A 72,089-nucleotide genomic window follows, 5' to 3' on the forward strand; every position below is an offset into this window, starting at 1 on the left:
CTGGGAAGGTTGTAGCCCAGCAATTTCTTTAGTGTGTCCTGTAGCTGTGTACTGCTGTCGTGTGATAAAGTAGTTAAGTAGCTTTTCTAACCCCAGACTTGGCAACTGTTTGTGTGCATGTCTGACTGTATAGAGAACAATGCTTTTTAGGGTACTCATACTCCCTACAATTCATATGTATAACTTTAGCAAGACTGCTGATGTCGCCCACCTAGAAATACACCTCTGGGAAGGTTGTGGCCCAGTAATCTCTGTAGCATGTCCTGTAACTGCGTACTGCTGTAGTGTGATAAAACAGCTAGGTAGATGTTCTAATCCCAGACATGGCAAGCATGTGTGTCTGTCTCTGTCTGTGTAGAGAACAATGCTTTTTAGGGTACTCACACTACTTACATTTCATATACTCAACTTTGGCAAGGCTGCTGATGTCACCCACCTAGAAATATACTTCTGGGAAAGTTGTAATTGTAGCCCAGGAATTTCTGTAGAATGTCCTGTAACTTCATACTGATGTAGTGTAATAAAGCAGTTAGGTAGATGGTCTAATCCCAAGCATGGCAAGTGTGTGTGTGTGTGTGTGTGTGTGTGTGTGTGTGTGTGTGCCTGTCTGTGTAGAGAACAATGCTTTTTAGGGTACACACACTCCTTACAATTTATATGCTCAATTTTGGCAAGGCTGCTGATGTCACCCACTTATAAATACACCTCCGGGAAGATTGCATCCCAGTAATCTCTGTAGCATGTCCTGTAACTGTGTACTGCTGTAAAGTAGTTAGGTAGGTATTCTAATCTCAGACATGGCAAGTGTGTGTGTGTGTGTGTGTGTGTGTCTGTCTGTGTAGAGAGCAATGCTTTTTAGGGTACTCACACTCCTTACAATTCATATGCTCAACTTTGGCAAGGCTGTTGATGTGACCCACCTAGAAATACACCTCTGGGAAGGGTGCAGCCTAGTAATCTCTGTAGCACATGCCATAACTGTGTACTGCTGTACTGTGAGTTAAAACTGTGGTAAGGTTCCGTCTGCACCCATGGCAGTTCTGGATGTTTTGTGTGTGTTTCAATGTCTATACCCACACATATCGGTTGTGGATGTTTTATGTGTGTATCACTGTCTGTGTAGGGAGCAATGCATTTTAGGCTAGTCACACACAGTACATTTCAAATGGCCTACTTTGGCAATCCTGCTGATGTCATTCATTGTGAAATACGCCTTTGGGGAAGGAGTTCTCCAGTAATCCCTGTGGTGCTTCCTATAACAGCTCCATGCTGTAGTGTGATATAAACCTCTGTTAGGGGCTCTATACCCACACATGCCGGTTGTGGATGTTTTATGTGTGTGTCACTGTCTGTGTAGGGAGCAATGCATTTTAGGGTAGTCACATGCAGTACATTTCAAATGGCCTACTTTGGCAATCCTGCTGATGTCATTCATTGTGAAATACACCTTTGAGGAAGGCGCTCTCCCCTAAACCCTGTGGTGTGTCCTATAACAGCTCCATGCTGTAATGTGGTATAGACCTCTGTTAGGGGTTCAATACCCACCTATGTCAGTAGTGGATGTTTTGTGTGTGTGTCACTCTCTGTGTAGGGAGTAATGCATTTTAGGATATTCACACTCACTACAATTTGAATGTCCCACTTTGACAATCCTGCTGATGTCATCCAATGTGATATATACCATTGGGGAAGGAGTACTCCAGTAATGTCTGTGGTGTGTACTATAATTGCGTAGTGCTGTAGTATAATAAACTAGTTAGGTAGGGGTTCTACTCCCAGACATGACAGGTGTGTGTTTGTAACTCGTATCCTCTGTGGAGGTGGTTGTGAGTGTGTGGCCAGTGTGGAGTGGGTTTTGCATATTTCTTATATGGTGGGCCTACTATATATCACAATGTTTACCATACAGGGATAACAGATGTGAAATAGCTGAGAGGCTGGGGTGCAAAGCCCATACCCATACATGTGACATCAAGGCAAGGTAATCACAGTTAGCAACCCCAGTATTATCCAGAGCACACTCTCAACCCATACACACACACATGCCTAAGCAACAGCCAATATGTGGGTAGTACACTGCATATTGGCCACTGATAGTAACTATGGGGTGATAGCAGTGGGCTACAGAGGGCATAGCACCCTGTCCATTTGTCCAATATGCACGTACATGCAGACAGTGCACCTTCCCCATGTTCCCCAAAGGACACCTGCAACACCTGAGGTGCCATCACATATGAACCACAAGGGACATACCATGCCTGACAACATGCCATGTATTGACAGATGCCACTGACACCAGGGAATACCATTAGCAGGCTATCAATGTAGGTGCAGGGTAAACCTGCTGCCCATTTCCAGTTCCCACCACAGGTGGGCAAGACTGGCACATCTGATGATAATCTGTGTTCACAACATGGGCCAGACACCCCAGGTACAGTTCCACATGTCACTGTACATGCATGTGGAAGGTGTGCACATCCCAGACACCATCCAAGTCATGGACTAAGGAACACATACATAGCAAGCGATGCACAGCATTGGCCACACACAATAGTCACCCAGGTGACTGGATGGAGGATACAATACCCACCTGTGTGGGCAACCGCAGACACTACACCCATGAGCCCCAATGCAGACCATTGTCATTTGGCCTAATGCCAAGGTATACCCATCACCTAGCCTCGTACAGCCATCTGGCACAGTCGACCACCACACACCCGTGCATACATGCACACATGCATGTTAGTACTGGCACCCTGTGTTTTTGTGTGTGTGTTGTATGGTGCGCATGTTCACATTCACACTCCCTACAACCCCCATGGGCATAATGAAGCATGCTGTCTGATGTCAGACACTTCCCCATACCCTTTGCCCATACAACCCCTGTATGACCCGTGTGGTGCATGTGATACCTGCACAGTGATGTGTTGCGGCAATCCCACTACTGATGAGTTGTAATCCTGGCTCTGCCAAGTGTGTCAATGTGCGTGCATCCCTGTGAGAGTGTGGCTGTGTTGACGCTGGCACCTGTTCATGTGGACAAGCAAGTGTACGTCACCTACCATAAAGCTACCATATCCCTGTTGCAGATGTCACTCACCATCACATATATGTTCTGAGGGCTCCACACCAGGTAACCCCATGTGGTGCATCCAATAACTGAATAGAACTGTGATAGCACCACAAAGTTATCAGGGGTTTGATACCCTGTGCTGGTAGGTGTGTGACACAAACATGCTTATGATTTACTCTCCCACACCTCCCTGACTTTCCTTTGCCTCTGTCTGCCTCTCCCACTTCCTCTCTGGTGGATGTGGAGACCTACACCTGCTTTGCTTAGGCAGCAGCATGTGTATTTTAAGTGATGCTCATGATCACCTGATGGCCTCTGCATGTATTGCAGCCCTCCCCTAGCTGATTGCATGTGGAACAGCTGTGGTAACATTCCCATAGCCAATTGCATGGAAACACACTCCAATATCTAGGAACATCATGTTGGTGTTGACCCTTTTCATTCACTGTGAGCAGGAACTAGATCTGTTGTTTGGCAAACAGCATCTCAGATTGATTGGGGATTTACCTCTAACAACATACACTGTGGAAACAGGGCAACACACGGGAGGGGGATGTGCCTGACCTGACTACAGACTGTAAGTGCTGCTATACTGCATTTGGAGTAATGTTGGTTTAACAGTGTGTGGGGATATGGCTATACTACATGTCTCAATACCTGTCATGCCGGTGCCATTCATAGGTTCATAGGTTCATAGGTTGGTACTAGGCTATCAGCCCTAGGGCCTATACAAGCCTAGCCATAACAATTCCCTGGCTATTTCTTCCCACATTATTTACTTTCCTGGACCCCTGTCTAGCAGGGCAACTGACGTGATCCCTGGGGTGGATTTCCTTTCTCCCATCCAATCGTCAAGGTTCTTCTTGAAGAGGTCCAAAGAGGCACTCTGCTTGACATGTATGGGCAATCTATTCCAGAGTCTGGGGAGTCTCTGGGTCAGGAACCTATCCCTCCAGCATGTTTTGTTTATTGTGATGACAAGGTTTAGATCCCTGGAGCGTGTAGCTCTGAGGGATTGGGATTTCTTTAAGTGTAGCATGTCCAACAGCTCTGGGTTTGACATGGCCTTGTATATTAAGCAGAGATCGCCTCTAAGTAGACGATATGAGAAATCCCCATCTGCAGGATCATCTGCAGACTGGGCAGTGTATTGTGCCTTTGGTTTCATGTGTTACCCACACAGAATCTATCTGTGGACTGCAGAAGGTAGTGTGAGGATTGCAGTCTGTAGATGGTGAAAGCTGTGGCAGTTACTGACTTCATATCCCTCATAGGACATATGTTGAAACAAACCCTGTTACAACAGTAAATGTATGAGGTTATCACAGCAACATGTCAATATTGGCCCTGTGTATGTGCTTCCAGCCACAACTCTTTCAACCTTTATACATATGTCATGCATGCAGTGTTACATATGTGCTGTACACCATAATTAGTGTCATTATATCTGATAGCAAGCCAGTGAGATATCAGACTGCTACACATGTTATGTACAGTAGGGATTATATTTGTTGACATAACCTGGACATTTTGTGGATGTTTGTACAGTATTGAGGTCTATGTACTTATGGTGAATGTCGACAGTGTGTGTATTGTTAATATGTGCTTTAGCCTGTGTACAGACTGTGGTAGATGGCATTGTTCTAGGTCCCATCCTATCTGATGTTACATGCTGCTCCACTGTATGGTACCATATTGGCATACATGTTTGTAAGGCCATACACACACATGTCCCATACCACAGACAGCCATCAGGCCAAACTGTGTAGCAGCCCAATATATGTAGGGTCAGTCTGTGAGTGGCACAAATGAGGATGGTGTCGAACAGATAGTCCATATACAGTAATATTATGCTAGATTAACATATGTGGCTGTGGCTGTGTTCACATTGGTTGTGGTTATGCACTTTAACACAGGTGTATCTTATCCTGTGCTGTGATATGCCTGCAGAGCTTGCTATATATATGCAGGTACATGTGCATTCCCCCATAGGAGATGTAGGCCAGTTTTGAGCCAGTCTGCCTGTAGCCTGCACAGTGCATTGTTACATGCCTAGCAGCTTAGTGTACTTAGCCAGTGATATGTCATGTGCAGATACTTGCCAGATGTACTGCAGCCGGGCCTCCCTTAACAGTCATGTATGTCAGACAGAGCAGTGGGATGCTGTATAGATGTATGTCAATATCTAGTGGTAGTATGTGGCCATGGAACCCCTGTACCAGCGGTTAATATGTGTCAGGACAGACAGGGGTGTGTGAATGCATATCTTATGGTAGCAAATGTATACCAGTCATTATGTGTTATACCCATCTACATGGCTGTCTACATCCATATTGTCTGGCATGATAACACATGTTGTGCACTAAATGGTTATGTGTATACCTCTGGACTGTACAGAGTGTGTCAGAATGTCCACATATATTGGCCAATATCTCTGCTGCAGTCCACAGGGGCATTACATGCTAGCAGCGGTACTTTACTATGATGTCCTTAGGATGTCTTTCAGTAGCCAATGGCACACATGTTATAAGCAGATGTGACCTCCCACACACACCATGTCTGTGAAGATAATCCCAATGACAGTAGCAATAGTCTTTTAATATACCTGCTATGCATACCTGACATCCCCTTGCACTACGATGTTGGGACTATACAGGCTGGGGTAGGGCTACACTCCATGTACAGGACATATGATGGAAATATATGTACATATAATTATCCAGATAGCCATATATATATGATTATCCATGTGTAGTATTTCCAATTACCACTGTCATGGCAACCACCTACTAAAAATCCCTATATCATGTGGGCATGGTCCCTTTACATTTCATGTGTGATGGACATCCTTCCTGTGTGTGGGTGTTACAGACAGCAGGTAGCAATACCGTTTACAGGAGAACTGGCACACTCAGGGCAGCTACATATTTGTAGGAGGTTCAGGAACCACAGACAGAGTGCGAGTAGAGTTGTGTTATGCTTTGTATCGTACTGGTGCTACAGTGTGTGTGTGCATGTGTGTGCATGTGTGTGTGTGTGTGTGTGTGTGTGTGTGTGTGTGTGTGTGTGTGTGTGTGTGCATACTAGTTTACCTTGGAATGCTGTCTGTCTGCATAGCTCTGAACTGTGGGACTATCCTCTTGGTGGCCAGAGGTGTGCCTATCATGTTTTGTCTGTCCACCACACAGGTCCTGTGTCAGATATTTCACTGGCAATGTGTGTTGAGTGCTATCAGTACATGGCTACATCCGTTTCTGTTTCTAACCTCAATTCCTTGACTGAGGGTATGATGCAGACTATCCTGTAACACCAGCAACTTGCTTAATGTATGACAACAGTTTTTCACATATGTGCCTGTGTTCCAGCCTCTGTCCTCCACCTACATGCCAAGTTTTGCACATATGACATGTTGTTGAGAGTTGTTCTGTAGTGGGTTGTGAGTATATCACACTATCATTGCTGCCATCTGTCCACTGCTGTTGCATCCCCCACACATACAGTGGGGCTGGGACCATATATGTGTGGGCGTCCCCTACACAATACATGTCTGCCCTTATGCACTCCAGAGGTCAGTGTATGTAACAGTGGTATATGGCCCTGTATTATTGAGTCTATGGGGGGAGCACCATAAATGACCTAGGCTGTTACAAAATGTAAGGGTATCAGGGGTGAGCTGCCTTAAGGTATCTGGATGTACAGTACCGTATACTTCACCTATATTTACATTGCTTACATATATTGGGTTAATGCAAGCCTACTGCCTCCTGCCATACAGACTGTTCTGTTTGTCAGTGTGCTTGTGATGGTGTCAGTTATGCCTTATTATGTAACAGTTACAACCCATTTGTTGACATGACGTCTTTACCACCTAGTGATTTGTACAGAGTGTAGATAGAGGCTGTTGAACTATACAACTGCATTACATACTGTTGACTGTTTTGTATCCTGTGGCCCAGTCTGTCTTCACTATTGTACAATTTGAAGGGCTTGGCCTGGACAGCAACAGTTGTAAACGTTCCTAGACTATTGTATTAGTATAACAGTTTCACAGTTGCATTACTCTATTTATATGGATGTCAGTGTTTGAACAACTATATGACATGGCATATATAACTGTAATAGTACACAATTAAAGGTTTTCCATTTCTGCAAACCTGTGTGTGGTGGTTTTCCTATGACCCCTCTGTGGGTATATGTTGCAGGCAATGATTGTCATTTGTATGGGTGGCCCATACGGTGTCCAGTTGCTCAGGTGTTAACTGTAGGCATAGTGGCTGTTCCATATTGTGTGGACCTTCTTCATATGAAAAGAAAAAGGGGTTGATTGGAAAGTGGTGAAAATAATGGGCACAAAGAGGGAAAGACAGTAGGGAAATTAGCCAGGGATGTGCAGGAAGAGTGTAGGGAAGGTCCATATCTGCCTTTTCTTCTACAGCAACAGCTGTGCATATACACTGAATTTGGGTGTAGATTTGGGCACTCAAATCCCTGGGTGGGGGTGAGGACAACAGTAATGAGTTGTGATGCCAATTACATGTGTTCAGTGGACAAGTGTGCAAAATGTACAGCTATGTATGGGGTGAGATTTTTTTTTGTGGGAACAGATTGCCCTTTTTTTCTTTTTCAGGTGAGAGTGGGATGTTGAGGAGGGGTAGTAGGTATATTAGGGGAGGTAGGTTGGGTAGGTTAACAGACAAGACAAACAAGATATATACAGGGGCGATATATAACACATGTGTGGGGCAAATGCCTTAGATGGGGAGGGGTGTTTGGAAGTCGTAAGCCCATGAGTCCCCAAATGGAAATAGTGGGACTGAGGTCCCCACCGATGGGCAGTCACCACTGCACCTTCACGGCCCCAAAGGTGGCTGTACTAGGGGCTGGATAGGAGGGGCAGGCTAACCCTCTAATTGTGCCACACGGCCCTCAAGCTGGAGTAGCTGGTCTCAAAACACCCTGTCGAGCTCTCTACGAACCACGGCCTGAACCTGATGACGGGTGACAGGTACCGCTCCGCCCCCACACCTGGGGGGGTGCCGAGCCCCATCCCCTGCGGTGGTTCCACCTGAAGGTGGTGCAGGGCCAACGGAGGAGGAGGTCCTAGTCTAGGCCCCAAACATGCTGGTGCCCGGTGCCATGGCCAGCAGAGGTGGGACAGGTGGGTCCGCTGGGGCCGGCCTTCCCATACGAGCTATGGTATTGCAGTTTTAAGAAAGATATCATTCAGTCATAATCAACAGCATTCAGGATTAGTTATAACAGCATGCATAGGTATTCCCATTAACCCAAGACACCACTTTACAACAGTTGCATATCAAGCAGAACACATGCATATATGGCACAATAGTGGCCATTACAACAGCATGCAGGTTTCATTAATGGCAACAAGCCACAGATATGGGAACATTTTATCATGCAAATGCATAGAACCAGATGTGAATATTTATAAACCAATAGGACATATGTCCCAACAAATGTTTGGAGTGTACACGTACCCATTGAGGTGTGTAATAAGGTTATTGTTGCACATATGGAGGGGGTGAGAGGGACAGGTCAATTAACAACTAATATATCCCTGTAGTTTTCACAACTTTCTTAGTCACTGCAGTGATCTGTCCCTTACATGTATTATTACACTACCCAATGTCCTTACTTTGTACAATTGTTTGTAGATTAGTATATGTGTGGACTGTGTCTTATGTATAGTCTACACCTCTTATACCTGTTGAGAAAATCATTGTTAACACTACCTGACAATTTATACATATTGGCCAATTATAGGCCAATAGCTATACTCTCTCCACTTGCAAAGATTATGGAAAAATTTATTCATAGACAACTCATGCACCGCCTAATCCAAAATCGCCTTATGGCAGACACTCAGCATGGCTTCCGTCCTCATCACAGCACTACTTCAGCCCTCCTAGCCTTTACTAACACCATAAACCATAATCGCAACAATAATTATATATCCTCAGCCCTCTTTTTGGATCTTTCCAAGGCATTCGATATGGTTGATCGCCAACTTTTAATCCACACCCTGCAAACATTCTGTCTAGATACTGGAGCCCTCCAATGGTTTCAATCCTACCTGAATGGTCGACAGCAGGCTGTCCTCTGGCAGAACAAACTCTCTAACCTTCTACCTAACACCCTCGGAGTACCACAAGGCTCTATACTAGGGCCCTTGCTGTTCTCCATCTTCATTAACGGCCTTTATACTGTCATCCCAAAAGTCAGCTGTATCCAATATGCTGATGACTCTACTCTGATTTGCTCAGCCACATCTCCAGTAGAGTTATGGTCAGCTACCCAGACCACCTTTAATACAATAGAAAACTGGATTTCTGAACATCGTCTGATCCTAAATCGCAAAAAAACTAAAATGCTGTTATTTTCACCAACACGTAGGTCTACCGCTTTCACCTTTACCATAAAATCAAATGATGGCACAATAATCTCCCCTGACCCATCTACAAAACTATTAGGTGTCATCATAGACAATAATCTCAAATTAGACCTACATGTTAAACAAACTATCAAAACCATCAATAAAAAACTAGGGTCACTTTACAGAATAAAAGCCTTCCTAGCCCCTCCAGCTAAAATTGCCATAGCTCGCTCTCACCTTCTTTCAACCCTTCTGTATGCATCCCCTCTACTGTCGAATTTGAACAAGACTGTCCTTAACAAACTCTCAATTTGCTACAACCACATTGCCAGGTTTGCCACTGGGCTGCCTTTTAGGACACATCATTGCATCAATCTAAATCAGCTTGGTTGGCTTGAACTACCTAGCCTAATCCAGTATAACCAACTGGTTATGGCCTATAAAATCCTCTATAATCCGGACAATACTCCTGCACTTAAAAATATTATCACCCCCTATAACAATCCTAGACCGCTTCGATCCTCTAACAAACTACTAATTCAGACTAGCAAAATTAATAACACAGCCGGTGATTCTCTCTTTGCAAACTCTGTAAGTAGATCCTGGAACTCCCTTCCAGCTGATATTACCTTATTTTCCACCTTAGGTCAATTTAAAACTAGACTCAAACACCATTTGTCACTTAACTGGCTATGTCAATGTATCAAGCCTGGCTAACTCGAATGTGTAAAAATCTGTTAACCAGTTTACCGTGTAATTTAATTTAATCCTGACTTGTGCTCAGGACTTACTGTAACCTGTGGAACTTGTTTAACTAGCTTACTTATGTAATCTCTGTAAATAGTCTGTTTGTAATATGTAATGCTGGTATTATATAATGCTGTATCTGCTTACCCTTGGAGCTTTTCTCCCCGGGCCTCCGCTGAAAATGGACATGCATCCAGTCGGACTATCCCGGTCAACAAATGTAAAATAAAAATAAAATAAAAATAAACATATACATCCAGATTTCATGCTTGTAGACAAGTATATATGTGACCTGTGTTGTACCCACAGTCTACACCTCTTACCTGTTATAGCTGTGGAGAAAACCTTTGTTTACCTGACACATTCTACACATACTCCCAGATTCCATGTTGCTGTTATACACATACCTAGTAATCTGTTATTGCACATACTCTGGTCAAGGCGTGACAGGATGCAGGTGTTAATGTGACATATATTGAGAATTGCTGTCATACACTTTGGGTGAGATGCTACAATGACAGGTTTGTTTCCATATACATTCTCTTTTTATGTTCAGGTCTGACTATCCATTAAATGTCAGTATAAGCTGTCTACATTTCTTGGATCATCACACCGATATGTCAGGGGAACAGGTTACCGGGCAGCAGATCTGGGCCATTTGTCTGGACATGCTGGACACATCATAACAGTTGAGGGGTATAACTATGCATTACACTTACTACCTGAACATTCTGCCACAGTCTGTACAGTTGATGGCTATGATTATGCTTACAGCGTACTATCTGAACATTCTAGCAAAGTCTGTATAGTTGTTGGGTCTAATTATGTATACAGCTTTCTATCTGAACATTCTCGCAAACTCTGTACAGTTGTGGGGTATGATTATGCCTACAACTTGCTACCACTCCAGGGATTCAAACCCCTGCTGTATGTGGTAAAACGATTACAGTTGACATCACAGTACACTGTGCTATCAGGGAATTGGTGTGAAGCATTTCAATGGTTTCTGTCTAAGTCTCCCCCAGTTGTTCTATATGACTGACCTATTGGGACTTCCAACATTGTTATACTGACCTTCCTACACATTTTACCTGCATTCAACAGTGTGGGTAACACTACTTAATACAACAGTACTATTTATAGAATGCAACAGTACAACAACATATGTAAGCAGGATGTACACAAGCACTCCAGGGGTTATACTTCTCTTCACAAGATATTACACTTTTATTTCCACGCAACCTATATGACAGTCTTCCTGCCATATTGTCTGGTTTATTCAGTACATTCCACACACAATACATTTTTTATACTGGTACAACACTTTCCAGAACTGTTATATTTATTTGTTATGACAGTACATGCAGGAATATTACTAACCTGCCTCGCAACTCAGCCTTTGCAGCCTAGCAGCATGGACTTGATGGTTTGCAGCCCACTCTTCAGCAGCTGTCAGAGAAATACAGTGATATTTAGCTATTACCTATCCATAGTATACAAAAGCTAGGCAATCATTATCTATGTAGTAGACTGGGTACTTACTCAGTGCTGGGCCATCAGCCATCTGCCTTGCTTCTTGGAACCACTGGTCCAAGAGACCACCCCTCCACCACTTCAGGTCAGCATGGTGATGCCTGACCTGCTCACCAGTCTGGGGGATACCAGTGGCACTGGTGAAGTCACAGGCGGGACTGTCCCATGCCTCCACTTTATACTGAGAGCCCTGATACTGGCCCTGCAGTAGTCTCTCCTCATGGTGTTTTACCAGGAGCCATACCATGAATCTGGACTCCTGGGTGCCCCGGTGTTGTGCTCTAAATCGAGTGCCTTTCCCAACTCCAACCATTCTGCCTACAGTAGGGAGATTCAACCAGTTATGGGAATTATTGGTGCCTGTGGGGTTTAAATATGCTGGATTTCCTGCACTTTCCCATGATTGGATGGTATTGAAAAGGCTAAGCTATGGGCACACCTGCTTACCTAATGTTGGCATAACTTAAAGGGGCATATCACTGGGCAGATTCAGTTAGCCAGCCTACACATTGCTTACCCCAACTAAGCTGAGCTGTGCAATGCTTAGCTTTGCTTAATATTTAATTTGCATTATATTTTCCTTTTGGCATTGATTTATTATTTGTTACATGTTATATATGTGTTTGGTATCTGTGATTCATGTGTACATACACTGTATGGGGTCCTGGGGACTTCAACACTTTATTACAATAACACCTCACATCTGGCCTTACTGCAGTACTCCAATTCTCATATTTATGTTATGTAGCAGGTTATACAACATCACACTGTACATAGATTCCTTTCACATGTTCACTTTGATTTTCCTATGGTGAGGATTTGTTTGTTTTAACCTCAATCTTATGTACTGCTATGATGGTTTAGTGGTTAACTACTGTGTCTGTAGTGTATAGGGTCTTGGGTTCAAGACTTGCAGAGGCTGTTTATTTTGTTGCTGGGCAGAACACTGGCCGTTGGATACAGAGTGGTTAAGGCACTTTAAAGCAGTTGTAAGCGGGTTTGCTCGGGTTTGCATGGAGCTAAGCAGTACTTACTTCCGATTATATTTTCTTACACTCAGTTAGCTTCTACTTTGCTTGATCTGTGAAGGCAATGCTTACCCCCATGCAAATGCACTTAAACATGCTTATTAGTGCTTACATATGCTTACTACTGCTTATTTGTGCTTAAACCTGCTTATTAGTCCCTTATTCATTATGACACTGACACTTCACATGTGCATTTCCTGCAGTACTCCAGTTGATATAATATATATATATATATATATATATATATATATATATATATATATGTTTTTTAGTTGGTTTTGCAACAAAAATATTGGTTATAACATGCTTTGCCATTTAAAATAGACTGTGCTGCAGTGCGACTCGAAACAGGAATACCTGCTTGTTAGGCAAATGCTCTGCCCACTGCACTGTTACTGTGCTGCTTCATTTGCATATATCTTCCTTGTTAGCCTCTTTAGCCTTTTAAGCTGCTATAACTGTAGCTAAGCAATGGGCACACCTGCGCACCTACGGTTAGCTGTTCTCAGATTTAAAAAAATGAATAAAAGGGTTTCTTTTTTCATTTATATGTACTGTTGCTGTTGTACACATGGGGGACTGATGGTGGGGATATGAGGATACCTATGAGAAATCTCACTCATTTCTTAACACCTTCCGCTGTTCTACATTGCAGGGGCATGTGTATTCTGAGAGCTCTCCTCTCAGACACGCCCCCTGCACTTGTACATGCTCCGTGTAAGCCTAGGAACTCGGGCTGCACGGAAGATTAGTGAATCCGGATGATGATCTCAACCATATGAAGCTCGACTTTCTGTTGAGTTGATCTTTTGAATGGGATCCACATATATTTATATGTGTCGACTATACATGATCGAAATTTCAGAAAGCCAATTTCTATATGGCTGAGACCATATGATCGACTTTGGAAATTTCGAACATGTAAAAATAAAACAAAAAAAAACAAAAACTTACCTACATGTTGCTAGCAGGGGGCAAGCTCCCCGCAACTCCCATGGGGGGGGGCTGCCCCCCTACATCCCCTGCAACTTAAATATACCAACCCCGAGATCACACTACAGTGCAGAAGATGGGAATTTTCCCATTCTGCACTATATGGAGATGCCCATTCTGCATGATCAAAATTTCAAAAGTCGATCATATAGTCTCGGCCATATGGGAATCGGCTTTCTGAAATTTCAATCATGTGTAGGGGACCCATTTATTCATTTATTTTATTTATTTTATATTTGTTGACCGGGTTTATCCAACTGGGCTACAATTGCCCGTTTTCAACGGAGGCCCGAGGAGAAAAGCTCCAACAGAAAAATAGAAATTTTACATACTGAATACATATAGAATACATTCATCAGTACCAGACATTACTGTATTACACTGTCATACATTACACTGTGGCAAGTGAAATACATATAGAAATGCATTCGTGAGAGGGATACATTCATAATTACATATTATATACATAATAGTGCAATAGTTACAGAGCTAAAATATTTTACTAGTTATGTTTGTACAGTGATGTAGCAGGGGGAGACGATAAAGTAGTAAGTTTATTTATTGAAGGGAAGAAAGAGAGAAGGTTATAGGGGAGTGTTTATGGGGGGATAATTACATTGGCAGGTCCATTTTTTATGAAGGTATTTTTTGTAGCGGTTTTGAATTGATTGGGATTTGCAAGGGATCTTATATCTAATGGTAGGCTATTCCAGGCCTTGGAAGGGTTAAAGCTATAGACTAGGTGACCCATTTTGGCCCTTGGTTTGTAGATTTTTAGTAGGCCTTGTTCAGAACTGCAGAGTAATCTAGTGGGTAGGTAATAAGAGATTAGAGATGAGATAGATGGACAGAAACAGGGTCTGTAGAGAATGGTGAATAATCTGAAACTGATTATACTAAAGCAGGTTAGGTAATTCTAGCCAATATAGTTCTTTTAGTGAGAGACAGTGATGGGACTTGTAAGAATTTTGGACAGCAAATCTGTCAATCCTGTTATAAGTTGTTTCTAACTTGTTTAGTAGTCCAGTGTTGCGGCTGGAGATAATTTGGGAGCTATAGAGTAAAGTGGGTAAAAGGTAGGCATTTGAAAGGGCTAGTTTTGCTGTTTTGGTAAGATATTTTTTGTTTCTGTAGAGAAACAAAGAGATGTGTTTTTCAGATACAATTATTGACGTGTAAATCAAAGGTTAGTCTATCATCAATAGTAACACCTGAGAGTTTTGTATTGGTGTTCACCTGTATTTGAATATTATTTTGTGACAATATGGAGAAGGAAGACTTTATGTGGTTAAGGTTTTTAGGGAGAAAGAGTAGTAAACTGGTTTTCTTTGGATTAAGGATAAGTTGATTTTCAGATAGCCAGTTTTCTACAGAGCTAAAAGAGGACTGTGTGTGTGATTTTAGTTGAGTTGGTGATTCGGCAATAGTGATAAGTGTAGAATCATCTGCATACTGTATCAGTGAGGATCCAGGACAAGAAGAGTAGAGAAGGCTGGTAAAGATGGTAAAAAGAATGGAGCCTTGTGGAACACCCGTTTTAACAGGAAGAAGAGGGGAGAAAGCTGAGAGCCATTTGACTGAGTGGAGTCTATCAGAGAGATAGCTGTTAAACCAAGATATGGTGGATAGAGAGAAGTGTAAGTTTGCTAGTTTAAGGCAAAGGAGTTTATGAGAGACTGTATCAAAGGCTTTAGAGAGGTCAATTAAGAGACAGGAAATAAGTTTGTTACTGTCTCTAGCTAGTGATACAGAATTTAGGAAAGACAGCAGAGCTGTAGTAGTGCTGTACATGGGACGAAAGCCATGTTGAGTAGGAGTGAGTAGATTTTCTTGCAGTAGGTAGTGTAAGACTTGATTGTGCAAACATTTTTCCAGAATTTTGGAGAGTGGTGAGAGTATGACTATAGGTCCAAAATTAGTTATATCTGTGGAGTTTCCTCCTTTGTGTATTCCAGATGGAAGGGAATGTGGATTCCGTGATAGAGTGGTTTATTAGAATAGAAACTGGGAAAGCAAGAACATCAGCAGCAGCCTGAAGGAATGCAGAGGGAATGCAGTCTACAGATGTGGAGTTATTTATATATATATATATATATATATATATATATATATATATATATATATATGTATATATATATATATATATATGTGTGTGTGTGTGTGTGTGTGTGTGTGGGTCTATTTCTAAAGCACGACTCTCATATTACTGACTATCAAAGTCCTGAGCTGAAAATATTGAAAGCTCAGAAACAGGAACATCAATTTTTACTAGGGTAAGTAAATACTTGGCCAACTATAAATGAAACTCATGCCAAGGTAAGTAAAACCCACCTAGATGGGGGGGCTACACCCCCCACACCCCTTCTGTTTAAATATATCAACTCGGGGATTTAATTACAGTGGGGATCAGGGCATGTTGGCCAAATGTTTTCTTACCCTTGTAAACAGCTAACATTCAGGTTTCTGAACGTTTGTGATTTTCATCTTAGGATTTTGAAAATTGGCCATCTGAGAGAAAGGCTTTCGAAGTAGACCCATATATATATATATATATATATATATATATATATATATATATATATATGTGTGTGTGTGAGTGTGTGTGTGTGTGTGTATATATGAGCTTCTGTTTTTCATAGTATTTCTGCTCCCCAGTCCTCTGTCACTATCAGCCCTTGCATATAGTCTTTGTTTATTTTGTTTCTCTCCATTTCTTTTATTGCTTCATGCAGCAGCATAATAACCTGCACCCATCCCATTAGCAACATTTGTTAGCCCTCACAAGTGTTATCAGTAGCAGCACCAACATCATTATCAACACAGAAGCACCACACATACCTTGGTCACAGCCCCTGCCACATTTACTTCCACACCTCTTGCCTACCGGCACAACCCACTTTAGATAGTCCTGCACTAATGTTACTACAGCTGCACACATCCGTAGCAGTGTGAGTGGAGATGACGCCTCTGTCATCCATCAGCTTGTAGCAGAAATTGTGTAGGAGATAACAGACAGGAGGTCAGATACCTGAATCGTCTAACTAGATTACCTTTTCCAGCAACTAAGTTACATCCCTGGCCAGCACTGTCTTCACCATCAGAGACAATGTCTAGCACTGATGTTATCCAGTATGCCCACCTCTGCTCATTGAACAATCCTACCCACCAACCTAGTGTTCACTTACCTTTTATGGACATACCCATCTATGTTCATTGTACAATCCTACACGCCAACCTGGAACTCCCCTATCTTTTATGGCCATGCCTACCTCTGTTCATTGTTCAATCCTGCCCACAAACCTGTTCTTACCCTACCTTTATGGCCATATCCACATCTGTTCCTTGTATAATACTACCCACAAAACTGTGTTCCCCTACCTTTTATGGCCATGCCCACCTCTGTTCATTGTTCAATACTGCCTTCACCATTGTCTTTCCTCTGTTTGCTTGCTGTCTTCACCATAGTCTTGCCCCCATGGCATTACCTCCACATCCTGTCAGTCATTTCTGTCTTTACCTGATACCTAACCTAACTCTCTTACCTTACTCTTATTTCCCTTACTTCCCTCCCCAACTTTCTTTCTCTTTATGCGTGAAATATGGGTACCTGTCCCACAAAAAAAAAAAACAACTCCCTGCATCCATTCTATTTATTCCTTAGTTGGTCATGTTGTGTTCTACACTTACCTTGCTTCTGATTTTCATCTCTTTTCTATACTCTCATTTCCAACTTTTAATCTGGTCGAAAACTAGCTAAATGCACCTCAAATATACCCATGTGGGTCTTCCAATTCACTCTTGTAATTGTACAACATGAAATGGGTAATGAAGAGCTCCTTCAATGTCTACGTCAACCAGTGTGGAATAGCTTTGGTCATTATAGATCAACGATTACATAGAAACTCCTGCTATGTATATTGGTGTCACCTGCTATTGGTCACACAAATGTAATGACTACTATTGTGTGGCAATCTGCATATACAACATATGATAAAGCTGAATCTTGACTTTGACTTCTTCCATAGCTCACTTTGTAAACTAAGTGCTTAGTAGAGACTAAGTGAAATGGGTTGGAAATTTTTGTGTCTTTTATGATTTCGTTTTCGAAATTTTTAATAATGACCTATGTGCTTCACTGACAACTTCAGCATTGGTGTTTCCATGGCTCACTCTGTAAACAAACTGGTTGGTAGAGACTAAATCCACAGGCTAAGGGTTCTTATTCCCACAGGTTGAATTATTTTTATGTCTTTTATACTTCCATTCTGCAAATGTATACCAATCACCTGCTGTACGATTAACTGACACTCTCAATGTGACTGCTTCAATGGCTCACTTTATAAGTTAAGTGCACAGTAGAATCTAAGTATATAGGGTTGAGGGCTTATGTCCCCTCACAGCTGAATACTTTAATTTGTTCTTTGTGCTTCCCGTCAGCAAATGTATAATAACCTGCTATATATGCTTTACTGACACCTTCATTATGATTCCTTCCATGGCTCCTTTTATCAGTGAAGTGCCTCATAGACTCTAAAAGCAAAGGGATAAAGCTTCAAGTCCCTGTCTGGTTGAATGCCTTTTTCTCACGTCTTTCCCTTTTACAAATGTGTAACAATTACATGCTCTGTGCCTCACTGACACCTTCAATATAAATGCTTCCATGGCTCACATTATAAATTGTTTGGTAGAATCTCAGTAAACAGTGTCAAGGGTTCAAGCCTATTTAGGGTCATATGGGTGTCTTTTTTTTCATGACATTTGCATTATAGCACAAAGATAGTGCTAAGAATCTGCTGATGTCATCAAAGCTTTTGGCTAATATATGTTGTTACTTTTCTGTATTCCACCAATCATAATTTTTTTTCTACCATTATAAAGTTAAATTACTTGAGACTGATGTGAGGCAGAGCACCTCGCTGGCCTTGTTCAAGAGAAATCTTGACCAATGGATGGGAGATCGCAGATATACCCCAGGGATTACCTCAGTGTCACTGCTCGACAGAGGCACAGCAAAATAATGGGTATAGTTCCCCATACTAAAGGGTTGGCGTAAGCCACAAAACGATGGGCTAGGCTTGTAAATGCCCTCGGGCAGATAGCCTAGTATGAACCTATGAACCTATGAACCTATGATGTACGTGTGTGTGTCTTATGCTGCTTCTCCATTGTCATCAACATTGCTAATTGTGTCACCATCTCCTTTTGTAGTCTTGTCTATGGTATTTGTTTGTTTCTTTGTATCTGTAGCCCTACTACCTCCATTATCCTGCTACTTTAATCATACGTTTTGTACTTCCCACAAGTAACTTATCCACGTATATGCATTCTTAGCTTAAAAAATAGATCATTGCACAAGACTTATAACCAGCTGTTTAAGTGGGTTTGACCCAAGTACCCTCGTGACACATACTAGATGGATGAGTACTACTGCTGCCCGTACTTCACTGCCATGCAATTTGGTCCAAAGTGATCTATCTTCCCACAGGTCCCTGTTACAGCCATGACTAGGAGCAGTTTGTTGCACACACTTTCTTAGCTGTGCATATTCTTAATGAGAGTCTGGGCTCATTGAACACTCATTGTGGCTGTTATCATAGACATGATATTTCTCAGCCTTTTTGTGTATTGAACTCCTAAAATTTATGTAATATAACAAATCTGAATACTGACATTTCACAGTAATTTCTCCTATAGTAAGAATGCAAACGATTTGATAGCCAGCTTATTTTTATATCAAAGCTATTATATGGTGGCTTCATTCTGACTTTAAATATTCTTTTGGAATGAAATACTAATAATAGTTTTACATAAATCCTTCTTTAACAATATATAATCAACATAAAACACTACATCGAAAGATGCAATAATTGTCCATGTCTAGCATAAAAGCAAAGTTTTTGTTACTTTGGCATTGTGTTGTTTACCATAAAAAGCAAAGATCTCAATAGATTGGGAGTCTACAGGACTAGATGATTTCAGAAGAATATTTTATCCCAACTTTGCACTCCTGCTTCTTCTGTTCAGACAGGAGGAGCCCCATCCTGGAGTATCAGCATCCATTCCTGTATCACTTTGATTCACAAGCACATTTTGATTTTGCCTTGTGAAGACAACAGCATAGAGAAGCAAATACTGAAACACTGCTATACTTTTAACCCCGTCTGCATCTCCCACAATAACATCTGGTCTCTCGTCCATTTTAATGTCATATGTTAAGAAATGTAGTTGATTTCCCACATTGTAGCTAATATATCTCATGTTATATGTACTGTACAATTGACCATTTTTGTTATGTTGCTAACTTTTTAAAATTGTAAATTAATTGGAGATTTTCTCCTTGGGTCTCCACTGAAAATGGGCCTTTGGTTCAGTCGGACTAACCCGGTTAACAAACATGTCAAATAAATAAATAAATAAAAGTAAACACATTTCATCTGGGTTAATTAATGAATTTCCTTCCTACAGGGGACATGGAGAGCTAGGTTCCTAGATGACCTTTGCATGAAGTTAGTCTATGTGGAAGAACAAAAGATAAGGCTGCAACAATCTCAACTCAGTATGTGAAAATGCTGATGGCCAGAGCTCTACACCTGATTCATAAAGGAAAATACCTCATCTCGCTGAAATAGCTTTGCATTGTTCTTTGTTGAGGTTCACCAGTGGACAAACAGAATCATTAGCAATGGCTAATGAATGGAAATGACATTTTTGGCAAGGTGGAAACCCTACTTATATAGGGAGCTAGGAAAAACACAGAAAACAAAATATTCACAGCGGACCGCCATGGAACTAAAATCCTTTTAATAAAACAACTTGAGAACCATAAAAACAAAAGAAAAATAAGTTGCAGCTTCAGAAGTGAAAATGGATAAACGCTTTCAGCTTAATAGCCTTCTTCAGATCCTCAGTTTGTTCTGCTTCAGCAAATTGTTTAAGTATGACAATCAACCAGTCAGAAGGTTCAGAATGGGACAACTCCTTCTTTCTGACTATTCAGTACTTCTCAATAGGAGCATTGCCCCTTTAGCACAGGTTTTATCAGAAGTAATACATTAAAACCAGGCTATTGATCAACCCACAAATCCAGTATCCATTTAACTTCATTGATCTCTGTTTTATTGTGTATATTACCTTCCCTTATATTTTCTTGAAGAGTCTCAAGAACCATAAAGTTAAATGAATGGCCAACATGCTCCATAACATGATTTGCTAGAACACCGATTTTCACAAAGTTCTTTATATCACTCATGTGGTGTAAAATCCATTCTTTAAATTTTCTGTTGGTTTTATCTACATACAAAGCTGAACAGTTTTTGCAATCTGCTAAGTATATAAGATTCTTGGTATTGCAGTCAGCATAGCCCTTAAAACTATAAGATGTTCCAGTAACTGGGTAAAGAAAACAGTTTGTTGTGTCGATACATGCTTTACAACTCCAAAAAAGGTACTTATACATGTGGTCTTTGTGACGCATGTAGTTGTATCAACACAACAAGGTGTTATTCTAGAACCCCAACATTTATTCATAACTATAGAATTTTGAAGAGGAGATTTGACTTTAGACAGTCTACTGCTACAGGTCATGTTAAGAGAAATAAACTGTTAATGGCAGAGACATAAACTGTAATTGTCTAATAGTTTTAAAGACATAAAAATGATCATGAAGGAAAGAGATATTACAAAATACTTAAGTAGCACAAAATTAATTAAAAAACTTCAAAACTTATAGCCAGCCGAGACAATTTAATTACACCACTGAAAATGTCACACTTTAGATTTGATGTTGACTTGGAAGCTGACAGGCTTCTGCAAAATTTAATAACTATGTAAATAAAGCAGGACACACGAAACAAAAATATATTATTCTACTAAAGGGTAGGGAGCAACAATATTAGATGCAAATATTTCTTAGAAGTATTTTCCAAGAGATTAATTATCACTTTAAAAATCTCTTAAATATAGATCTACAGGAAAAATGTTACTGGTAGCTCCTGCAGTTAGAAGATTTTATGGATTATTTTGTGAGAATAAATTGCCCTCACTCAGTTCTTTTGGATGATATCAGGGAACTAATCTAAGGGGACGGCAAAAGCCAACACATTCTGGCTACACTTATAGATGCCCTCGGGCAGATAGCCTAGTACTTACCTATGAACCTATATATCTGCTGCAACTGACAGTTGGCAAGATAGCCATCCAAGTTATAGCCAGATATAGACTCCTTCCATGACTCAGGACACCCACTTCTCCTACCTGGACCTACATGACTCCATCAAGGTACCCCCTAATATCCTGATCCTTGGTGACTTCAACCACCCCCACCACAGACTGGGTGAGCTGTTCCTGCACTAATGCCCTCAACCAATGATTCCTTGACTTCATCACTTCTAACACACTAGACCAGCTCGTCTCATCCCCCAAAAAGGAATATAGCCTTTTGGATTTGGTTCTCACCAATGTGGGTGACTGCTGCACTACTCCCATAGTATTTTCTTCCCTGGTGAGATCACATCATTGGTCTGTCTCATTCAAAGTTTCTATCCCAACCAACCCCCTCCCCAGCCATAACTAGGCAAAAAAAAAATCAAAATTTGACTACAGTCTCCTAAGGGAGGTTATCAGTAGCTTCACACCACCACCCCCCAAAGAGGTTGCAGACAATTATGCTGAACAGTACGCTAATGCAGTATACAAGCACCTGTACAAGTGCATGGACTCAGCCATACCCAACAGAACTAAAACCTGCTCCTCAAGGAAACATGAACCTGTCTGGTGGACATCCTCTGTCAACAGGCTTTACAACAAAAGGAAGAAGCTGTTGTCCAAGGGTAAAAAGGAACAAATGTGAAATTGAAAAAACTCCCTCCTCAGCCTCAACAAACAAATTAGATCACTAGTGAAAACCTCCAAAGCCGATTATGAATTGAAACTAACCTCTGAAACAAAGAGAAACCACAAAGCCTTCTTCAGTTAAGTCAGGAACCTCCATGACAAAGCCTAGGTTTGTTCCAAATTAGTACTTAACAGTACCACTTACACTGATCCAGTTGACTTAGTCAGCCTACTAGCAGATATGTTCACAGCAAACCTCACCCTCCTATCTCCCAAAAAGGCCCATTCGACATCCCCAGTACTTGTCATGCACCTCACATCTCCAGAGATCAAGTCTTAAAGGCCCTATCCAAGGCAAAGAACACAGCTTCTGTGGGACCTGATAGTATCCCAGGCTGTATTCTGCACCGGCTCCAGCAAGAACTAGCTTAGCCATTGAGCACCCTATTCAATCATAGAACTAGGTACAGGCTTCATTCCTGCAGAGTGGAAAACTACCATTGTCATCCCCTTGCACAAAGGTGTTGCCACTACTGACTCTGGAAACTATCACCCCGTTAGCTTGACAAATCTGATCTGTTAAAGCCATGGAGCATATTATTATGGATCTCATAAACAAATACATAGGCATTCTACAAGCACTTGACCCCACCCCATATTAAGATTTGTCAAGGGCAGATCTTGCCTGTTGAACTTGGTTGACTTCTTTGAGACTGTCACCAAGGCCATGGATGAGGAAAAGTCAGTATATACAGCATACCTTTACTAGGCAAAGGCATTTGACACAATCTCCCACTCAGGAATAATCAAAAAGCTAATACAACTTGGCCTAAATCCCTATCTTACAGGTAGGATGCTAACTGGCTCACCTATAGGACTCAGAAGGTCAAAATAGGTGCTTCCACCTCTGACAGCAGACCTATCACAAGTGGTACTCCCCAGGGATCTGTTCTGGGACCCCTACTCTTTGGCATCTGCTTCTCAGAGGTCCAGACAAAGGCAAAAGGCCTATGGCTGAACAAGGTTGCAGATGAATGTAAGTTAGATGCTGTCATTGACTCCCCAAATGATGATAACATACTGCAAGAGGGTATCACAGCAACAAATGACTGGTGCCAAAATCATGGCCTTAAGTTAAATGCAAAAAATATATTATCATACCATTTGGAAAAAACATGGCCCCTACTGATTACCACATCAACGGCAACCCCCTAAGTGCACAACCTGTGGTGAGAGACCTGGGTATTCACGTTGCCAACAATCTCACATTCGACCATCATGTAGCGGCAGTGGTTATAAAAGCCTTTTACTTGGGTCATATCATAAGTAAAGGGACTGCATCTAGAAAAAAAGAGGTTATTGCCCTCTGTACTCCTCTCTCATTAGGCCAACAATTGAGTATAATGCCCCATTTGGTATGTACCTCTCCAAATACCTGTACCAACTAGAAAGGCCAGAGAAATACCTCACAAAGAGAATCCATAGCCTCCAACACCTGTCCTATGTGGACAGGCTGAAATCAATGTCACTCAACTCGGTATTATACAGATTGCTCAGAGGTGATCTGTGTCTTGCCTACAAGGCAATATCAGACCCTGCCCTACTAGACATGCTCCATATCCAGAAGTCTAAATCCTTGCATATTACCTGCTCAAAAGGCCTGAATCTAATATGCAACATCAACAAAACCTGCTGGAGAGAAAGGCTTGTCTGCCAGAGGCTGCCCTGTCTCTAGAATAGACTTCCCATACATGTCAAAACAGAGTACCTTGCTGACCCTCTTCAAGTGCAACCTGAATGAGTGGATGGAAAACCACAAATTTGTCCCAGGGGTTCCACCTGTGTCACTCATTGACAGGGATGACAGGTACTGACTGAGATTTCCTTTTTGTGGATAAACTCTTGGCTAGGCTTGTAATGGCCTGAGGGCCATTAGCCTAGTAGCCTCCTATGATCCTATTGGGTAATACTACACAAAACTAAACACAGAAGTACAGAACCACTATTGCTACAGTTTTGCAAACTCAGTGATGATGGTGGTATGCGAGATACAAGGAAAGATTCAATTATTTATGTCTAAACAGGGGCGGTCTAAAGTTATGGGAAACCTACATTTGCCAGATCATGAAGAGAACAAATCTGCCAAAGCAGAGCATACATTTTAAATGACGGTGTTGCATTTTTGAGCAAGTTTTTTTTTCCCAGGCGGGAGTGAGAATTTTAGTTCTAGTTCTCCTCTCGCAAAAAAAAAAAATAAATAAATCAATAAATAAAATCTTCTCTTATGAGGGGGTGCTGAAAAGTTCTAACCCCAACCAACTTCCTAAATTCAGTGTTATCCTGATTCTGTAGCTGCAAATAGGGTTATTTTATCTTGTAAAGTGCCAATTTGCAGAATCAGAATGCTATGGTTTGACATTGTTTCAGATCATTGATTGAACCATGTCAATGAAAAGTGTAGAATTTGCAAGTGTGGAACTCTGAGCTGTCATGAATATCCTATTCCTGCAGAAGAAAACTCCAAAGGAAATCCATGATCCAAACATTGAGTTGGAAGTGCTCTTCTTACTCAACTGTGAAGAAGTGGTATGCAATCTTGCAGCATGCAGATTCAAGATCAAACATGCCACAAGGTCTGGGAGGCCTCAAATGGTGTCAATGCCTGAAATTGTTGACCATGTTCATGACCTGATTTTGACAGATTAGTGAATATCAGCTAAACTAATTACTGACATACTTCAGATATCCAGGGAATGTGTTGGGTTTATAATCCGTGAGCAGCTGGGTATGCAGAAGCTGTCAGACAAGTGGGTGCTCAAATGTTTGAATGCTGATGAGAAAAGACATTGAGAGGACACTTCCAAGTTGATTTTATAGCATTTTTCTAGAGCTGGTGCCAACTTTTTGGAATGACTAGTTACTGTTGAGGAAACATGATTAAACCACTATGATCCTGAGACAGAACAGCAGTCCATGCAATGGCAGTACTCAGGTTCACCAAGGCCAATAAGTTCAAGACCCAAAAGTCAGCAGGAAAGGTCATGACCACAGTGTTTTAGGATCAGGAAGGTGTTGTAATGACTGACTATCTTCCAGGGGCCAAACGGTTAATGGAGAATACTTCTGTAATGTGCTGTCTTGATTAAATGAATCATTGAAAGAAAAAAAGGAGAGGAAAGCTGTGGAGAGGAGTTGTCTTTTTGCAAGATGATGTTACAAAGACATTCATCTGGAGCATTTCTCAGAGGGCCTCCACTGAAAATTGGCTTCCCAGTATTACTTTCCCAGTAAACAAATGTTAAATAAATAAAATAAATAAATGATGCACCTGTTCACAAGGCTGGCAAAACTATGGATGTTTTGATGAAATTGGGGTTTGAGTGCATAGACCATCCGCCCTACTCACAAAATCTTCCTTCATCTATTTTCTGTTTCAAAACCTTAAAAAGAGTTTGAAAGAGCAGCAATTTTCGAGGGACTTGGAGGTGATTGCAGCAGCAGAGCAGTATTTCAGTGACCAGACTTAAGACTGAGTGAGTTGGAGATGATTGCAGCAGTAGTATTTCAGTGACCAGACTTCAGACTGAGTGATTCGATGGTGATTGCAGCAGCGGAGCAGTATTGCAGTGAGCAGACTTCAGACTGAGTGATTCAGAGATGATTGCAGCAGCTGAGGAGTATTTCAGTGAGCAGACTTCAGACTGAGTGATTCGGAGAATATTGCAGCAGCAGAGCAGTATTTCAGTGACAAGACTTCAGACTGAGTGATTCGGAGATGACTGCAGTAGCGGAGCAGTATTTCAGTGGCCAGACCAGACTGAGTGATTTGGAGATGATTGCAGCAGAGGAGCAGCATTTCAGTGACCAGACCAGACTGAGTGATTTGGAGATGATTGCAATGGCAGAACAATATTTCAGTGACCAGACTTCAAAGTGAGTGATTCAGAGATGATTGCAGCAGAGGAGCAATGTTTAAGTGACCAGACTTCAGACTGAGTGATTCGGAGATGATTGCAGCAGCGGAGCAGTATTTCAGTGACCAGACATCAGACTGAGTGATTCGGAGATGACTGCAGCAGCGGAGCAGTATTTCAGTGAGCAGACTTCAGACTGACTGATTCAGAGATGATTGCAGCAGCGGAGCAGTATTTCAGTGACCAGACTTCAGAATGAGTAATTCAGAAATTATTGCAGCAGCGGAGTAGTATTTCAATGACCAGACTTCAGACTGAGTGATTCAGAGGTGATTGCAGCAGCACAGTAGTATTTCAGTGACCAGACTTCAGACTGAGTGCTTTGGAGATGATTGCAGCAGTGGTGCAGTATTTCAGTGATCAGACTTCAGACTGAGCGATTCAGAGATGACTGCAGTAGCGGAGCAGTATTTCAGTGATCAGACTTCAGACTGAGTGATTCGGAAATGATTGCAGCAGCGGAGCAGTATTTCAGTGACCAGACTTCAAACTGAGTGATTCGGAGATGATTGCAGCAGCGGAGCAGTATTTCAGTGACCAGACTTCAGACTGAGTGATTCGGAGATGATTGCAGCAGCGGAGCAGCATTTCAATGACCAGACTTCAGACTGAGTGATTCAGAGGTGATTGCAGCAGCAGAGTAGTATTTCAGTGACCACACTTCAGACTGAGTGCTTTGGAGATGATTGCAGCAGTGGTGCAGTATTTCAGTGATCAGACTTCAGACTGAGCAATTCGGAGATGACTGCAGTAGTGGAGCAGTATTTCAGTGACCAGACTTCAGACGGAGTGATTCAGAGGTGATTGCAGCACCAGAGGAGTATTTCAGTGACCAGACTTCAGACTGAGTGATTTGGAAGTGATTGCAGCACAGCAGAGCAGTATTTCTGTGACCAGACTTCAGTAACTTCAGGCAGGATGTGCCGAGTGTTTTGAACTTCAGGGAGAATATGTTGAATAACTTGTAAGTTTCATGGCTCCACATCATTCTCTTCTTGGTAGGATAGAGAACTTTTCAGCATCTCCTCATATTAATACAACTATTGAAGTCACTTCTCATAAGAAATTATTAGGGATGATAGTAGATAATAATCTTAAATTTAACCTGCATATACAAAATTGAATAAAAACACCTCACCAAAAATTAGGGATGCTTTACAGAGCCGCATTTTCTTACCAATGCAACTAAAACTATACTTGTCATAACTTACATCCTCCCCTCACTACTTTATGAGACTTCCATCCTTGCTAACTGCTATGCATGACAAAAAGCAAAATTTAAACACTGCTATAAGAAAATGGCTAAATTTACAGCAAATACCACTTTCAGAACCCACCATTGTATAGCACTAAAAAGCCTAAATTGGTTAGAACTACCCTGTTAACTAATATATACACAGCTTCTCAACCCCTATGAAATTACACAGCATTCCTCTGCCTGTCCATCACTAAATACCATTCTACACATTTATTTTCCCACTCAGACATTATGATCCAGTGACAACAATCTCTTTCCACAAGCCTATCAAATCTACTGGGCATGATCTGCACTCATACCATGATGTTAAAGCCTGGAACTCCTCATCTGTATCTATTAACCCTCTCTCTATACTTTAAAACTATTTTAAAAGACTTCCTATCCAAAAATCAGGCTCTGCTCTTGCTCAGTCTCAGGATAAACTATATCCCTAAATGTGAACAAGTACCTCTTCATTCCATACCTCCTTACTCCCCCTTCTTCAATCATTGCCTTACCTCAATCAATTCCCTCTGCTGACTCTCTATCTAAATATGCCATGACTCTGTTTTCTTCTCCATTTTCATATTACAATTCCTCTTCGTATTATATTAATTGACCTTTAATTTCTCTAAACTAGCTGACATTTCTCTAAATATTAAATTATCGCCATATAAGTTGTATCTTTTCTTAACCATTGTTTTCACATTATGTCTAATTTGAAACAATTGTTTAAACCATATATTTTTGTTCATTTTTATTTTTGAAGATTGTAAAATGATTGTTCTTAAAATGTTTTCTAATGCTTTGGAGCTTTTCTCCCTGTGCCTTCACTGAAAATGGGCACCCACCCAGTCAGGGTTTCTTGGTAATCAAATGCCAATAGATAAACAAATACATACATATACCTGTATTTGACAAAGACTGCTGAAACCTTCATTCACTCAAGGATCATTAAAGACCTTCATGATTTAAAAATAATAATAATAATAATAGTAAAGGCTTTGCTGTTGTTGTTGTCCTTGTATATAAGTACACACTTCTGACATTTGCCGTATACCTGCTCATTCTTGTATTATATAGCCCATTGTCGCTCTTTTAATATCATATAGCTCAGCCGGTAATATATATCTATATCTATCTATCTATATATATATATATATATATCTATCTATCTATATATATATATATATAAAATCTGTTTAAACACTGACTCAATAATAAAAGAGATTGCATCTTGTCACCTCAAAAACAATTTATTGATTTATTTATATATTTTGTCATTAGTGAAAAGGGTCCTTGGAAATTTTTTTCTCTATATCTGAATAGTAAATAAATAAACAAGCAAACTAGAAACAAATGAATGTGACAGCACAGATAATTTTCTACTTTAAAATGGCATGTGGAACTTTTGACCTAGGCATGCAGTGAGTATAAATAGACTAGGATATGTTTTTTATGGGGTTATCATCACTTTTATAATTATGTGCATGAGTAACTAAAATACAAATTATTGTAATTTAGACTGTATTATAAAGTTACCCTTGTGCCAGTGTTCCACCAAGATTTCTCTGCTTACATGCATGGAAAGTGTGCAGACAATGACTTTAGTATTAATGACTATTCGGGCCATCTTAATTCCACTCTTCAAATTTTCCCTTAGAACTACCTTCCTCGAGCTGTACTGCTGATCTAACCAGCATATCCTATAACTGAAAAGTTCATCTCTACTTGATTCCCAAGTAGACTATTCTCTATCTGTAAAGCCTAGCACTTACTCCTACAGTACTTGCACCTTGATAAAGCACTCTTATTATAGATAGTACCCCACCAGCCTAAAACCCACTTCCCCAGGAGTCCTTTGAAAGTCTCTTTATCTACTACTTCTAGTATGTCGAGGGATCAGTTGCTAGTGTCCTCTCCAGCTCAACTGGTGAACCTGGGAATATTGAGGCAATGTTACAATTGCCTCATGTACACAGACAATCCTCTCCTCCTCCCACAAAACACAAATACATGCGAGAGATGCAACTATACGGCCAAACTGGAGGCTGAGCTCTCTCAACATAGGACTGGCAAGACCAGACAGGAGGAGAAGGTAACCACACACAATACATACCCAGTCACACATGGTACCATCACAACTTCAAATCATACACATACTCACACAAAGACATACTCGGAGGCTCTGATCAAAAATTTACCAAAACAGCAGAGGCCACCAAAGCAGACACCCAAACAGCTACCACCTCACGACCCAACACATGCAACACATAGACCACACAGTCAGAGTGTCAAACAGTCACAGCCCTTAAGGCCAAACAAAATGCCAGACACACTTGTCATTGGTGATTCCATAGTCAGACACACTGACGTCCCGCTCACCAGACTGAGTAAGGAGAAGGTCACAGTAAGCTGCCTGTCGGGCGCTAGAATCCGCCACATAACACAAGCACTCAGGTCTCTCAACAGCAGGTACAAGTACGACTCAGTCATTGTCCATGCTGGTGTCAACGACCTGAGACATACCTCCTTGGACTACATGAAAAGGGACACCGAGGAGCTCTCTGATTATGTAGCCCAGGCAGGTATGACCCTGACCTTGAGCAGTATCCTACCTTCACCTAGAATGATGACACAATACAGTGATAAGATGATCAGCTTTAATAATTGGCTTAAATTCTGGTGTCATTCAAAGGGGATCCAATGTCTGTCTGCCTGGGATGACATGCTGGACAAGCCACGCTGCTTCACAAGGGACGGCTTGCACCTGTCACCCCTGGGCTTCCGGATATTGGCAAAGGCTCTTGCCACCCCCATAGTGCCTTTTTTAGGCAAGGCTCAAATTCTAAACCTACCACCCTAGAACGCCAAAAAGGAAAAAAAACTAAGGGTAATGCTGCTCAATGCCAGAAGTCTCACTCTCAAGATGCACGCACTCGTGGCCCTTCTCAATATGGAGAACATCGATGTCTGTGCTGTGACAGAAACCTGGTTCAAGGCTCCTGAGAGCACCCCAGCACTAACAGGTTTCACCTCATATCATGCGTTCCGGCCCCAAAATCCGGACAACACCAAGAAAGGAGGGGGGTGTCCATATTCATAAAGGACACCCACACCTCAAGGTTGGTGGCAACGCACGATGCATCGGAGACCATCCAGGTGCAATTAACCATAGGCAAGACTGCTCTGCAATTTGTAGCATGTTACAGGCCACCCTCTCAAACTCAGGAACCTCACATGGCCTTCCTGAAAACATTGGAGGGGATAAATGTATCTCCAAACACCATCATACTAGGTGACTTCAACTACCCTAATATAGACTGGGAACACTACTCAAGCCCGAACACTCTAACCCAAAGATTCCTGGAGTTCATAAACTCAAATGCCATGGAACAACTAGTCACCATCCCCACAAGAGGAGAAAACATACTTGATCTCATCATCACGAACATGGGATCAAAATGTTCAAAACCGGAAGTATACCCCTCACTGGTAAGATCAGATCATAAACTAATCTCGCTGGAGGTCCTCATCCCGCCCCCACCTGAAACAAAAAAGACCACAGTAAAAAACTTCTCAAAAGCCGATTTCACACTTCTAAAAACTAGTGTGGTCTCCTTTAAGGCCCCTGAGCCAGTGGTAAACATTACTCAAACCGCTGAATCACTTACAAATGCCTTCTACCAGCACCTACAGGACTGCATGGATCAGGCAATCCCAAACAAAACTAAGACTCTCTGTACCAAAGGCAAGCGTCCAGTCTGGTGGACCCCAGCCATAAACAAGCTCTACAACAAAAGGAGGAAGCTACTACAAGATAGAGCAAAATCCTTGAAAGGTAAGACACCTTTGATCATTATAAGTAAAAAACTAAGAGCTCTCATAAAATCATCCAAGGCAAATTTTGAGAGAAAAATCACCAAGGGCTCTAAAGACAATCATAAGGCCTTCTTTAGCTATGTTAGAAACCTAGGAGGAAACTCCCAGATATGCTCAGAATTAGTTCAAAATGATGTGAAAATTACTGAACCTACACACATTGCTAACATACTGGCTGACAGGTTCAGTGCAAACTTCTCCCCCTCCCCAAAAGGAGAGATATCTATTCCAGAGGATTGTAGCCCCCCCAAACATCTCCAACGCCCAGGTGAGAACTGCCCTCACTAAGGCAAAAAACACAGCATCCATGGGACCGGATGGTGTCCCCGGTTGTGTGCTTCATGAACTCAACGAGGAATTAAACCCACAGTTAGGACAGCTGTTTAATCTTAGCCTCACCACAGGATACGTACCCAAGGAGTGGCGCACGGCGACTGTGGTCCCACTTCATAAGGGCGGTGCCTCCACAGACCCTGGAAATTACCGCCCCATTAGCTTGACAAGCCTTATCTGCAAAGCCATGGAGAGGATCATAATGGAACTCATAAATAAAGACATAGGGAACTTGCAGACTTTGGATCCAACCCAGTTTGGCTTTGTCAAAGGCAGATCCTGCCTCGTAAACTTGGTTGACTTTTTCGAGACAGTCACCAAGGCCATTGATGAGGAAAGGCAGTCCATACAGCCTACCTCGACCTGGCAAAGGCCTTCGACACAATACCCCACTCAGGTATCATCGAAAAACTCATCAGCTTGAATGTAAACCCATACATCACAAGATGGGTTGCAAACTGGCTAAGTGACAGAACCCACAGGGTCAGAGTTGCTGGAGCCATGTCAGACTCAAAGCCTGTCACAAGTGGTGTCCCACAGGGCTCAGTCCTGGGTCCACTCTTGTTCGGCATCTACTTTTCTGAAGTACAAGCAAACACAGGAGTGTTATGGCTGACAAAGTTTGCAGATGACTGCAAACTGGGTACCATAGTCGAAAACACATCTGACACAGATATCCTCCAGAAGGGCCTCACAGAAACGGATAACTGGTGCCAGAGCCATGGCCTGAAGTTAAACGCCAAAAATGCATAGTCATACCCTTCGGGAAAAACAAGGTTACCCCTAGCTACCATATAGGTGACAATCCACTGAGCACAGAAAAAGTCATCAGGGATCTGGGGACCCAAGTTGACAGTAGCCTTTCGTTTGACACTCATGTTGCTAAAGTAGTTAGGAAAACCTTCTATATCGCCCACCTGATCATGAAGGGATTCACATCTAGATCAAGGGAGGTCATCGTCCCCCTGTACTCATCACTCATTAGACCTATGATTGAGTACAATGCCCCGTTCGGAATGTATCTGACCAGACACCTGCTGCAGCTTGAAAGGCCCCAAAAGTTCCTCACCAAAAGGATAAAGGGTCTCAAAAATATGTCTTATGCTGCCTGACTGAAAGAACATAAGCTCTATTCAGTCTCATGCCGCTTGCTCAGAGGTGACCTGTGCCTGACATATAAGGCCATGTCAAACCCAGATTTGATGAATATGCTTCACCTCAAAAAATCTAGATCCCTCAGAACCACAAGGGCGGGAGACTTAAACCTTGACACGGTTATAAATAGAACATGCTGGAGGGACAGATTCATCACCCAGAACTCCCCATGCTGTGGAACAAAATCCCGGTACATGTGAGGCAGAGCACCTCGCTGGCCTTGTTCAAGAGGAATCTTGACCAATGGATGGGAGATCGCAGATATACCCCAGGGATTACTTCAGTGTCACTGCTTGACAGAGGCACAGAAAAATGATAGGCATAGTTTTTATTCAAACTAAAGGGGTGGCGAAAGCCACATAACTATGGGCTAGGCTTATAAATGTCCTTGGGCAGATAGCCTAGTATGAACCTATGAACCTATGAACCTATGATAAGATGTGTCATGGAAAAATTTGTCAAGAAAATGTGTGAATTCCACATTCCCAAAATAGATGTCCTCATTTAAATAATGGATAACTTGACCAAATGCATAGCTACTAAAATAGCTATTGATCATAGTTTTGACCATAACATGTTAAAAGTGGACAGTAAATGGGCTAGGCTGATATCACTGCTCACTAATGCTATAATGTATCATTGATACGAGCCTAGTTTTCAAGGCTCTTATGAGTCATGTTTTAAAATAAAAGTCCACTTTCTATGATTGCTTGACTAACAAATATATACATATATAAAAAGAGAGAGAATGCAATCACATCCAATCAAAAGAATAATGGAAGTTCAGGAGATCAGAGATGAAAATCATCTTAAAGCTCAGCCAGTTTTTTAATGTCTTGCTATTATTTATGCTTGCCACTCCAGCAGATGGATTCATAAATATAGTCAGCAACTGCATACAGCTGGTATGTGGCAATATCCATTTACCAGACTGTTAAAGGAAATATGGAGAAGTAAAAAAAAAGTAGAAATTGTAGTCCAAGGCAAGCCCCTCTGCTTTCCCTTTTCTCTCTGTTATGTAACTTCACCTAGTGTCTATTCCCTCTTGAGCTGCTCCATGCTCAAATTACCATAGGCAAAATCCAATAAAACTTCCATGCAAGCTATGGGTCCTTCTCTATGACCCAGGAATCCCATACATGTATCTAAACTTATTAGGAACACTAACCATCCAACTCAATACCGTATTCATGGGTTATTTTAATTACCCCACTATTAACTGTGAATCCTATACAACACCAAATGTACATGCACAGAGATTCCTGGATTTTTTAAACACAAACTCCATGGACCAGAGAGTTAATACACCAACTAGGGGTGCAACCATACTGGATTTGGTCCTCACTAATATGGGAGACTGCTGCACATCCCCTACTGTAATGCCTTCCCTGGTAAGGTCAGACCACAAAATGGTCTCATTTGAAATAAAAATAAAACCTGCATCCCCAGCTTCTTCTTTCAGCTTTTCCCAGTTAGGGTCACCACAGCAGATCACCTGTCCGCTCATGATTGACAGTGGAGTTTTTACAGTGTCGAGTTGCCAGCCCGGCACCCAACCTTCCACAGAAGGCACACACACACACACACACACACACACACACACACACACACACACGCACTCACACCTAGGGCCAATTTAGAGTGTCCAATCCACCTGTAGCATGTCTTTGGGATGTGGGAGGAAACCAGAGCACCCAGAGGAAACCCACACAACCACAGGGAGAACATGCAGACTCCACACAGAAGGCACCGCAGCCGAGGATCAAACCGGAGAACCTCTTGCTGTGAGGTGACAATGCTAACCACTGCACCACCATGGCCGCCCTAAAACCTGCATCCCCAGCTAAACCTGGAATATTCAGGAACTATTCTAAGGCTAATCTCCTGCTATTAAGTGAGAACCTGGCAAAATTTCACACCCCCATAAACACTGAGAGCACTGCTGCATATGCAGAACTATTCATAGAAACCCTGTACAAGCATGTTAACAGCTGCACAGAGGCAGCTGTTTCCACCAGGAAGAAATACAGAACTAACTCAGAAAACAAGCCACCCTGGTGAAATCACAAAATCAATAGGCTGTATAACAGGAGGAAGAAAATCATGGCATAAATTAGACGGTGTAGCACCCAGCAGGATAAAAGTACTCTCATCAAACTAAACAAACAACTCAGATGACAAAGTCTAACAAAGCCAAATTTGAGGTATGTTTGGCCTCCCAGGCCAAGGACAACCACAAAGCAAAAGTAAACACCTATGAACCTATAATCCAGACAGAAAATATTCTCTCTATATACCCCAAATTCTCTCTACCTCCTACCGCCATATCTGAACTAGTACTTCACATTTCATGGTTATTTTTCCTGTGTCATTGTTGGTTAAGTCTGCAACTGTTGTCACACCTTTGGCTTAGTATAACTGTATAAACCATTGAACAAATATCATAGGTGTTCTGCTATAAGTTGGAGTTTAGATGTACTCAACTGTCAGAACAATTAGGCTGGAATGTAATATTTTGGATTATAAACTACACATTTATCTGTATGCGAAAATAAGATGCCTGTGCACTTATTCTGCATAATAATTTCTAGTAACTCACCAATAACAGGAACAGCTTATTCCACATCTTAGAAAGAATCCTTTGGTATTGTACCTACCTTATTGTGAGTTTATACAAAACTGAGTTTTGCTATTGGGTTATACATCAGGGCATGCATTAATTTGCAGCTGTTGTCCAGTGTCTTTAGTCACAAATTTCAATACATTTCAATCTAATTTGAAAGATCTTTTAAAAAATTCAGACTTTTGAAAAAGCTTTAAATAAGGCCTTTGTCTATTTAGTGTTCGATAACATGACTCTGTCATATCTCATGCAAAGAACCGATTTAGGTAACATCAAATCTTCTGCCTTAACTGACAGACACACTTAATTTCCCTTTCACTACATTATGCAAAGAAATGACTTTGTGACCTACAGATATTTCCTTTGCATCTTCCACATGGGAGGTAGGGTGTTAAACATGTGGCATCCCTGTGTCAGTATTTGGATGACTTTTTGAGATAGTGATAAGCTTGCATCTTGTCAAGAAATGTCTGACGTCTGAAATTTATCTCCATTTTTACTACATCCAGCTTTGAAAAACATACCACATGTCACCTCTGTCTCCATGTGGTCAGATTCTCAGAGTATCCAAGCACTGACACATCTGCCATATCAGGCCTCACATAAGTCATTTTAATCATAGTATCATCTTTTCCCAAATAGGACCATTCTGCTTGCTTATGAACCCTTAAACTCTTTCCAAATGGAATGGGCTTATTTACCTGTGACTAAAATATCCTAGAAGATAGATAGTTGAAAGCCTAACCTTTTTAAGCTGATCATTGCCAAATAAGAAACAATCTGGTGGTTTACTGGGGACATGTACTAGATGGCTCACTTCTATTATCCTAAATATTAGCTTTCCCATTGCTGACGTTGGGTCATCTGGCACTAAGTGCCCATCCCTAATGTAGTGCCCCACCCCCTCAGCTCTTCAAATCTGAAAAACAATAAATAAATAAATAAAGCACTTTACTGTATTGAGCCAATCTACATTTATAGTGATCGACTTACTACAGTCTGATAACCCCAAGCTCTTCCACTTGAAAGAAAAAAATAAAAATGCACTTTACTGTTGGAAGCCATTTGCAACATTTGCAGATAAAAAAAAAAGACTTCTATTTTTTTTAAACTGTAGAAAGTCAAAGCTTACTAAAGTTTAACACACATGAAGCTCTGAAGTGCCTTTCTCTGTCTGCATTGGCATTTTGAAATACCAGAACAGAAAGAATGCAGGAACTGCTCTTCCATCTGAGTTATGCTCCCTAATACTTTGTGCCTGGGGCAGCTGCCCCCTTCACCCCACCCTTGCTATACTTCTGGCTTTACCCATGCTTCCCCTATGGTTTGTTGTTCCATTCAGTGAGGCATTTAACTACAAGTCATCAGGTGGGATTTTCATTCGCTTTGAATCTCTTAATGGTCTTCTCTGCTTATTATAGAATAACTTTGATGTTTGAGTTACTTCAGCTCCTGAGTCTATTAGGGATCATGCTTTTAAGATGGTTTCCAAATTTACTTAAATGTAGAACCTATTTCTACTTCCATTATGGATTATAATGCCTGAGTAGAGTTTATGTTGCTCATTCCTTTGTAACAAGGCATTATTAACACTACTGGCAACAGAAGCTTTAGCAGATTCCAGTGAGTAGTCAGCTTTGTAGGTTGTGTGTCTTGTTACCTTTATCCCCAAGAGGAGACAATGAAACAAGTCACTTGTTACTGGACGTACTGTTGCTAGTAGAGGTGGAATTGGTGGGCGTTCCAGACCCAGGAGAAGGAAAATCAGGAAGAAATTAGGATTATTTATTTCCAAAAGATTTGAAACATACATTTCTTCTACCTGTTTTCTTATTTGTCTGACCTCATCTTGTGATCTGCTTAGTTCTCATCCATTCTGTGTAAGGGGGTAATTAGGTCTGCTTCTGACCTGGTCCTTATTATAGCTCTGGTACTGTCTGTAATAGTCCCCTGACAGGAACATGTTTATGTCTCTCTTCATTTTGTCTACCTGGACCCTGTCTTTTGTGTGACTGTCTCTAGCTATAATATGACAGAGCGAATAAGACTGCACAGGCCTGGGCTGAAGAGGACACTTCATTGGAAGATGAGGGGCCAAAGGCATTTGCTGAGTAGCAGGAAAAGTTGCACTAACTTGTGCTTGAACAGTGTTAATAGCCTTTTCAGGATGTTTATTTTCACCTGGTTTGCTGACTTTTGGATGAAAAAGTTCTATTTCTTCTGGGCTGCAGGTATGAAAAGTTTTGACTTCCAGTGCAGGGTTTGGGTTGCAGGTATTCTTGCCCTTCTTTTTGGTGACAGGGTTTCACCCCCTTTAGTAGGCTCATACATATCTAATGCCTTATCTACAATCCAGTGCACAGGCCCGTGTTTAAGTCTTAGGGATAATGTTGCCTTAATGAGAAGCAGGAGACTCTGTAATTACACATCTTGAAAACCATCACTCTCTATGTCATGAAAAATCAACAGCTCCAAAAAAACACATATATTAATTGGTTGTATAAATCTTGCAGATTCTTATGTGCACCACATTTCATTATATATGCAGCTTGTGTAGCCTCTTTCCTACAGTGATACCTTTTAACTTCTCTTTTTAAAAACTTATTCAAGGTCTGTAGCCAATTTTTAATTTCTTCAGATGATGTAGCCCAGTATATATATTTACATCATCTATGGACTACCTTATTATGAAACTTTATTTCTCTTTATTGATTGCAGACAAAGCTGCAAAATACTCTTTTTACTAAACCTTGGCTTTAGATAATTGACACTGGTGAAGTTACACCCTAACCACGTGTGCAAAAAAGGTAACTCATGGGTGCAAAGTTTTTTCCAAAGAGGATGACAATGCACTTTTTGGCATTGAGCTTGAGCCCATGGCTTTGACACCAGGCATCTGCCTCAATGAGGCCCTTTTGTAGGATGTCCACATCGTTAGGAGTTTCGATTATGGTTCCTAGTTTGCAGTCATCTGTGAACTTTGTTAGCCAAAGACCTTCTGTTTTAGCCTGTACTTCAGAAAAGTAGATACCAATCAGGAGAGGACCCAGGACTGAACCCTGTGGTACTCCACTTGTCACTGGTCTGAAGTCAGATTTGGAGTCTGCTACTTTCACAGTGTGGGTTCTGTCAGTGAGCCATTTGACAACCCATCTTATTACATAGGGACTTATACCTAGTTTAGTGAGTTTATCTATAATTCCAGAGTGGGGGGATGGTGTCAAAAGCCTTGGCGAGATCATGATAGGCTGTGTGAACCACCTTATCCTTGTCTACAGCTTTGGTGACTGCTTCAAAAAAGTCTGTCATGTTTAGGAGACATGATCTGCCTTTTACAAACCTGAACTGTGTGGGGTCCAGAGTTTGGAGATTACCAATGTCTTTGTTTATAAGTTCCATGATGATACGTTCCATGGCTTTCCAATTCTTTTCCCTCTGTTACTCTATTCACAAAGCACTATTCAGTGCAAAACCAAGAAATAAAAACACAGTGGTAAGGAAGCACTAAGAGGTGGACAAAATATTTAATGGATTAAGTGCTTTCGTCTGTCCTTTCACAATGACGTCTTCAGAATAACACACCAAAGTAAAAAAGTACAATATAAAGCCTCTCCTTACAAGTAATTATGCATCCAATTAACCAATTGATCTAAGCCCTAACTACTAACATTTAAAGTGACAAGGGAATTTTCCTATCTTAATAATGAAGTACAATACTAAAGTGCATACAAAATTCATCTGTAAAATATATTACCATACTAAAAACATCCTAACATATGATTTTATATTTCAAACAAGACCATTCATAAAATACACTTAAAAATGTCTATATTCCATGTAATGCCAGTGGATGTATGAGTGCTGTTTAAACCTTTGTTATAGTTGGAATTCAGATTTTAGTTTCAAATAACTGGCCAGGGATACAACCTCATTTATCCCAGGGGGATTTGTGGCATTCACCCTCAATTGCCACATTAATTCTTTATATTCTAAGAATATATCACTAGTTCCCCCTCTTTCATTTGTTTTTACATGTTCCAAAACAAAAACTTTTAAATTGTGCATGAGCAATGTACTAAGGTGTTTCGCTAATGCATTATTATTATTGCCTTTACTTATGTCATATGCATGTTGGTATATCTGTGTTCTGAAGGTGTTTTTGGTTTTCCCAATATAATACCTTTCACACACTTGGCACAGTGCAATGTATACCACATTTTTTGTAGCACAATTACTTTTGCGCCCAGAGGAAACAGTCCCATATTGTGGTATAACTACCTTGTCACCTTCTAGTATATGTTTACACTGGGAACAATGAACACACTTTTTGGTGTAACCACTATTTTGAGATCTCGTCCCCTCCCTCTTCTGTTCCAACATATTCTTAATACTAGTGTTCTTCTTGTACACTCCAATTGCATTTTCTCCTATTCATCATTTTTTTACAAAAAACAATTTTTTGTACAGAGTGTCTTCAATTTGTGGAAACTGGGGGGTACACTTCAAAATCATTGCTCTATTTAAGGTATTTTCTTCATTGTTCACATTGTGTCCTGCTCTGTTTCCATTGACTTCATCTGGTGAAACATAAAATCATATGTTAGGATGTTTTTAGTATGGTAATATATTTTATAGATGAATGTTGTATGCACTTTAATATTGCACTTCATTATTTAGATAGGAAAATGCACTTGTCACTTTAAATGTTAGTAGTTAGTGCTTAGACTAATTGGTTAATTGGATGCATAATTGCTTGTAAGGAGAGGCTTTATATTGTGCTTTTTACTTTGGTGTGTTATTCTGAAGAAGTCACTGTGAAAGGACAGACAAAAGCGCTTAATCATTAAATATTTTGTTCAGTTCTTAGAGCTTCCTTGCCACTGTGTTACTATATTCACCACTTCTCGTACTGTTGGTTTAGACTTTGATTTCTATTTTCTAGTAATTGCATTTCTGGCAGCCACCAGAGTGAAACTCAGGAAGGCCTTACTATGTCTAGGCAATTCTGATTCTGTATCACACCTCAAAAAAATTACTTCCTTAGCTATACCAGTTTGTTACTCAGTATTTCTGACAGACTAGTCTGCAGGGAATGTTTAAAGTCTGACAATAAATTACACTCCCAAAAATATGTTCCCCATTACCTCTTTCTTCCCCATCACATCTCCAGTATTTGCAGTCTACCTGAGGAAAAATTCTTTGCAGCCTGCTTTGTGTATAAAATGCAAACACTTCCAAGCAAAGATCCTAAATCTTACAGACTTTGTTACACATTTGGGAACTATACATACATTCTTCCAATGTTTCTTTCTGAATTGATTATCCAGTCTCACCAGTCCTTTCTATCCTCCTGTGATTGACCCTTGCAGTTATCATGCGATATTTTATATCCCCTACTAATTATTCCTTTTAACTGCAGCTTCTATTCTAGATTCTATTAAAAACTCTAGCAGTGCTGGTCTTTCAATGAATATCTCTCTATTCCTTGTTTTTGCCTGTACTCTGATATCATTCCTTGATAGGGAAGGCAATCTCTAGCCTGCAGTTCAAATGATATTCTTGGCTCCTTTCCATTCTGTTACCTTTCCCTCTCTAATTATTTGCTCCCATTGCCTTGGTTCCTTTTTCTTATGTAAATTCCACCCCCTTTTGCCTATTCTCTGTACCCCTAATTGCAGTCATCCCTATCCGCAAAATCTCCTTTCTTCATTCCAGATATGTATGAAGGCATTAAATTATACACAATGTTTCCTCTTAATGCTTCATGCTCCTTCTGACAGTGTTCTGTTTACATAACAGTATGTACTGCTCATCAGAACTAGACTCCTTTTAAGCAGAAAAAAACACAACATTTGCCTGCAGTTCTTCCTGACGATGTTTAATACCGTTTCTGACATTTCTGTAATTGACCACTTGAACATTTCTATTGCTTAACAGTGAGGATGACAAAAATACTTTGCCATATTTATAAGATTATGCAGAACATTTCTGGGGAGGAATGTCATACTTAATATGATTTTTCAGAAAAAGAAAAATGTGTTATTGATGTGTGTGTGTGTGTGTGTGTGTGTGTGTGTGTGTGTGTGTGTGTGTGTGTGTGTGTGTGTGTGTGTGAGTGTGTGTGTGCGTATGTATGTGTGTGTGTGCGTGCATGTGCGTGTGTGTGCATTTTTTTTGGGGGGGGTGAGGCTCTGTGGTTGTGTCATCCTAAACTGTAACTGACTAGGTCATGTTTTGGTATAAAAATCAAAATGTATGTATTGCATGAGAATCAGTGTTCCATTAACAATGTAAAAGCTCAGAGAGACTGCTCTGATATTAAATAAGACCATAAATCAAGGCAACCCAGACAAGGAAAACACAAAATTATAATTTACAATTTGTTATTCTGTCTAAATAGACAATCTTTGCGAGATAGATGCTTTGGTGAACAGAAAATATAGTTTTACAATAATTTTCAATTTAGTGTGAAGAAAAAGACATTGACTACCATAAGAGTAAAACACAGGGTTAGAATGTACAGATGTTGTAGGCAGTAAGTATACTACACAGGCTATAGTTTACCTAACTGAAACAGAAAGAAAGAGAAAAGGAAATATATAATGCATTATTATGTCAGACTAATGCCTGGCAGATAACTCTGATGCACGATAGTACAACACAAGGTTTTGTTATGCTCTTAAGACTGAATATTAATGCCGTTCTGACTGTTAAGCTTATGGTTACTAGTGTTTCTACTAGAATGAAACATTATGTGAAAGTAACTGCTCATTTGTCATGAGTAAAATACAGAGTGGTATTCATAGTACCAGTATTCAAAGTTGCAGAGTAGTTATCTGAGAACAGCAGGCTACGCCTAAATGTAAATATACTGAGCTTATGTTATTTGCGATGACTAAGACATTAAAACAATGAGTAGAAAGGTCACCCAGAAAAAACAATTGGTTAAAAAACACAAAAAGAGAAATCTAGTAAAGTAAGTATACATACAAAGCGAGCATGCATTCTGCTCATCTATTTAATGGTATAACAAAAAGCCAGGTACTACGTGTTAGCAGACTGACTACAGATGATGCTAAATGTATTGGCCAGATGGAACATATGGTGAATGAGTTTAAAGAAAGAGGATGTAATAATGATTCACTAGAACATCTAAAGAAGAGCCTATTAAAAGACAGAAAGAACAGTATTAGGCCTTATTTTTCAGATAAGGAAGACTGTCCACAAGTAACTGACAGGAGAAATATTAACAGTTGCATTATGTTACCAAATATAATAGAAGAACTGAAGGGATTAAACAAATTATTACCAAGAACTGGAATATTTTATTTACAATGCTAGAGACCAAGCAATTGATAAATGATAAACCAAGCTTCACTTTTAAGAATAGTTCTAATCTTAAAAAATGTTTATGTTATAAAGACACGAAGACATCAGTAAATAAAAAAATGCATAAACTTGGCACAACTCAATCAGTGGCTGGATGAGTTTAGAACTGCTCACACCCCACAGTTGTGTAATTATACAGATCAAGCAACTTAAAATGATATGGGATGGAGTAGATAGCCAAGATTGGTATTCATAATGCTTTCATGTCTCTTCTTCTCTCATTCTCTATTTTACAGCTGCAGAGGCACATGCCAAGAGATTGGTGAGACTCAGAGAGGCAGGGGGGTATGTCTCCAGAACAAATGACCCTGATTGTAATAATTAATTGTGATTCCATACTCAGCAGCTTCAGCATGCATATCTTCACTGTAACAGCAAGCATGCATGCTTTCTTCTGCAGCTGTTGACAATTTTATTGGGCAAGTGTAGTAGTGTATTCAGATTATGTGGGTTCAATATCCACAAGATGGGGCACAAAAAATACACCCCTGGGATTCCACCTGTGTCCATGCTGGACTGTGGCATAGGATGCTGACTTGTTGGAACATGGGGTAAATTCTTGGCTAGGCTTGTAAGGTCCTCAGGGCTAATAGGCTAGTAATGTCCTATGATCCTATGATCCTATATAGATTCACATTCAACAAGTATTATTTTTACTGTTGAAATGCAGAAACATTAGCTTTAATGCCATATGTTAATGTACTTTGTTGTATCTTTGAAAGCATCTATGGAATATGTGCATATTCCATGGATAACTTGTAACAATTCACATTCATTTTTGGGACTGTGAAAGCTCTATAGCTAGGTTAATAATAAATGGCTATTTATTGTATTAAGGAATGAATGTGACATATCTTGCTTTTAGGTTTCTCTTTTCTTTTTTGTTTCACTCCACCCCATATCTCTTTTTTTTTTTTTGGGTAGGTTATCTGAAATCACACCGTTCTGATTTTGCACCTTTCTGCCAACAAAACAAATGCATTTCAGCACAGGGAGGTGAGTCAGCCCCTGCAGTTCAGCCGGCTTTTGTACTACCACCCAGCACCTCTGGAACAAAACCTGGTAGTAGTGTCTCCACAACCCCTGCTCTACCATGTCTACACTCATCAGGAAGTTGTGCCTCTTCTGATGGTGTAGTGATACCTTCAGGGAGTACTGGTGAAGGCAGTGAGTATGTCACCCCAGTTACCATGGATGGTGCAAGATCAGATAGTCAGTGTCCTTGGTGCCCATATCACTCAAGGGGAGAAGGTGTTCCTGCTCCTAAAAGTAAAAAAACATAGACTCCCATTTCAAGCAGTTTCACAGACAACTGAGGAAGGGGACAGTAATCTGAGTTCTGAGGGTGGGGACTAGATTCTCACTGTTACCACACTTGTTGGGCTTGTGGCTCTGAAGTCCCCTACCTATCCCTAATCATGGTGTCCCCAATCATTTTGTGTTAGTCACCATCCCTATGTCTGTCTTGTATGTCTTATTTGTCTGTACCTGCTTCCTCACCTACCTTATGTACCTGACCTCACATTCCTAGGTCCCTTCCCCAACACTCCTCTCTTTTTGAAACAGAAAAAAAATTTCCTGAAACTAGCTCACCACTTTACATATGTGTCTTCTCAACAAAGTAGATTTGGTCCAGTTGGCTATACAACATCACTGGGCTGTTGTCACCCATACATGCAATCCAAATTCAGCAAATTTTGTCTACCTGTATATATTACTTTGGTGAAGAACTGGATTTCCATGGTTCTCTCCCAATCCTTTCCTGCAAATCCCTGCATTGCTTCCCCTTTGTTATTCCCTCTGCTTGCCTCCGCATTTCACTACTTTCCCATCAACCCCATTTTCATACTTTTAATCTGGTCAAAAAATAGAATCACAAGCAACACTCATGGCAAGAAATCCATCCATCCATCCGTGCATCCATCCATCCTCAACCCCTTTTGCCATTTTGTACTTGAGGTATTGGTGTTACTACAACAGTGACAATCATCTTGAGGGAAGGTTTACACCACAGGGCAAGAAATAGCCTCTAAAAAAAGCTTTCACTCTTTGTCCTCAGTATTTGCATTTGGTTTCGCATTGTCTACCAATGCTGAGCAGCAATGAATGTCTGTTCATTTCCTATGGTAAAACCTGGTGAGTTTTTGACACCAGCTGTACTAGTCTGATTATCTCTGCACAATACTGTTTAAACTCCCTGTGTTAGAGGAACACAGAGTTAAAGCAGAGTAAAGGCACTACTTTGAAACAGGTACTCTGACAATTCTTAGACTGCTGGATATTACAAAGCACAACTTATTATGTGGAGTGTTGGCATAAATCACTTGACTGGGCATTGTTTTTTCCAGTAGCATCAAGGGTTCTAGTCTCAGTGCATCGCAGATCATTTCTTAGTATAATGTTATATGTCTATGATATGTTTAATCATCCACATCTTAACATTTGCCACAGTTTTAAGTTCTCATGAAGGTATATTAAATACTGGACAAAAAAAGAGTATTTGAAGAGACATCCATGCCTGCAACTATGAGATATTTATTCAAACATATTCTGCTTGTCATAAGCCTGTTTTCTTTCTCCTAACCCTTCTGTACCCCCAATCAGTCACTTCATGCTACAGGAGCATAGCAGGTTAATAATGACATAAAAACAAGTCTATGAATGTTCTATTACACCAAACATTGTTATGTGTATGTCTGTCTCTCTTTGTACTCACCTTTTCAATCCAACCCCTCTTTATGTGTTTGTATCTTTTAGTCTCATGGGATGTAAATGTTATCTCATGGTTCCTATATTCTGTCATCACTCTTCTGATGGATGATACTCAAAACTGGTGAAATAAAAATAAAAAAAAAACACCACTAAACCTGTACAGAAAGGTAACACTTGACAAACTTTATTGCAGAAAAAGACTAAGCGCTTTCACCCTGTAGTTCCCAGGGCTTCATCAGTGTAACTGTTAAAATTCAAATGCAAGCTTAAATAAACTTCTTAACACAGTCACATGATCAATGTAATAGGGAAATGAATGAATACTTATATAAAAAGACAGCACATCAGCATGAGTAAAGTGCTGTGTTCAATAGAAATCACCTGAAAAATATACATATAAATGTATATTAATTCACTTATAGCAAATTATTATAAAGTGCTAGTGCTAATAAAATAATGTAAATATATTGTATAACTTAGTTAAAAATAGCTAATTTAAAATGTTGGGTAAAAAATGTTAGATAAAAATATACACGGGTTAGTCCTTGCAGGTCTTAAACCCAGGACGTTGTACACTTTAGTCACAACAGTTAACCACTACACCATGACTTCTTTGTTATTGATTTAAACACTACATAATAACTACATTGTACTATATGTATTTAGGGAAACGAGGAACCAGAATAAACAGACCTTAAATAAAATATTTTCAGATCTCCTGTGCCCTTAATTTTAACACCAGAGCTAAAGAGATATTGTCATTTATGGCAGGATAAACAGTGGCATTAGTTCTTAGTTGCCACTCAAACTCCAGCTTCTCAAGATATAAGTTCAAATCTCCACCTCTACCATAATCAGTCTGTCAATGACAAAAAACAGACATTTTTAGAAATTATTACCGTTCTTAGAATGCATATATAAGGCATTCTCTTTTTTCTCTTTCTTAATGTCTCTATTATGTTCTAATATCCTTTCCTTAAGTTTCCCAGTGGTTTTACCCACATAGAAAACTGGAGAGGACATACAGGTAGCTAAGTAGATCACCATCTTGGTGTTGCAGTTGCATTTACCAGGACATGGAAGGGTATCATAATAACCATGAATAGCAACATATGGACTTGTATTAATAAATTTACAGGCCTTGCAAGCATTACACTTTGACATTTTGGAGACAAAACCTCCTGTTTTTGTTCGATTCTCCAATAAGTTTTTAATGTTGGGACCCCTACTATATGTAATTCTAGGAAACAATCCTAGTATGTTCATAGTATCTTGAACAAAAATTGTCTTCCAAGTGTTATGAACTATGGATGTAATTGTCAAGGGATCCTTATTGTATGGGAGAACCAACATAATGTCAGTTAACAAACGTTTTTTGTTGTTGTTGTTATTATTAACACCTGATTCTTTGTTTAATATTGGAATAAATCTGTTGTTCCTGCTTTGTCTTGTGTAAGCCTAATAACTATTGTACTGCAATACTATAAGAAATAGTAGCATTTATGACATCAGAGCAGTGCAACTGATTAATGGTACAACAGAGTAAAATCTTCCCATCATTCTCGTGTTCGTTGTCTGAAATTATATAGTCATGCAATGTGCCATGGATCTCATTTTCTTTCTGTCTTTTGTCTCACCTCACCCCTTCTCTCTCTCTCTCTCTCTCTCTCTCTCTCTCGCTTTTTTGTTTTGTGGTAGGGGGATATTTTTTATGTCTAAAAAATGTTCTGTTGTCACACATTTCTAATTACAAAACCTGACATGCAGCATAAAGAAGTAGACCAGCCACTGCAGACTGGCCTGCCATCTCTCCACAGTTTGCAGCACCGACACCCAGAACTTCAGGTCCCAAAGATGTCAGAGCTGCCTCCACAACCCTTGCTTTACCTGGCCTATTCACATCAGGTAGCTCTGCCCCAGCAGCTGTTGCACTGGTACCTTCCTGGAGTAGTATTAGTGGAGGAGGTGATTTTGTCACCTGCCACAAACTGACAGGGCTGGTGGAGGGTATTATGGAAAGGTGCCTCGGTGCCTGAATTGGCTGTGTCGAAAAAGTGCTTTGTCACATTGATGATGCCATGTCGAGCACTTACACAAGAAACTGAAATGCTAGTCCTGAGGGTGAGGACTAGATTCTCACTGTTCTCAGACTTGACATGTGTGCACCTCCAGTGCCTCCTACCTATCCCAAATCATAGAGTCTCCCAACCGTTTGTGTCCATCACCATTCTTGTCTAGTTTATCCAGTATGTTTGCACTGGCTTCCTCACCTTACCTTCCTATCTGACCCTCACATTCCTAAGCACCTTCCCCAACATTCATCTCTGAAAGAAAAAAAGTAAAAAACGGGCACCTGTCCTACAAATGTAATGACCCGTACATAGTTCTCCACTTCACCTGTGTATATTGTTGACACACTTGATTTGGTACAATTGGCTGTAAGACATAATTCTGTTGTCACCTACTCTTAATGTGGTGACAGTCCAAATTCAGCAAATTCCGGCTACACTTTTACATTTATGTTGGGAAAAAGTACATAGCTATGGTTGTCTCCCACTTCCTTCCTGCAAATTCTTCTTTTCTTTCCCCTGTGTTTTCCCCTCACCCCCCCCCATTTCACCACTTTCCTATCAACCCCTTTTTCACACATTTAATCTGGTCAAAAATTAGAATCACACACAATACACATGGCCAGAAAAGACATAAGAAAGCCTTCACTTTTTTGTCCTCATCATTTGCATGGACATTGGCCTTGCATACCACTGCTGAGTAATGGTGAATGGCTGTTCATGGTCTATGGAAACACCTAGTCAGTTTTTGCCATCACGCGCAGTAGTTATGTTATTCTCATTCAAAGATGCTTAAACATGCTGCATATCAGAATACATAGTAAAGGCAGAATAAAGGCAGTACTTTGCAACCGTTACTCAAACAGTTCTTTAACTGCTGGATGCAACAAAGTGCAATTTCTTCTGTGGAGTGTTTATTTATTTATTTGACATTTGTGAACTCGGAAAGTCCGACTGAGTCAGGAACCCATTTTCAAAGGAGGCCTAGTGAGAAAAGCTCCACAACAGTAAACATTGCAAATATACAGAGCATCACATTTACATTTAGTATATAATTTACAGAGAAGTATTTGATGGACACCTGGTATAAATTTACATAAAGCATTAAATTGGCAAAAGTAGTAGCTGAGATAATACGGAATTGGTGTTATTCTATTAGACTTGTATAACCTATCTCCCACTGATTAGTCAAATAAAAAAGGAGATATAAAAGTAAATACCAGGTTAATTAATGGTGGAGGTATATAAATGCATAAATGGGCTTAGTTAGAAAGTTGGATATTTGAGATGAGGAAGAAAACTTTGTAGAAATTTCAGCAAGGTAAGTTAAAATGTAGAATTTTGCTAGAAGGTATATAGACCCTAAGAAGGGGGAATACTGAGAGGGAGGTGGTGAACATGAGGGTGTGGTGGGAATGTAGGTGCAGTGAGGATGCACTGAATAGGTAGAAGGGGAAAGGAAAGAACGTGAGAGGGTGGAAGGACGTTAAAGTAGTGAGGTGGAAGAGTAGGGGTAGGGTAGATAGAGAAGAAATGGAGAAAGGGAAATATAATGGTGGGGGGAAGTGAGATGTGTAGCTAAGTAGTTTTGGAACAGGGCTGTTGACATAAATAACTTGTCTCATGATTTCCTTTTGGCCATACTATCAAGGGTTTAAGTGCAGATGTATGTCACATTATTTCTTACTGTGAAGTTATACTTCTATGATATCTTTAATGACATGTGTGTTACATTTTATCCATTAATTAAGTTTCATGAACCAATTTTGAGGAATGTTGTAAAAAGCATTGGCAATCAACTCCATGCACATAAGGACAAATTATTAAACCCCAATTACTCTGCTCATGTCATCATCAGTTTTTGCCTGTCCTACAGCTTCTTTACCACCACAGCCATAACTTAACTGATCCAGAGCCTGACAGATTACTACTGAAGACACACCATTAAGATGTATATTGCACCCCTTCATATGTGTCTCTATATCCTTGTCTATCTTCACTCGTTGTCCATCCCCCCTTTCTACTGTAGACTATTCATTATGCTGATGGAGGTAAATGTAATGTTATGGCATTGTCTGTCTCCCTGTCTGTCTGCCATAACTTTGCAGAAGAATAAAAGCTACATCTTTCATTGGCTGCATAAGGTATCACTGTCCCTTCAAATGTGTGACTTTCACATATGTGAAGTTGGGTTTCCTTCGTGGTATCCAGAGACAATGGTCAAGTCTGTAGACATAATTTTTCTTCTTGACAACAGTTCATATACAGCATTAGGTGAACCTCATACTGTCTGTTTTTATGTGTCTTTCCTGTGAGTGAATCGCCCATGTATCTCCTCAAGCCTCTTCTGTTTTATAATTTGTAGTGCTCAACATTTGTGCGAATCTGGCAATGCATAATTGTAGTATGTCATGCTAAATGGGATTTCAGTTATTATTGCATAATGCGATGAGTGTTTGCCTTACACCTCATTCTACATGCAGTTAACGTGATTTCCCTTGAAGCATGTCTGTGTGTAGTCGGCATAAAAAACATTATTTCAGTAGCTATTACATACACAGTTTTGCCAGGAAACATATGTATAATAGTCATTCATAGGTATTCTTAAAGCCACTATAAAAACTTAATATAATAATCACATTCTGACACTCTTTGTATAATCATCTGCATACTGGAGTCAAACCCTGCTGCAACTTTACATTTAGCTCAGAGACTTTATGTGTTGTGCCACAGACAAAGCAAAGATAACAGGTAGAGTTTCTCCATTAACCAGTGTCCAGAGTGCTGATGGCCATGCATCACCACTAAGCCTGTTTGATCTGTAGAAGGCAGATCACCACTGATCACTACTAAACACTGGTATTTCACAGTTCCATTTCAACACATCAGAGTATCATCATGCATGCACTAACACTTTGTCAACATTCATGCAAATACGTTTCTCAGCTCTGTGCTTTCAGAAGTGATTTGGAACAAAAAAGTAAGTATTGCTACTGGATGATATTACTTCATTGCACGGAAACTGTGTAATGTACTGATATGAAATCCAGTAAACTGTGTAGTTAATTGACCACTTAACTCTAGACAATTCGCTCTGTACTGCCACACTAACACTTATAAAGGATACACAACCAAAAACAGCCTTGACATACAGAAATCATGATGTTTTATCCCTCCTGCATTGGAAAGTAAGTATTGCTTGGTACTGACAGGCCACATTGCCCATGCATGAGCACATACCATAGCTAATATTAATAACATTTATACATGTTTACATGCCATCGTCATAACTTGATGATCCGTGAATGATTCATTGACCATCCCATGTTTCATAAATGTGTGTGTGTCTCATATACAGAGGACAGGTAAATACATGTCAGTCTGTTCTGCAGTATATATTAATGACAGCATAGCTGACATAAGTCAGAGTATGTATGTATTTTTGAGCATAACATTAACCTTACATCATCATATCAACAAATACGGATTTGCACAAATCTTTCAACATCACAACATCACACAGAATGAGATGCTTATTCTATCTACACCACACTGTCAGAATATAAAATCAGATTTCTGCAGTGGAAGTTGCATTTGGTACTTTGTCTTCTAGACTGCATAACTAAATAGCCATGGGGTTCTAATATCACGACAATCAACGTGTGTGTGTGTGTGTGTGTGTGTGTGTGTGTGTGTGTGTGTGTGTGTGTGTGTGTGTATGTGTGTTCTGCAGAATTTAGTCTCTTCTCGCAACATCATCTTCTCTTTTAAACTACACTGATGCCATCCTGTATAAAGTGTACCTTCACGCTATGTAAGTTAGACTTTTTTAGTCCTCTACATTAAATAGCTTAACAGGTAGAGGGTTCTAATTTCATGCCAGTGAACTTCTTTGTGTTGTGTACATATGACTGTAACTACTGCTGGCCTTAATAAAATAGTAGTCAGGTGTTAACTGTATACTGCAGGGTGTGTCCACATCAATGTCAGACCTTTCTCCCAGCATCATATTCTCAGCAATGCAACACTGATATCATTTTCTATAAAGTGCACTATTACAATGCAGATGTCAGACTTCTGTGGTGGTTCTTGTGTTAACTACTGTGGCTTCTAAGTTGTATAAATAGATAGGTAGGGGGTTCTAATATCCCACAATTTGACTTTTGTGTGTGATGGTGGGACCATAGCACCAATGGAAGATTAATTTAACAGCTGTGCTCATTTGACTCTCATTTGTGTGAAACATTTACATGGTCAGGTCAATCACACATACACTTTTCAATCTGTCCACAAACACATACTGTTTGCAATATACTGATAATGTCATAATTTCAATAATGCACTCTCACACCACAAAACCCAGATCTCTCCTGTGGAACATGCATATAATACACTTGATAGGTAGGGAGCTTGAATACAGCAGTGAAACTCTCCTGATTTTGTGTGTGTGTGTGTGTGTGTGTGTGCGTGTGTGCGTGTGTGCGTGTGTGTGTGTGTGTGTGTGTGTGTGTGCGTGTGTGTGCATATGTGTGCATTTTTGTGTGCGTGTGAGCACGTGTGTGTGTTTGTGTGTGTGTGAATGTAAATGGATGCCAGAGCGTGTTACACCTCTTATTATTGACAACATTTAGAATTCCACATAGCTGTAGAAGTCATTTTTGACACACAGCTGATGTCATTCATTCAAAGATGCAGTATGTCTCGCATACATTCAGATTTCTACTGTGGCATATTCCTATAATACACTTGTGTGTAGGTTTCTACATACATAGGTTGAAAATTCAAATACAGGAATGACTGTCATATGTGCTTGTGTGTTTCTTCCTTATACTGTGCAGAATAGGCTGCAAAAACATATATGAGGTAAATCTATTTAGTGTGCTGGGCAAACACTTTTATTTCAGAAACATGAAGGTATTACACAATGGCGATGTCATCCATTAGAATATGCAATGTCACAGTCATCAAATAAATCTGTAGTTGCCCTTGTGTTTCAGCAAACCTTCATTTGCATGTGATGTTAACTTCTTCTTCTTTTTCTTCTGGCTTTTCCCGGTTAGGGGTCACCACAGTGGATCACCTGTCCACTCTTGATTGGCAGTGGAGTTTTAAGGTGTCAAGTTTCCACAGAAGGGGCACATACACACAGTCACACCTAGGGCCAATTTAGAGTGTCCAATCCACCTACAAGCATGTCTTTGGGATGTGGGAGAAAACTGGAGCACCTGAAGGAAACCCACATGACCACAGGGAGGACATGCAGACTCCACACAGAAGGCACCCCAGCCAAGGATCGAACCAGAGCAGTGTTATCACTCATATGTGCTATGTTCATGTATAGATGTTGTTTCCTGTTAAAAGAATTTATTTTACATTTCCTTTGGAAAGGCTGTATTGAAGATTGATGGTGAATCTGAATAGACCAGGACTGAGGACATATGACTATATAATGTATGTTGTTGCCAAATTAAGGCATGTGTTCCAATACAGGATTATATCCACATTAGGCATAATTGTTCTTTTACCATCACAGTGACAACATCAGGAGTCTACATGTTGGTTTGGGTATACCTAGCATCAGACACTGTTGTCTGACATATAGCAAGATGTGTTCTAAGTAATTACAAGGGCACATATTGCTTGATTCATATGCAGTAGTATTATATATGCCACACTCTATTCCAACATTTGTAAAGCTTCACTCAACTACATGTGTGATGCATAACTATTAACATACTGAGGTGCATAATTCCCTTTAACGGTTATCCTCCTCATACCTGTATTAGGCCTCATTCTGTGGTATACACAGTTAATGGCCAGTCAGTGTTGACATTGATGGCATGGGTCCAATTCTTGCAAAATGTGATTGTGGCTTCTGAGCCATTCCTATTTTCTTACATGTTAAATGAACATAATGCACACTGTACAGATATCCTTTTATGTATATACAGTTCTTTGTACTGTCATCTCAACTCAGCATATCAGTGACATTCATATGTTAAGGACAACCACAAAGCATTATTTAGCTATGTCCACAACCTCAAAGGCAATACTTGTTTGCAGAGCTCATTGTAAATGGAGCCACGTATACTGAGCCAGAAGACATAGCAAACCTCCTGGCTGATAAATTCAGCTCCAACTTTACTCCTTTCTCTCCCTCAACTTCCCTCAGGAAACATTATCAAATATAACTCCCCCTAAAATCACTAGGGAACAGGTCCATAATGCTCTTTTTAAGACCAAGAACACTGCATCAATAGGCCCAGACAATATCCCAGGATGACTTCTAAATAGCATGAAACATGACCTATCAGGGCCTCTGCAATCACTGTTTAACTGTAGCCTCCAAATAAGCTTCGTGCCTCATGAATGGAGAAAGGCAACAACCATCCCTCTGCCAAAGGTGGGACATCTACAGACCCATAAGTGTCACTAGTCTTATATGTAAAGCCATGGAAAGAATTATCATGGAGATGATCAACAGAGATATAGTAAACCACCAGACACTGTACCCAACCAAGTTTGGGATCATGCCTACTGAACCTGATGGGCTTCTTTCAGAAGGTCACTGAAGCAATGGATGAGGGCAGAATTGTTCACACTACCTACCTTGACCTGGCCAAGGCATTTGACACAATACCACACTCAGGCATTGTTGATAAAGTCAGGAGGTTAAGTAAAAACCCGTATGTCACTCAGTGGATAGCCAACTGGCTCACAGACAGAACCCAGGAATTTAGAATTGGGGAGTCCACCTCTACAAAGAGGCCAGTCACAAGTGGAGCCCCTCAGGGATCAATCCTTGGACTGCTCCTTTTTTGCATTTACTTCTCAGAGGTCAAGACCAATGTCAGTGGTCTCTGGCTGACTAAATTTGCAGATAATTGCAAATTAGGAGCTGTCATTGATCTTACACTGACACAAATCTTCTACAAGAGGGGCTGACAGACAAACAAGTGGTGTCAGGGCCATTGACTAAAACTAAATTCCAAGAAATGCATGCTAGTATCCTTTGGGAAGTCATCTATCCCTGATAACTATCATATTGACAACACACTCCTTAGAGCTGACCCAGTAGTCAGGGACTTAGGGATGCACATAGATAGTTATCTAGCCTTTGATCATCACATGTCTACAGTGGTGAGGAAATCATTGTATGTTGCGCAACTTATAAACAAAGGTATGGCATCTAAGTCCAAGGAAGTTATTGTTCCACTCTATTCGGCATTCATGAGAACTATCATTCGGTATGATGTCTCCTTTGGTATGTACCTAACCAGACATATCCAACAAGTGGAATGTCCACATAGGTTCCTCACTAAAAGAATACAGGGCATAAGTAATATGTCCTATGCAGACCAGCTCAAGGCCCTCTCCCTGTATTCTGTCTCCTACAGGCTTTTGAGGGGAGATCTATGCCTGACATACAGTGCATTGTCAGACCCCACTCTCATGGACTTCCTGCATATCCACAAAACAAACAGCACCTGAATTACCCATTCTAAAGACTTAAACCTTGCCTGTGATGTAAATAGGACCTACTGGAGAGATAGGTATGTATCCCAGAGACTACCTGGTCTATGGAACAGGCTCCCCATCCATGTGAAGCAGAGTTCCTCCCTTGTCCAATTCAAGTACAATTGGATGGGAAACTGAAAATTCATCCCTAGTTTGGCACCTATGTCTCTAATGGACACAGGTAACTTGTAAGTGGTTCATCTCCAAGGCCCATACTTGCACTTATCAAGGGTAGCAGAACTTGTCAGAGATTTGGGATGCATGGTTAGGCTTAAAAAGGCCCTTGTGGTTGTTAACCTAGTAAACACCTATGAACCTATGAACTGTGTAATTCCCTTCAGTTACAGTGTGATTTTGTAAACTCCCACGTCTTATAATATCATGTCTGCTTTTATTTACTTACATTTGCTCAGAAATAGTGACCACCATTATTTATTCTGACATACGTATTGCAAAATTTTATTACTACAAATTCGTCTTTGTGATGTAAGCACCTTCAGATCAATTATCATAATAGACATGTAACATTTACCTTACCCTCTGACATCTTTCTGTATACATCCCTTTCTGTGTACATTGCCCTCAGTACATTTTTCCTGTCTGGTAACCCATGTATTGTAGTAGTCCCTGCAGTTTTGCTTCCCTCTTACTTATTTCTGTGTGCATGTGTTTCATTTATGTGCACAGTATACTCAGTACACTTATTTCCCTTATGTAGCTCTCCATGCTCTCTGTGCGAGCATACTTAAGACGTTTGTCCATAGACAAGCTCGTTTGTTTACTGTGTGTGCTTGTGGCCATGGAAACATGCATGTACTCATGTTAGCATGATGAGCAGCATGCATATGTGATTAGCGGTGCTTCTCATTGAGATAAGATGCAAACACGGCATAGGCTGGGTGCGAAGCCTACATGATCATTCATGAATCCTAGGGACAGTGATAGTAAAGCCATTTTATGTATTGTTGTCACTGAATATCATAACAGAATACTTAACTCTAGCAAACATAGTGGATCCTGAGAATTGGAACTAAGTTTTCTAAGAAATATTTGGATACTCTTAAATCATACATGAAAGTTAGCATCATTTGGATCGGATACTTCAGTTGTATCATTGATACTAAAGATATGAGTGCCACCAATTAAACCCATCATGTCAGAAACAGTGAAAGCTCTTTTAAATGTTGTAAAGTTAATGTTTATTTTTTTTTCTGATAACATTTTTTTTTTTTACCGAAATTTCCTTTACATGCTTCATAAATATATGGCACCTAATCTAGAACAGAGAGAATTTATAACTCCAGTGATTTAGTTTCCAAGTTAGAGATGGTTAACATTATTTATTGTCCAATTTCAGACCATACTGCCAGTGTTTGCTCTATTTTTACATGCCAGAGGAAGTACGTTTATTTTAACATATTGATGGCCTATGTTATTTAATTTAAAGTATTTAAGGAATGATTCTTATCAGACATTAACATCTTTCTTCTTTGGTATGACAGTGGGAAGTTTCCATGACAATTTTATAGGACTCAATTACTTATTCATTGGGAAAATAAAATAAAGCTTAGAATACAAAAGGACAATAAAGTATTGTTATCAAAGTTGGAGTAATTAAATCTTGACTATCAAAAATAGTACAGCATAAAATCACTATTAGTTCAGAAAAATGATTATAATCATATTCACTTACATTCAAAAGTTGTTATAGATTAGTCCATATATTAAAAAAAACTAGGGTAAATTGTATTAATTGTATTAGTCATAGAAATAATGTTTAAAAAATCACTGTCAAAGAGGCACTTTATCGTGTTCTGGAGATGAGAAGAAGATAGGCATTTTTATTTAAAGTATACAGCTAAAACCTTTCATCTGACAATATTAAGAAGTTAAACCAGTTAACATGACAGAAATTAGGGACCAAATAAAGGAAGTACATACACCCACTTTATATGGCCCTTATCAGACCCATCATTGAGTATAATGCCCCCTTCAACATGTACCTGACCAGGCAATTCCAACAGCTGAAATGTCCACAAATATTCCTTATTAGGAAAATCCAGGGTATAATCACACTGTCCTGTATGAATCACCTTAAAGCCTTATCTCTATACTCTGTCTCTTACAGGATACTGAAAGGTGATCTATGACTGGTACACAGGTATCCTCAGATGCAACAATGATGGACATTTTGCACATCTGCAAAACAGATGGTATCAAAACCATGAGATCCAAGGATCCAAGGATTTAAATTTTGCTTGTGACATAAATAAGACATGTTAATGAGACAGATGTGTTTCAGAGCATCCCCATAGTCTGAAACAGGTTCCCCATCCATGTCAAGCAGACTCCATCCCTAACCCTAATTAAGGATAGCTTTGACATATAGGTGAGAAATGGAAAATACACTCTGGGCCTGGCCTCTTGTATCTGATAGACAAATGCAGAAAGTAATGCCCAAATTAACATACCTTACCCCACATAACTTCCTAACTAACATACCCTTTTTTATAAATGCTAATGATACATAGGAACTCAAATGGGGTGGATTGCAAAGCTAGGCTTGTAAAGGCCCTGGTGGTCATTAGATTAGTATATAGCCATGAACAATGAAATTAAGGAATGTAAAAAAATAAATAAATAAATCTCTAGGGAAAGAGGGAATGACAAAATTATTGCAGAGAAATATAAGCCTGACTAGCCTGGTCTGTAAGGCTATGGAGCGCATCATCGTGGAACTCATTAACAAAGACATTGGGAACCTCCAAACACTTGATCCGACCCAGTTCAGCTTTGTTAAGGGCAGATCATGCCTACTAAACCTGGTTGACTTCTTCAAGACACTCACCAAGGCCATAGATAAGGGGAAGGTGATTCACACAGCCTACCTTGACCTCGCCAAGGCTTTTGACACTATTCCCCACTCGGGAATTATAGAAAAACTCACCAGCCTGAACATAAACCCCTATGTCACGAGATGGGTTGCCAACTGGCTTGCAGACAGAACTCACACTGTAAGAATAGTGGGCTCCAGGTCCAACTCTAAGCCAGTCACAAGTGGTGTCCCACAAGGCTCGGTCCTGGGACCCTTACTGTTCGGCATATACTTCTCAGAAGTACAGGAAAACACAGGAGGACTATGGCTAACCAAATTCACCAATGACTGCAAACTGGGAGCCATAACTGACTCTCCAGCTAACACGGACATTCTCCAAAAGGGCCTTATTGGACAGACACCTGGTGTGAAAGTCATAGTCTAAATGCCAAAAAATGCATAGTCATACCATTTGTGAAAAACAAAACAACCATGAATTACCACATAGGTGGCAGCCCCCTTAATACAGAAGAGGTAATAAGAGATCTGGGGACAAGGAAGATAGCAATCTCTCCTTTGACAATCATATTGCTAAAGTAGTTAGGAAATCCTTCTATGTAGCCCATCTAATTACTAAAGGGTTCACATCTAAAAATAAAGAGGTTATAGTGTCCCTCTACTCGTCACTCATCAGACCCATCGTAGAGTACAATGCCCCATTTGGGATGTACCTCACAAGACACTTTCAACATCTGGAAAGACCACAAAAGTACCTCACCAAGAGGATTACAGGTCTCAAACATATGTCCTATGCAGCCCGACTGGAAAAAACTCTGGCTGTACTCAGTGGCATATTGCTTACTCAAAGGTGATCTCTGCCTGACTTACAAAGTCATGTCCAAGTCATAATTGATGGACATGCTCCATCTAAGAACTCCAAGTCACTGCAGGTCACTCGCTCTAGTGAGGTAAACCTCGCCACAACAAACAATAAATAGAACATGCTGGAGGAATAGATTCCTGTCACATAGACTCCCCATGCTTTGGAACAAAATTCCTAACTACATTAGGCAGAGCCCCTCACTAACACTCTTCAAGAGAAACCTTGACGAGTGGATGGGTAACAGAAAATACACCCCTGGGATCACTTCATTGGCTCTTCTTGACAGAGGCTCAGTTAATTAATCAATGGGGCAGTGAAAGCTGACATACTCTGTCTATGCTTATAAATGCCCTCGGGCAGATAGCCTAGCACCTACATATGAACCTATGACCTTTTGTCTCGGGAAGCCTTATTGCTCTTGTTAAAAGTCTATAGAAAGCAAAGATAATTTATCCTTCCCACTCTCTTGGAAATATGCTCTAATCTCACCTACACTGAAACAAGGTAAAGGCCCTTCACTCATTTCTTCATTTAGGCCTATTTCTTTGCTAAATATTGATTATAAACATTTTTGTGTGTGTTTGCAAATGGAATAAAGTATTTTTTTGCCTGATTTAATTGATAAAGACCAAGCAGGTTTGATTTCATATAGACAGATGTAGGATAATATTAAAACATCTACCCTCAATGACATTGCTTCGTCTAATAAAAAATAATTAACTATAATTACTTTAGACCTATATAATGCTTTTTATTTGATAACATGACCATATCTTACCGACATCTTAGACATTTATAAGTTCCGTAATGATTTTATTTCCCTTATTAATCATTTATACTGTCTTCCTCATGTGTTAATATTGGATTTTATATCTCACAAGCTTTTAGGATTACTTAAGATACAAAACAAGACTGTTCTCTCTCTCTCTCTTTTGTTTGCATTGGCAATATAGCTATTTTCCAAGGTTTACAATCAAATATTATAAATCAACTTTACCGTCATTAATAAGGTCAAGGGTAAAGGTGCAAAAGTTTAAAATTGCGAGTGAAAATCCTGTCACCTTCAAAATGTCGACACATAGCTTGCATTCACAGTTTTGAGCATTGCTGTTTACAACTGGATCACACTACAGTGGGGATTGGGAAAAGTACCCTTTTCCTCACTGTACTGTGATCTTGGCGTTAAAATATATAGCTAGCAGGGGGTGTGGGGGTGCAGGGGAGCTTGCATCCCTGCAAAACATTGGTAGTACATCTCCAGACACTCAGGTAATGTCAATAATGTTGAAGTCGACATACCATCATTACCATGTTCGGAGTTGTGAGCAAACGGTGTGCACATTTTCGTCATTTCGGTTCAAGTAAGTCATTACTCACTAAACCAATCTGCACAATTTTGATGGTAAAACATTTTTCAACTATATTTAATAAAAAGATCATTGGCTTTGAGATAGGATATCAACATCTCCTAAGCTTCAACTATTTGCTGATGTTATTTTTCTCCCTAGTAATATTAATTTTTCATTACGAAATATTACAAATTGTTAATATATTTTGAATCAGTTTCTGGATTAAAATCCAACCAAGACAAAACTAATACTTTATTAGTAAAAAAAAGAAATTAATAACCCCCCAAAAAAAATCTTATGGGGAATTTAATTGGGATAATAGGTTTATAGGTTCATAGCTTAATAGTATGCTAGCTGACTTTGACAGCCATTTTAAGCCAGTCACTTTCTCCTTTTGTGCTCAAAATAACCCATCCCATTTGGTTACAGTTTGGCCTTACCCATCCCATTGTTGATAATTATATATTACCCCTAATGAGAATTAACTACAATCATATCAGATAATTTCAGAGGGCTCATGTGTGGGAAAGGCAATTTTTAATTTTATAGGTAAATAGTAGGCTATCAGTCTGCAGACCTTACAAGCCTATCAACTAATCAGATTTCAGAATCAAACCCTGTATCTTGCATCTATGAGGTAAAGACCTTAACCATTTTGCTAACCCCCCTTAAAGGCTCTGCATCTGTTTATTAGTAGTAGATAGGGCAGGCCTGGGGAAAGTTTATGTTTCCCATACATTGATCTAAGTTGCAGTTGAAAGTGGACAGGATGAACTTTGTTTTATGTGGATAGGGTAGTCTGTTCCACAGCAGTAGTATCCTCTACAAAATATGCTTCTCCCTCCAAACCATTCTGTTGATGTTACAGAGGAGGTTTATATCTCTAGACTAAGTATTTCTGATGCCATTTGACTTTCTGATGTGCAGTAAATCCATCAGTAATGGGTCAGAGGATGCCTTGCTTTCCAGACACAGGTCATCTCTTAGCAGTCTATAGGATACCAATTATTGTGAGAATGCTTTGATTTGGTTTATGAAGGACGTGTTATTTAGGCCTTGTTTCCTTTTAGTAACGTATCTCTGTGAACATTCCAGTTGTTGCATGCCATGCCAAAGAGGGTATTCTATTCAATGATTGGTCTAATGAGTGCTGAGTAAAGGGGGATTATGACAACTCTAGGCATAGATGCAATCCCTTTGTTTATAAGCTGTGCAATATAGGATTTCCTTATAACACTAGATACATACTGGTCAAAAGTTTGGTCACTGTCCACCTAAGTTCCCAAATCCTGAACAAATGGTTCATCTCCTTAGGGGCACATTGTCAGTGCGGTAGTTCCCAGGAGTAGATGGCTTCTCAAAAGATACAGTAATGCATTGTTTGTTATTCTGGTTCAGAGCATGATTTTGACATCAATTAGTTATTTGACCCAATCCTTCCTGCTGGATGGCTATGACAATTGGGGATTCAATATCTATTACTAGCTTGCAGTCAACTGCAAACCTAGTCAGCCAGAGCCCTTTGGTATTGCCTTTATTTCAGAAAAGTAGATGCCATACAGTAGAGGTCCAAGCATAGAGCCCTGGGGGAATCCACTGGTAAATGGTCTCTTTGTGGAGGCAACAGCCCCTATTTTGATTTTTGCATCCTATATGAATGACAGTTGCCAATCTAGCAGGTGATGCAGGAGTTTATTCCCAGTTTTTTTTAGATTTTCTACTATGTTTGAGTGTGAATCATGTCAAAAGCTTTGGCCAGGTTGAAGTATCTGGTGTGTAGCATTTAGCCTTCATCTACTGCTTTGATAACCCTTTCACAAAATCCACCAGGTAGAGTAAGCATGAGCTGTCCTTAACAAATCCAAACGTTGACGGGTTGACTTTGGAGGTTCCCTATGCTCTGATTGATTTATTCTATGATAAGTCTTTCTGTGGCTTTGCATATGCAGCTGGTCAGACTTATGGATCCATAATTGCCTGGGGCTGTGGAAGGCCTTCCTTTATGTAGGGGAATTACTACAGTTGTTCTCTACTCGCTTGGTACAAAACCTGTATGGAGGGTGAGCTTGAACAGTGTTGTTAGGGGTGTGGCTAAAGCACGTTTCATGCTGTTCACTGATTCAGGGATATTGTCAGGATCCATCAATCTGGCATTTGTAGCTTCTGATAGCACTTTTAGGGCTTGGTTTTGTGTAATAGCTAGAAGTGAGACAGTTTCAGGTATATCCTGATGGAGACAGATGGAGGGGAGAGAAGGGTAAAGTTAAAGCAAAATTTATCTGCCAGTAAGTTTGCTATATATTCAGCCTCAGTGTAGGTAACATAATTCACAATCAGCTCAATGCACTGCTGCATTGCGCTTTTGAGAATATGACCATAACTAAAAATACCTTGTGATTGTCTTTGACTTTGTTAGCTGTTTTAGTCTCAACGTTGGCTTTGGTCGACTTTATTAAGCTCCTGAGTTGTTTGTTTACTTCTGTGAAAATGACTCTTCCTACTTTTGGTCAAAATTATTTTCCTTTTTTTTATAAAGTTTGCTGATATTATGGTTCTACTATGCGTATCTGTTTCTGAGGTTTGCCCTGCTCTTGTTCCTATGGGGTACAGTTACATCTATGCAGCTGTCTATATGCTGTTACAGTGTGGTGGTATACTTTTCTCTATACTCAGTTATTACCTTTTTGAACAAAAGGATTAAATATATTGGTGTTGGTTACCCTTATGAATAGTCTAAATGAATTTACAAACATCAACTATAATAACAGCTTGAAAAAAATAAAATAAAAATAAAAAAAAAAAAATATATATATATATATATATATATATATATATATATATATATATATATATATATTTTTTTTTTTTTTTTGCTATGGATGATAGGTTAGCAATGAATTAATTAGTTCATTTATTTTATTTTATATTTGTTTACCGGGGAGGTCCAACTGGACAGAGCTGTCCATTTTCAGCTGAGGCCCAGGGAGAAAAACTCCAGAACAATTGCTAGCATACTATACATAAAACATTCACATGATTAGTTAATTAAGTAAGATGATTATTCTACACAAAATGCTATATATCATAAAAACTACTTTTCTTCCTCCTTCTGAAATGTATCAAACAGTTTAATATGTGTCTGGGATTTCTATGGAGCCCTGTTAAACCTGGCATAGTACTGACTCATCCTATCAGAGAATGGAAAAATGGTGGTGTCAGTTTTCATTGTCATCATCAGTAGGAAACATTCTCAGTTATACAGACAGTATTGTTATGGCTGAATTCAAACTATTTAGCTATGTAAAAAAAGATTAAATGAAGCAATCTGGTAAAATATTCAAAAAATTGCAATATGTTATAATCTTATTTTTGACTCATAGCATGTTGTTTGTTGCTAAACTGTGTGTGTGTGTGTGTGTGTGTGTGTGTGTGTGTGTGTGTGTGTGTGTGTGTGTGTGTGTGGGTGTGCATATATATATATATATATATATATATATATATATATATATATATATATAGATGGATAATAGATATACACACACATACACATATATATATTATATATATATATATATATATATATATATATATATATATATATATATATACATACACTAAAACTACTAATAAACTAATCAATCCTTTTTACGTGCATTATGTTTTTAAGTAATTCAAAAACGTGATATATAAATACCCTGAGATTAATGCTTGATTGTTTTCTATTTTTCCTACAGCATTCACTCCAGATTGGATTAAAACCCTGAAAGCATGTTGATTATTAATTAAAGTGGACTCGTCACTTATGATATTTGACTGTCATATAGATATCTTGTTTTGACAAAAGATTCAAGCATTTTTAGGAGTAATGTTTCTTTTCTTGCATTGACATTAGAAGAAAGATTAATTATAGAGATATGATAACATCTTTATGTCATGTAACTCTCAAAGCACACAGGGAATTGGATTATCAGCCAAGATGGAAGAAAAAAATAATTGATCATCAACAGAAAACACAAAATCACAAGAATAAAGATGTGATGGAATATGTTTTATTGGACCAATATAGGTTATGCAATTACTCAAGAGTTTGGGTTGGCATGAGCCCTTTTTGTGAGTTATTGAGCCATTGATGTTAGCTACAATGCTTAAACATACACTTGTGTCTAGAAAGGTAACTATGTCATTTATTTCCAATTAATAATAAAGGGACAATTAACACCAATACTGTGGGAAAAAGCTGTGCAGCTCAGATGTTTAGTATGACTTTACCTCTCATAGCAGACACAGTGCATGTGTGTGTGTGTGTGTGTGTGTGTGCGTGCGTGCGTGCGTGCGTGTGTGTGTGTGTGTGTGTGTGTGTGTGCGTGTGTGTGTCTGTGTGTGCGTGTGTGTGTCTGTGTGTGCAGGAAAGAGAGAGATTAGAGTTTTGCCTCTACATTAGAGTCAATGTTAATTTAGCAGACAAGATAAAAGCTCAGATAGACTGCTCTGACATTTCATGAGAAAACAAATTATTGTACCAGAGATGTGTACGGGATTCAGTGAAGGGAAACAAGAACTTATACTTTACAATTTGTTGGCCTGTCTAAACAAGTAATCTTTGTGAGATAGATATTATGATTAACAGAAGATATGATTTCATAATCATGTTCAATTTACAGAGATGAGAAAAGACAGGGACCACTAAGAGAATAAGATATTGAGCAAGAATGTATGAATGTTATGTTCTGTTAGTATACTGTATGTCTTATGATGTAGACAATCAAGAGAAAGAGTTAAAGAGAAAAAAAAGAGAAGGTAAGAGAGAGAGAGAGAGAGGGCAAAAGAGCAGAAAAATATGCTGTTATCTAAGTCAAATGTCCTGATATATACCTCTGAAGAACACTGGGCAAAGTTTTGTTATACTCTTAAAATTATTTGAAAATTGAGACTTTTCTGATTGATAAGGTTATGGTTGCAAGTGTTATGACAACAATGTTGCTTTAAGTGAAAATACATACTTCCTTGCTACGAATAAACAAAATGACAAAAAGACAAAACCCATTAATCTAAAGAGTTACTATTATTTTTTTTTTTTGAAATGGTCAGCAGTTTGAATTCAGGCTACATTTTTCATGAAATCATGTATTACCAAAAGAAGAAGCATTTGTTCATTTGTTGTTATTCAGCACACCTTATTCATTTTCACTGTCAATTGCTAAAAGGAAACAGTTTTAAGTGCTATAATGTCTAATAAAGCCAACCAGGTTCAATACATGGAGTGTCAGATTGTGTGAAACATTGTTGAACTACACCACTGAAGCCATCTTGCTTATCAAAATCAGATGTTATCTGTGCACATTCAACAAAGTGGCAATACTTGTTAGTTAAGTCTGCAGATTACTGGGACTTATCCTACTGCCATTTGCAAGGTTGAACAGTAATTATTTTAGCTTAGCAGGACCAGTGTGCATTTATGTGAATTAAGTTGGAATACATTTCTATACCTACTGTTTTTGTGAAAAAAATGTTAAATGCTTTACTGTGGTTACTGTCTTATTCTATTTTTGAGTGCTGTGGTTGTTTGTGAATTGCTGACCCTGAGGACCTTTATTCTAGCTTTGTAGTAACAATTTGTATTTGTCTAAAGCTACTTGGAGTACTATATTATGGTTATTGTTTCTGTAAAAGAGATTGGAAATATATAACCATTGCCATTAATGTTTATTATAATCAAACATCTGAGTTAGACACATTCAATATAAAAGGTATAATTGCTAGGTATAGGAGCTTTCTGTGGATAAAAGACACTGATCCTGCTGTCATTTGTTCATGTTAATCATTCATTATACTGGCTTTGCTGGACTAAATTGTGTTAGTATGAAATAAGTTTGAATACTTTATTGCCATTATTGTTTGTTCAAAACAAAGATGAAATATACCACTATGGCCAATATATGTTATCAGAGTTAGGGATCTAAGATATGCATAGTAAACAAAGTAGCTATAAAAATTGAGCGCAGTGACTGTCATTGGTTTAAAGTGACAATGATGGTGTCTGAAATGTACCCAGTTGCTAAAGTGGTTATAAATGCTGTGGATGAAATGATTGACCCTCCTTTCATTTGCTGAGCATAATCTGATGTTACACGGCTGATATTTACATTTTAAGTACATTACTATGGCCTTACTTATTACTGAAATCAGACTTCTAAACTATGCATAGTCAACTAAGTGGTTACAATTTCTTTGTATAATAAGCTGTTTATGGATAAAAATGAGCTTGCTGTCATGGTTAAGTTATATAGTTATTGATGTCGTTTTATAGGACTAGTATGTATTGGTGTGAGGCAAGATGGAATGCTTTTATGGCCATAAGTTTAAATCACTGTAAGACATCTGAGGTACAACAGTTAAGAATCTGGCTCTATTTGATATGTATGGTGGCTAGGTATACACATAAGTGACAAATCTCTGTATGCCTCCCAGTATTTGCATTTTTTTTCAGGGTACACCAACTTCATTCCACATCTTAAAGACACATGGAAGGTGGATTGCTGACAATACATGTTCCATTGATGCATGTGAAATGTGTATTTGATAGAGAAAAATACCCTGGCAATCTACATCTGTTCCTTAGTTGCCTTTATGGATAGGGGTGGCTATTCATGGACTCATTATAGGAGTCAGATAAAATTCAACTGCATTGCATGGAAGGATACACTTGTACTGTGTTTGCTGCAGAGTTCAGTCTGTATATAATATATACAGTGAGGTAACTGCTTCCAGTTTTGGTAAGTTTGCCAAAGTAATGGTCTGTAATTAGTTTACGTCTTACTACTTTTAAGAGAAGATGTATAAAGTAGTACAAAAACTGTGGAAAAGAAATCTGTGTGACCATTAAAGTATTAGCTGCTAAATGTAAAGATGAATAAATGTTCGTCTTGTAGTGAAATTGTAGTGAATAATTTGCTATTAATGAAATGCGTAGGGAATAAGTAATATAATGATAGATATGCTAGATAAAATTTTAATATGTTAAGATGTTGGTGTTGTTACACTGCTAGGTTTTATTTTCATGTTATTTTATGATACTGCTAAACAATTGCTTATGTACACTTGAGAACAATCCTTGGTTCTTATGTGGATTAATTAAATAATACCAATATTGGGAAGACTGCTGTTTTTAGAGTTTTATTTATTTATTTATTCTGCCAGGAGAACATGTAACACAAAGCTGAAATTACAGAGTTGGCAGCGTAACCCAGAGACTGAAGTAATGAACTGTGAACAATGATTTGGCAGAGTAGGACAGACATTGGTGTAGTGAGCTGTAAACAAGTTTATTACATCAAAATGAGTTGCATTTCATTTCAAAATGTCATTTACATTCTTTGCAATATTACGCAATCCAGTGAAACAGTGTTTGTCAAAATTCACAGGAAAAAAAACATAGCCCATTTTCTCCTCACAAATGAACCATGAAGATTAAACTTTTTTGCAGGAGGTACTTAACCATCCTGAACAACAGAAAAAAACTCAAGCTAAATTATAATGTTATAGCCATATTTTCTGTACTAATCCCAAGGCACACGTTCATCTCAACAGATTATTATTAAATATGTAATGTTGTTTTAATTCAGTATAAAACTACAATCAACCCTCTATAATAAACATTTTAACATTGAACACATTTTATTAATGTAGAGCTATTTGATGCTGCAGTACTTTATTGATATTTGCACTTCAATTATTTTGGCTTAAACTGATAGTGACCGTTCCAGTCACAATGTTATATGGACTAATTTAATTATAACTTTGTAGTTAATTCATCCTCAATATGAAGCATAGACTATTTCCATTCTACTTAACTGCATTTTACTGCATTTCATAGCACTGGCAGAAAACCTACACTTGACTTATAGCCACTTTACACTTGTACTGCTATTCAGTTAATGATGAAGGTCTTAAGAATCCCTGAGCAGCAGAATTTCTAGATAAGTACTCCTTTTTGTAGAAGGTTAATGTCAGCTAAGACAAGACTTGGCATGGTCTAGCTCAGTGCCTATTTCCCATAGCAAATGATAATTTAGTTAACATCCTTTATTTCCTGGAGTACTTCAACAGTCTTAAGAGTATTTTCTCTCTTTTTTTCCAAGAATAATTAACTCATGTATTACACTTCTACAAACAAAACAGATGCTTTAACTTTTTTTGCATAATTTCAGTTACTTTGTAGTTTGTTTGACAGACTGGTACATTGAACTCCATAAGCAAGTTCTACCCTTGATCTAGTTATAAAACAAAATAAATTAGTTTATAAGACAACCACATATAAGTTTGCCTCTGTTTCTATGAATATTTTTATCTGTCTAAAACAAGCATACGTGTGTGTGTGTGTGTGTGTGTGTGTGTGTGTGTGTGTGTGTGTGTGTGTGTGTGTGTGTGTGTGTGTGTGTCACATCACCGGAAGATGAACACCAAGTTCTGACCATCAAGTGCACACATGCTAAAGCAATATTTCTGAAGGTGGCATGATCTTCAGTTCTGACTGGGGCTGGGGCTATATCTTACCCCATTTCTAAAAGTACAAAAGTGCTAAGTGTTGGATTAAACATAGAATAGCTAAGGAAAATGTCTATACCTACACTGTTCAATGATCACACTATCAGAAAGTACTGATATCCAGTAAATACACTTCACTTACAGATCCCACTGTATCCCAAATGCTCTTGAGAACACAAAAAGTTATTTATCTGAACCCTGTATCAGTGTAGTAAAAAAAACAAATTTCCATACTGATAAAATGGGCACTCATTTCATCAGATCAGTCAAACAAGCTTGTGATAATATGTAGGTAAAGCATGCTATAGCAAACATTATATGTGTAGATCAATGTGTGTGTATGTACCTTTAAGAAGCTATCCAAGGGCTTGCACAAGTGTATAAATACTGAGCATGTGCAAGCTAGATTGCCATTTTGTAATACACTGTTGAGATGTAAGCATATATGTATGTAAAGTCTGTCTGTTAAACAGTTCATTTATATTTGATGATGCTGTTATCCATCCTGATGTATTTCTATGTATTAAAGCATCTAAAACAAAATATCCTGCCTACTTGTTCTTTATGTTAGAGAGAGACAAGCGACGTGGTGTCAGAAGATGGATATCTAAAGGACATGGTGTCAGAAGAAGCATGTCTAAAACTACTTGAAGCCAGGATGGAATCCAATTCAAGTTAGAGAGGCATTGTGTCAGATCTTAAGGAATATAGAGGAGTGAATCGTCCCTACCGTATGTATTCTTCACAAAACAAGTCAGAAATAAATTTCAGATGTTAAAACTTGCTCAACACTATTTCTTATTTGCAAAATATGAAACAAAGCATACAGAATACTCTAAACAATATTCACATAAACTGATATATCTAGTATTGATAAAAGTATTCAAATTAATATGGAAAATGTTTGGGATAAAGTCCGAATTGCATAAAACAAATAAAATAAGAGGAAACAACCACATTTTCACTAAGCACATATTTTCCATATTAATTAAAGATATCTGAGTTATCAGAAGTGTATGAAGTATTCACGTTTGGACAGTATTACAGCAAAGTTATTTCACAAGATACAGCCATTTCAGAGCATATTTCGCAAAGTTCAGTATTTTGAAGAGTTTATTGTGCATTTGAATATTATTGCAAGCTCACAGAACAGTTTGTACATACATAATTACAGGGGCCATATTTTTAGTGTATGCACAAACACATACTTTGTGAGCATGGCAGATGGATTTCAAAAATCGCGTGCACTTGTGTTTGACAATAATATTGCAGAAAACTGGAAGAGTGAGCAAGATTATGATATTTTCATACAGGCTGCATTTTTTTGATAAAGATGACCATACAAAGGCATTTATTCTACTTAATTTAGCTTGGTCAGAAGCCATTGAAAGGGAATGTTCATTTATGTATGCACCTGCTATGTATGCAGAAGAGGGGGGAACCATCATATTTTTGTATCAGTTGAGTCAAGGGAGGACCCTGAGTGCTTAAAACATAAATTTAGAGAAATGTGTAACCTCCAGACAAATGTTATACTAGAAAGGCACTTATTTTACACAAGGGATCAAAAGCCTGGTGAAACTTTTGCAGCATATAAAACTGACTTGAGAAATAATGCCAAAACATGTAGATTTGGTGAAATAAGGGATGAGTTGATAAAGGACAGACTTGTGTGTGCTATTAAAGATGATGCTGTGAGAAATATTTTGCCTTGTGACATTGATTTAACTTTGCATAAGGCCATTGAGATTTCTCAGATATATTAACTCACAGAAAAGCACACAAATATGATTACAAACAAGAATAGCTCTAGAAGGCACAGTGATAAAGCTTATGTTGATAGTACACAGCACGTGGTTAAAGGAAACAGGCCCAAGCACATGGCAGCAACTGTAGTCCCTGTAGCACTCACTGGTAAACCCCAGAGCTTTCCAGGAAATTCTAGAGTTCACACAGTCTCAGTAATGCGTAAGAGTGAGTCAGCAAACTTAAAGCATGGGCCCCAACCTAGTTTCATTGCCAACTGTCGTAATTGTGGTGGAAGTAAGTCATGAATCTAAAAGGGAGAAATTTTTATTTTTTTCACCACTGCCACAAATGCAATCTGTAGAATAATTTCAAAATGTTTTGTAAATCAAAAGGCCTAAAATCTTTTATTAAAAGGGAACAATTTTAAGAAACAAGTTGATCAATTAGAAAGCTGCAACCCTACTCTTTATGTTGAAGGTGTATCAGTGCTTCATGAAATAGTTGATGCAGTAGATTTAAGGGCAAGGAATGAAGTATTTTGTCCTGTTCACATAAATGGCAAACCCACAGAGCTCAAAGATGACACAGGTTCCAACTGCAATGTTATATCAACAGAAACATTTTCTAGAGTGTGTCATGATGAAAGGCTTGATTTGGCAAGGAGTGCAAAGCTTCTTGCTTATGATGGTAAAGAAATTCAGACTGAAGACGCAGTAGTGATTTCATGTTATTCTGCTGGGAGATGCTATGACTTGTTATTTTATGTGGTCAAGAGGCATGCACAGTCCTTATTAGGGCACAGAGACAGTTTGAAAATGGGACTGCTTTCATTTAATAAGGAAGTCCATCAAATTAGCTTAAAAGACTACTATTCTAATTTCGCCCAGTATAATTTTTTAGCCTATGCTAATCTTTTCAAAGATGAACTAGGAAAGCTTTCAGTTGGTACTCCATTAAGTTAAATCCAGATGTCAGTCCAGTTATCAGGCCAGCTCAAAAAGTTCCAATAGCCATGCAGGACAGAGTCAAAGCCGAGTTACATTAAACTGTGTAATTTGTCCAGTAGATGAACAAACTGAATGGGTATCTTCCATGGTGGTAGCTCATAAGAAAAGCTCAGATGACATCAGAATATGTATTGACCCATGAGATGTGAACAAAGCACTAAAAAACCTCATCATCAAATGCGCATAATCAAAGAAGTTGCAGCTTTGATGCCAAATGTCACTGTTTTTTTCAGACCTAGATGCAAAGAGTTCA

Source organism: Protopterus annectens, chromosome 1.part1, assembly GCF_019279795.1.
Source record: "Protopterus annectens isolate FY-2018-M chromosome 1.part1, PAN1.0, whole genome shotgun sequence".
NCBI classification, from domain to species: Eukaryota; Metazoa; Chordata; order Ceratodontiformes; family Protopteridae; genus Protopterus; species Protopterus annectens.